The sequence below is a fragment of the Neolamprologus multifasciatus genome, chromosome 2 (assembly GCF_963576455.1).
Source record: "Neolamprologus multifasciatus chromosome 2, fNeoMul1.2, whole genome shotgun sequence".
Classification (NCBI taxonomy): domain Eukaryota; kingdom Metazoa; phylum Chordata; class Actinopteri; order Cichliformes; family Cichlidae; genus Neolamprologus; species Neolamprologus multifasciatus.
The window spans coordinates 641,946-714,034 of NC_140440.1; the positions used below are offsets into that span (position 1 = coordinate 641,946).

At 50.4% G+C, this 72,089-nt stretch overlaps 1 protein-coding gene and 1 pseudogene across 3 annotated transcripts; both read right to left on the reverse strand.

The window, feature by feature from the left end:
* Positions 1-21,679: 21,679 nt before the first annotated feature.
* LOC146523785 (uncharacterized) lies at positions 21,680-44,997 on the reverse strand. 3 transcript variants are annotated; one of them, XM_085134233.1, is made up of 4 exons: positions 43,523-44,997; positions 26,669-26,746; positions 26,106-26,209; positions 21,680-25,903 (listed from the first exon to the last, which is right to left on the reverse strand). In XM_085134233.1, the coding sequence occupies exon 4, from the start codon at positions 25,301-25,303 to the stop codon at positions 21,680-21,682; it is 3,624 nt and encodes a 1,207-aa protein (XP_084990359.1). In that variant the 5' UTR covers positions 25,304-25,903; positions 26,106-26,209; positions 26,669-26,746; positions 43,523-44,997. The 3 variants fall into 3 exon arrangements, with proteins under 3 accessions (XP_084990359.1, XP_084990370.1, XP_084990350.1); XM_085134244.1 differs by having other exon boundaries at positions 21,680-26,206; XM_085134224.1 differs by having other exon boundaries at positions 21,680-26,209.
* A 3,104-nt stretch (positions 44,998-48,101) lies between these two features.
* Positions 48,102-49,500, reverse strand: LOC146523786 (putative Bax inhibitor 1 pseudogene; annotated as a pseudogene).
* Between the last annotated feature and the right edge of the window lie 22,589 nt (positions 49,501-72,089).

Consider the following 72,089-nt stretch of genomic DNA (forward strand, 5'->3'; position numbering starts at 1 on the left):
TCGAAACCCGCAGGTCGGCAGCTCGAAACCTGCTAGTCGGCAGCTCGAAACCCGCAGGTCGGCAGCTCGAAACCTGCAAGTCGGCAGCTCGAAACCCGCAGGTCGGTAAGCACCGACCCACAGGTCGGCAGCTCGAAACCCGCAGGTCGGTAAGCACCGACCCACAGGTCGGCAGCTCGAAACCCGCAGGTCGGTAAGCACCGACCCACAGGTCGGCAGCTCGAAACCCGCAGGTCGGTAAGCACCGACCCACAGGTCGGCAGCTCGAAACCCGCAGGTCGGCAGCTCGAAACCCGCAGGTCGGCAGCTCGAAACCCGCAGGTCGGCAGCTCGAAACCTGCAAGTCGGCAGCTCGAAACCCGCAGGTCGGTAAGCACCGACCCACAGGTCGGCAGCTCGAAACCCGCAGGTCGGCAGCTCGAAACCCGCAGGTCGGCAGCTCGAAACCCGCAGGTCGGCAGCTCGAAACCCGCAGGTCGGCAGCTCGAAACCCGCAGGTCGGCAGCTCGAAACCTGCAAGTCGGCAGCTCGAAACCCGCAGGTCGGTAAGCACCGACCCACAGGTCGGCAGCTCGAAACCCGCAGGTCGGTAAGCACCGACCCACAGGTCGGCAGCTCGAAACCCGCAGGTCGGCAGCTCGAAACCTGCTAGTCGGCAGCTCGAAACCCGCAGGTCGGCAGCTCGAAACCTGCAAGTCGGCAGCTCGAAACCCGCAGGTCGGTAAGCACCGACCCACAGGTCGGCAGCTCGAAACCCGCAGGTCAGCAGCTCGAAACCCGCAGGTCGGCAGTTCGAAACCTGCAAGTCGGCAGCTCGAAACCCGCAGGTCGGCAGCTCGAAACCTGCAAGTCGGCAGCTCAAAACCCGCAGGTCGGTAAGCACCGACCCACAGGTCGGCAGCTCGAAACCCGCAGGTCGGTAAGCACCGACCCACAGGTCGGCAGCTCGAAACCCGCAGGTCGGCAGCTCGAAACCTGCTAGTCGGCAGCTCGAAACCCGCAGGTCGGCAGCTCGAAACCTGCAAGTCGGCAGCTCGAAACCCGCAGGTCGGTAAGCACCGACCCACAGGTCGGCAGCTCGAAACCCGCAGGTCGGTAAGCACCGACCCACAGGTCGGCAGCTCGAAACCCGCAGGTCGGTAAGCACCGACCCACAGGTCGGCAGCTCGAAACCCGCAGGTCGGCAGCTCGAAACCCGCAGGTCGGCAGCTCGAAACCTGCAAGTCGGCAGCTCGAAACCCGCAGGTCGGCAGCTCGAAACCCGCAGGTCGGCAGCCCGAAACCTGCAAGTCGGCAGCTCGAAACCCGCAGGTCGGTAAGCACCGACCCACAGGTCGGCAGCTCGAAACCCGCAGGTCAGCAGCTCGAAACCCGCAGGTCGGCAGCTCGAAACCTGCAAGTCGGCAGCTCGAAACCCGCAGGTCGGCAGCTCGAAACCCGCAGGTCGGCAGCTCGAAACCTGCAAGTCGGCAGCTCGAAACCCGCAGGTCGGCAGCTCGAAACCTGCAAGTCGGCAGCTCGAAACCCGCAGGTCGGTAAGCACCGACCCACAGGTCGGCAGCTCGAAACCCGCAGGTCGGTAAGCACCGACCCACAGGTCGGCAGCTCGAAACCCGCAGGTCGGTAAGCACCGACCCACAGGTCGGCAGCTCGAAACCCGCAGGTCGGCAGCTCGAAACCCGCAGGTCGGCAGCTCGAAACCTGCAAGTCGGCAGCTCGAAACCCGCAGGTCGGCAGCTCGAAACCCGCAGGTCGGCAGCTCGAAACCTGCAAGTCGGCAGCTCGAAACCCGCAGGTCGGTAAGCACCGACCCACAGGTCGGCAGCTCGAAACCCGCAGGTCAGCAGCTCGAAACCCGCAGGTCGGCAGCTCGAAACCTGCAAGTCGGCAGCTCGAAACCCGCAGGTCGGCAGCTCGAAACCCGCAGGTCGGCAGCTCGAAACCTGCAAGTCGGCAGCTCGAAACCCGCAGGTCGGCAGCTCGAAACCTGCAAGTCGGCAGCTCGAAACCCGCAGGTCGGTAAGCACCGACCCACAGGTCGGCAGCTCGAAACCCGCAGGTCAGCAGCTCGAAACCCGCAGGTCGGCAGCTCGAAACCTGCAAGTCGGCAGCTCGAAACCCGCAGGTCGGCAGCTCGAAACCCGCAGGTCGGCAGCTCGAAACCCGCAAGTCGGCAGCTCGAAACCCGCAGGTCGGCAGCTCGAAACCTGCAAGTCGGCAGCTCGAAACCCGCAGGTCGGTAAGCACCGACCCACAGGTCGGCAGCTCGAAACCCGCAGGTCGGCAGCTCGAAACCTGCTAGTCGGCAGCTCGAAACCCGCAGGTCGGCAGCTCGAAACCTGCAAGTCGGCAGCTCGAAACCCGCAGGTCGGCAGCTCGAAACCTGCAAGTCGGCAGCTCGAAACCTGCAAGTCGGCAGCTCGAAACCCGCAGGTCGGCAGCTCGAAACCTGCAAGTCGGCAGCTCGAAACCCGCAGGTCGGCAGCTCGAAACCTGCAAGTCGGCAGCTCGAAACCCGCAGGTCGGTAAGCACCGACCCACAGGTCGGCAGCTCGAAACCCGCAGGTCAGCAGCTCGAAACCCACAGGTCGGCAGCTCGAAACCTGCAAGTCGGCAGCTCGAAACCCGCAGGTCGGCAGCTCGAAACCCGCAGGTCGGTAAGCACCGACCCACAGGTCGGCAGCTCGAAACCCGCAGGTCGGCAGCTCGAAACCTGCAAGTCGGCAGCTCGAAACCCGCAGGTCGGCAGCTCGAAACCTGCAAGTCGGCAGCTCGAAACCCGCAGGTCGGTAAGCACCGACCCACAGGTCGGCAGCTCGAAACCCGCAGGTCGGCAGCTCGAAACCTGCAAGTCGGCAGCTCGAAACCCGCAGGTCGGCAGCTCGAAACCTGCAAGTCGGCAGCTTGAAACCCGCAGGTCGGTAAGCACCGACCCACAGGTCGGCAGCTCGAAACCCGCAGGTCGGCAGCTCGAAACCTGCAAGTCGGCAGCTCGAAACCCGCAGGTCGGCAGCTCGAAACCCGCAAGTCGGCAGCTCGAAACCCACAGGTCGGCAGCTCGAAACCCGCAGGTCGGCAGCTCGAAACCTGCAAGTCGGCAGCTCGAAACCCGCAGGTCGGTAAGCACCGACCCGCAGGTCGGCAGCTCGAAACCCGCAGGTCGGCAGCTCGAAACCCGCAGGTCGGTAAGCACCGACCCACAGGTCGGCAGCTCGAAACCCGCAGGTCGGTAAGCACCGACCCACAGGTCGGCAGCTCGAAACCCGCAGGTCGGTAAGCACCGACCCACAGGTCGGCAGCTCGAAACCCGCAGGTCGGTAAGCACCGACCCACAGGTCGGCAGCTCGAAACCCGCAGGTCAGCAGCTCGAAACCCGCAGGTCGGCAGCTCGAAACCTGCAAGTCGGCAGCTCGAAACCCGCAGGTCGGCAGCTCGAAACCCGCAGGTCGGCAGCTCGAAACCCGCAGGTCGGCAGCTCGAAACCTGCAAGTCGGCAGCTCGAAACCCGCAGGTCGGCAGCTCGAAACCCGCAGGTCGGCAGCTCGAAACCTGCAAGTCGGCAGCTCGAAACCCGCAGGTCGGTAAGCACCGACCCACAGGTCGGCAGCTCGAAACCCGCAGGTCGGCAGCTCGAAACCTGCAAGTCGGCAGCTCGAAACCCGCAGGTCGGCAGCTCGAAACCTGCAAGTCGGCAGCTCGAAACCCGCAGGTCGGTAAGCACCGACCCACAGGTCGGCAGCTCGAAACCCGCAGGTCGGCAGCTCGAAACCTGCTAGTCGGCAGCTTGAAACCCGCAGGTCGGCAGCTCGAAACCTGCAAGTCGGCAGCTCGAAACCCGCAGGTCGGCAGCTCGAAACCCGCAAGTCGGCAGCTCGAAACCCGCAGGTCGGCAGCTCGAAACCTGCAAGTCGGCAGCCAGAAACCTGCAAGTCGGCAGCTCGAAACCCGCAGGTCGGCAGCTTGAAACCCGCAGGTCGGTAAGCACCGACCCACAGGTCGGCAGCTCGAAACCCGCAGGTCGGCAGCTCGAAACCTGCAAGTCGGCAGCTCGAAACCCGCAGGTCGGCAGCTCGAAACCTGCAAGTCGGCAGCTCGAAACCCGCAGGTCGGGAAGCACCGACCCACAGGTCGGCAGCTCGAAACCCGCAGGTCGGCAGCTCGAAACCTGCAAGTCGGCAGCTCGAAACCCGCAGGTCGGCAGCTCGAAACCTGCAAGTCGGCAGCTTGAAACCCGCAGGTCGGTAAGCACCGACCCACAGGTCGGTAAGCACCGACCCACAGGTCGGCAGCTCGAAACCCGCAGGTCGGTAAGCACCGACCCACAGGTCGGCAGCTCGAAACCCGCAGGTCAGCAGCTCGAAACCCGCAGGTCGGCAGCTCGAAACCTGCAAGTCGGCAGCTCGAAACCCGCAGGTCGGTAAGCACCGACCCACAGGTCGGCAGCTCGAAACCCGCAGGTCAGCAGCTCGAAACCCGCAGGTCGGCAGCTCGAAACCTGCAAGTCGGCAGCTCGAAACCCGCAGGTCGGCAGCTCGAAACCTGCAAGTCGGCAGCTCGAAACCTGCAAGTCGGCAGCTCGAAACCCGCAGGTTGGCAGCTCGAAACCTGCAAGTCGGCAGCTCGAAACCCGCAGGTCGGTAAGCACCGACCCACAGGTCGGCAGCTCGAAACCCGCAGGTCGGCAGCTTGAAACCTGCTAGTCGGCAGCTCGAAACCCGCAGGTCGGCAGCTCGAAACCTGCAAGTCGGCAGCTCGAAACCCGCAGGTCGGTAAGCACCGACCCACAGGTCGGCAGCTCGAAACCCGCAGGTCGGTAAGCACCGACCCACAGGTCGGCAGCTCGAAACCCGCAGGTCGGTAAGCACCGACCCACAGGTCGGCAGCTCGAAACCCGCAGGTCAGCAGCTCGAAACCCGCAGGTCGGCAGCTCGAACCCGCAGGTCGGCAGCTCGAAACCCGCAGGTCGGCAGCTCGAAACCCGCAGGTCGGCAGCTCGAAACCTGCAAGTCGGCAGCTCGAAACCCGCAGGTCGGTAAGCACCGACCCACAGGTCGGCAGCTCGAAACCCGCAGGTCAGCAGCTCGAAACCCGCAGGTCGGCAGCTCGAAACCTGCAAGTCGGCAGCTCGAAACCCGCAGGTCGGCAGCTCGAAACCCGCAGGTCGGCAGCTCGAAACCTGCAAGTCGGCAGCTCGAAACCCGCAGGTCGGTAAGCACCGACCCGCAGGTCGGCAGCTCGAAACCCGCAGGTCGGTAAGCACCGACCCACAGGTCGGCAGCTCGAAACCCGCAGGTCGGCAGCTCGAAAACTGCTAGTCGGCAGCTCGAAACCCGCAGGTCGGCAGCTCGAAACCTGCAAGTCGGCAGCTCGAAACCCGCAGGTCGGTAAGCACCGACCCACAGGTCGGCAGCTCGAAACCCGCAGGTCAGCAGCTCGAAACCCGCAGGTCGGCAGTTCGAAACCTGCAAGTCGGCAGCTCGAAACCCGCAGGTCGGCAGCTCGAAACCTGCAAGTCGGCAGCTCAAAACCCGCAGGTCGGTAAGCACCGACCCACAGGTCGGCAGCTCGAAACCCGCAGGTCGGTAAGCACCGACCCACAGGTCGGCAGCTCGAAACCCGCAGGTCGGCAGCTCGAAACCTGCTAGTCGGCAGCTCGAAACCCGCAGGTCGGCAGCTCGAAACCTGCAAGTCGGCAGCTCGAAACCCGCAGGTCGGTAAGCACCGACCCACAGGTCGGCAGCTCGAAACCCGCAGGTCGGTAAGCACCGACCCACAGGTCGGCAGCTCGAAACCCGCAGGTCGGTAAGCACCGACCCACAGGTCGGCAGCTCGAAACCCGCAGGTCGGTAAGCACCGACCCACAGGTCGGCAGCTCGAAACCCGCAGGTCGGCAGCTCGAAACCTGCAAGTCGGCAGCTCGAAACCCGCAGGTCGGCAGCTCGAAACCCGCAGGTCGGCAGCTCGAAACCCGCAAGTCGGCAGCTCGAAACCCGCAGGTCGGTAAGCACCGACCCACAGGTCGGCAGCTCGAAACCCGCAGGTCAGCAGCTCGAAACCCGCAGGTCGGCAGCTCGAAACCTGCAAGTCGGCAGCTCGAAACCCGCAGGTCGGCAGCTCGAAACCCGCAGGTCGGCAGCTCGAAACCTGCAAGTCGGCAGCTCGAAACCCGCAGGTCGGCAGCTCGAAACCTGCAAGTCGGCAGCTCGAAACCCGCAGGTCGGTAAGCACCGACCCACAGGTCGGCAGCTCGAAACCCGCAGGTCGGCAGCTCGAAACCTGCTAGTCGGCAGCTCGAAACCCGCAGGTCGGCAGCTCGAAACCTGCAAGTCGGCAGCTCGAAACCCGCAGGTCGGCAGCTCGAAACCCGCAAGTCGGCAGCTCGAAACCCGCAGGTCGGCAGCTCGAAACCTGCAAGTCGGCAGCTCGAAACCTGCAAGTCGGCAGCTCGAAACCCGCAGGTCGGCAGCTCGAAACCCGCAGGTCGGTAAGCACCGACCCACAGGTCGGCAGCTCGAAACCCGCAGGTCGGCAGCTCGAAACCTGCAAGTCGGCAGCTCGAAACCCGCAGGTCGGCAGCTCGAAACCTGCAAGTCGGCAGCTCGAAACCCGCAGGTCGGTAAGCACCGACCCACAGGTCGGCAGCTCGAAACCCGCAGGTCGGCAGCTCGAAACCTGCAAGTCGGCAGCTCGAAACCCGCAGGTCGGCAGCTCGAAACCTGCAAGTCGGCAGCTTGAAACCCGCAGGTCGGTAAGCACCGACCCACAGGTCGGCAGCTCGAAACCCGCAGGTCGGCAGCTCGAAACCTGCAAGTCGGCAGCTCGAAACCCGCAGGTCGGCAGCTCGAAACCCGCAAGTCGGCAGCTCGAAACCCACAGGTCGGCAGCTCGAAACCCGCAGGTCGGCAGCTCGAAACCTGCAAGTCGGCAGCTCGAAACCCGCAGGTCGGTAAGCACCGACCCGCAGGTCGGTAAGCGCCGACCCACGTTTATGTGTTTACACCGCGCTCAAGAGGATCACAGCTCGTTTTCACTAGGGAACATGACAGAGTACTATGGACAATATCACTGGCGTCAAGAATACGACAGCGAACGGTGTGGATCCGTACGACCACCAGGAATACCTTCTGTTTTTCGGAACGTGCAGCGGCGACGAGAATACGAGAATAATAAGACACGTCGCATATACAACAAAGCAAGCCGACCATGCGGTCCCACGAGCCCAGATTTAAGAGAATCGACAACTGTGAATCCCACCCATTCGCGGCAGGAATACCCATTCTACACCCCAGCTAAACAGAGACGATCCAACGTGGCCAGCAACCAAACCGTTTTGTCTAGATACCAAGGGCAACACCCACAAGAAAAGCGCCTTCGTTTGGACAGAGACGCTGACGATTGCCGTCAGCGCCTTACGTCCCGGGATACCAATATCACACCCAGGTCAAACTCTAGGACTGGGTATAAACACGAGCGTCTGGATGGCACACCAAGTCGTTTCAACGATAAGCCCGCTGGACAAGAGGGAAATCGGAGCAATAAGCAGAAGGACACCTCGTACCCAGCAGCTAAGCCCGCTCAACCGCAGCATGAAAAACCAAAGCCTCTCCGGGTTAAACGAAAGCCCATCACCTTAAAACGAGCGCCTGTGACTTCTCCTGGGCTCGATGCACAAGACATCAGACACCGCGCTATCGGCCAAGAGCAGCATTGCAGTTCACACACTGTGTCAACCCAACCACCTCAATCGAGACAACCGAGTCCGAAGCAAACGCCACCGCGAGTGAAAAAGAGCTGTGTTAAAAGACCGTGGAGGAATGCTAAACTCAGGCACACCCCTGACTCCGACGACTACGACTCTGACGAAGACAACAATGCTAGGTTGACACGCAGCACGGAGTATAATGGACCTGCTGCGCCTCAGGAGGAAGAGAACACAGAGATCCAAAGACACCACTCTTTGACGAACGGCCAAGCAGACCAGGAGGGCAATGCCGATGATGCCTCATCATCCGATTCCAGTCACTCCGGGTCATCCGACTCGAGTTCATCTGGATCGAGCGCGGCGTCGTCATCTGCTTCGTCGGCATCGGACTCATCGGACTCGGAAGGCGAGGTGGCATTACCTGAAGAACATAAATCAAACAGTCCGCGCGCAGCCTCGGCGAAACAGGCCAGTCCTACTGCCACTGTTACAGCCATCAAAGGGTCATCTCCAAACGTGGCAACGACATCAAGACAGGTTCATGGTATTGGAAAAGGATCATCTGGGACAAGTACACGGGAGCAAGTCGGTGATGTCTTGCCGCGCAAACAAATGTCTAATCAACGCAACACCCACCGCAAGCCTCAAAGCGGCAAAAGCGCACTCGCTTCAGAACAACAGAGCGTACGGCCAGCCATCACGACCCCAACTAAGGTCACATCTCCAGCGAAATCAGGTGAGAAGACGCACAGCCGTTCCACCCCTCCTGGCCCTCGAACGGCGATGCAAACGCCGCACCACAAGCATAGGGCTCGCGGGCAGGCAGCGAGAACAACAACTCCTCAGCGAAAACGCAAGCCTGGTGTCGTGAACGGTCAGGAAGTACCCCATGGTGAAAAACCCAAGCTTAATACACAACAAACAACGCCAGACCTTCTTCGTGTTTTATCCAACAACCAAGAGCAAGATATTAAATGTCGGTGGGTTGCCTCAGTACAAGTAGAAGAATCCAGCCAAAAGGCCGCTGAGACAGCCCTAATGGAAATCAGCAAAGCGTGTTCGAATCTGCACTCCACCGCCAAACCTAGGGAAGCGGAGCCCCTAGACGCAATCGAAACAAACAACGCGTGCCGGCATCTGATATCCATTGCCCAGCCTAGAGAAGCGGAGCCCCTATACCCGACCGAAACAAGCTCACAGTTGCCCTTTCCTGACTCCGATTCTACTGTGGCCGTGACCCTACAGTGTATGAGAGACATGTGTAGCACTATAAAGGAGCCCGCAGAACAGCCGCAAGACGAGGTGCCAAAATACCAAAACCACAGCGAGTTGCCTCACGAAACCGTCAACGATTTAGATGACTTTCTTCTGCACAGAGATGTACCGGCTCTAGCGACAGCAGACCATGTCGTTTTATATCAGGGGGCAACAATGGAACAACACAGCACCAGCCCAAGTTTCAAAGGCAGCGCGAGAAGCGGGGAGACAAGCGGGGTTCCTGCGACAATGTAAGTGTATTATCTACATGGCGAGGGTCCCCACAGTCTGTGTGTACATCACCAATCGCCTTTCTAACACTGACATCTAATTCGTACACTGTGTTTGTGTGTACAAAATAGGTTCGGGGACATGGCGACAGCCCAAGAGTCTGCAGATTACGTGAATGCATTCAATGGTGACGACGACCTCGGGTTTGTCCAGGCAAGAGCGTGGACGGAGGACAATGGCAACAGAAGCAGCAATGAGCAAAACGTACCAAACCCCAATTATGTTGTGTTGTCATCGACATCATCATATAACGCAGAAGCTGTCACGGGCCATGGGTACTACAGCAACGACGGCAACACCCCGATGATATTCAGCGACTCTACTGTTTCAGATCGCAAAGACGACACCGTCGCAATACACGCTGTGGGAGCCAAGCCAGCCACGGTCGAGCTGAGCTATACCAAAGAACACACGACGCTAGCACGCGCAGCAGATACCTTATCCTGCGAACGCGTGTCGCCTGTTAGTACGCCAGCTGTAGCCCCACCGCAGCCGCCGACACTCCACGTAAACCCAGATGACGGAGAGTACCGCGACGCACTGAAATCTATACTTGAGATAGTTTCCAAAGCCGTGAAATGTACAGTGTGTCAATGTCCATTTAACGCCACTGTGCTCTGTGTCGACTACGCGATTAAGCTAAACAGACCGCTGCAGTGTGCCTGCGGGTGTGTCATATGCTCTGTGTGCTACACGAAACACAAAGGGTGTGCTATACACAAAGTGCAGTCGAGGCGCGCAATTGTCAATGTCACTGTCAACCAGCTGGCTAGCGTGGCACACGTGCAGTGGAATCTAGAGCTAGACCAAACGGCTGCTTTCAGGACCGAAGGGGACGAAGGTGTGCGTACGATCATGCATCTGCATTGCAGTGCTCCGACTGTGGACGAACTGAGAAATGGTTGGTTCTTCGCACACGCGCGCACACACACTGCATGGTTTCACACAATGACACACTATGCTAACTGGAACATTTTGTCTTCCAGCTTTCGAGAGATTAATCAACGACCGAGACGAGATGGCTTTCAAGTACTGGCTGAACTCGCCCATGCCGGAGGCGATGGCCTACAGATTTGTCTGCATGCCACACATTCCGGGCTTTTGGGATCACATCGCCATGGGTTGCCACACGCCTAACACACAACTCATGTTGTCGCCCGACGTGTACACGCCACGACTGTTCGACGTGAACATGGGCGGTCTGCATTTCCACTGGTGCTGTTTTGTGTTTGTTGACCAGACTATACTGGCCATGTGGTGCTCAGGGCAAACCAACACTGGTTTGGCAGAAGTTCTGCCTATCACAGACAGAACGGACCAGAGAGTACGCCAGTTGACGTCGTCTAATGGGTTCAACTCTATGCTATATTATCTACACAGATGGATCCGTGTACACTACGGTAAAGGTGATGCGGATGTCGTTGAGGTTGTGTTTGACTGTATGCCTTCCGAGAGCTCAACCTTTGCGCATTTCATCTCTACGCTGGCAGCTAAAAGTTTAGCCTTGTCCGTGTTCTCGCCTGCGATTACACAACGCAGAGCGCAGACAGACTTGCATTACACCATCGACCACAGATACCCAGAGCAACTATTCAGTCAACCTCCAAATGATTTAGACGGGGGTGTCAAAATTGACATCAGACAAGAGTTTGGATGTCACCACGGCGTGGGATTTGAAATGCAACCGAAGCTCTACTTTACTGCTAACGACCACAGGGCATATACTTGACACTTCCGTGTAACAGAAAATGTTGTAAAACCATGAAGCTAATTCTTTCTTACCGTACTTTTTTTTTATATATATTCGTGTTTTTATATGGTTTTTGATATACATGCACACGTGTCGTAACCATGAAGTCTTTTCTTACTAATGTGTATCTTGGTAGATGAAGGCAAATGTTACACTGAAGGGAATGTGTCTCAAGCGAATGTGCCTCGCTTGGTGCCTGTAACCATGAAGTCTTTCTTACCAATGTGTATCTGGTATAATTGATGAAGGCAAATACTACACTGAAGGGAATAATGTGTCTCAAGCGAATGTGCCTCGCTTGGTGCCTGTCACCATGAAGTCTTTCTTACCAATGTGTATCTGGTATAATTGATGAAGGCAAATACTACACTGAAGGGAATAATGTGTCTCAAGCGAATGTGCCTCGCTTGGTGCCTAAAGCGTTATGTGCAAACGCGCATGCTACTGGTATTGTGTCTCATATTGTAATCGCTTTGTTTTTATACTCATGGTTTGCTGAAGTAAGTGCACCTGTGAAAATAATCCAAGTGTAATCTACAAACGGGTGAGTTTGCCTATGGTAAGACAAATTAAATGACGATAATATCAATAAAAAGTTACTCTGCGCTTCAACAAAAACATCATCTCTCCTATCGTCTGTACAACAAGCAACTGCTGTGTAGCCCCGACAGCTCCGTGCTGCAGGTCGGCGGGCTCCGTGCTGCAGGTCGGCGGGCTCCGTGCTGCAGGTCGGACAGCTTAAAGCAGGCTTCATGTTGCATCTGAATTCAGCGTAGCCTGACAGCAGTCACTCTTTCTCGTGTTCTGAGATGGAACTATCATGGCATTTCCGTATATCTTATTACCTGAGCAAAGAACCGTCCGCTTTTCGGTGGTTGGTGAAAACGCTCAGTGAAGACACTGAGTTCATCTACAAAACCCGACATCAAGAGATCAAACGCGTCTTGAAGAAATACAACAAGACCGGCGGGCACCCGGAGTGTCTGATCGTACTCCTTTGTCAGCATTTATCCTGCGATGTGACAAGAGAAACAATCGAGGCTTCGTTTCGAGCTGTGAACCCTGACGCGCTGACAAATGACAAGCATTACAATGCGACATGTCCAACCCAACTGGTTCTGGAGGACGTCGACCACATGCACGCCCAGCGCATGCTTTGCCAGTTGATGTGTGAACTCAGCGACAGTGAAATCCGTAGGGTTAAAATGCTTCTTGCTTGGAACATTTTGGACAGTCGCGATTGTCTGAGCATTCCATGTGGTTGGATGGAAAACAAGAGCATCTACGAACTGGCCCCCAAGATTGTAAACTACTGTAAAACATTTTACAAGTGTGTCATGTTTGCAATCCTGAATCTTTTAGACCGTAGGGATCTGCTGGTCTATCTGGGGATCTCGTCTGAAACAGTGTTGGCCTAGTGAAAAGGCACCACTGATTGTATGTTGTACCGCTCCTATGTATCTGTGCATACATCTCATTACTAACGATGCTTTTTAATAAAAAGAAGCTCTTATACACATTGACGCTCCTTGTGCAAGACTGTGATTTTTTTGTCTAATACCACCACACATTACACGAGCAACCATGAGCGTTCACAATGATTATAGCCCATATTGGTGGTGGACGGAGAACGAGGACTGGCTTAAGGTCACAGTTATAGCGGCTCCGGTCTTCATTGTCTTGGGGTTGGCATTGATCAGCTACAAACTGTACGAAAGACGAACCCCTTCGTACATTTACAAACCGGGGGATGGCACCGCAGTATACAGTGCCGTGTACAAACCCACCACCTGTGCAATGGACGACGAGTGCTGTGACGGTGGGCACACAGTCGTCGTTGGGCCACAGAGTCCATCGGTTATGATGACCGTGGTAACCGAGCAAGAGGAATCACTGCTGAAACATAATCATCGCAAGACGGTCCAAGACTGACACTGCTGGACTGTGTGTCTGTCGCCAAGCTTTTTTTTTTGTGATTAGAAGCAGCATTTGTGGTGACACAGGAGGTCCGAGGAGCCCCGGGTCGCGGAACAAGCCTTCTTTGTACTTTTGTGTGTTGTTTATTATGAGTATGTGCAAAAAAGAAGACAACAATGTAATGTGACAATGTTTGTCTTTATTTCATGTCTCACACAAACATTATATACGAGTGCTATGAAACCTGATGATTTGCCTGTGTCTATTTCTTTCGACGCAAAGCGTACACATGCAGTACGCACCATACACAAGAAGTAGGACGGACACCATCATTACAAGTATCATAGACCACGTACACCACATATCCCGGTGATGAGTACACGTCGTACTGTTATTCAGCATGGTGTATGCGGCTGGATTGCTAGATGAGCTTGTGTCTGAAAAGCCAAAGGAGAGTGTTCCCAGCCGACGCTTGTTTAGCCGCTCCTTTAGAGTCTGCCGTGCCTGTGGTGAGGAAACACAAAGTTTCACAAATAATTACTACACTTGTTACCGCGATTTACGTTATGGATATGACATGCAACCCCACGCCTGCCCACCGTGTTGCCCACCGTGTAGTCGTGTACGAACGCGATCAGACGTGGCATCTACTGCACAGTCAGCGTCACTTGCGTGGACGTCCAAGGGTATAGTAAGTTGACATTGACATGCGTACCGACGAGGACCCTCCGAAAGGCCAAAGTTATATTTGGGCAATGGCCAATTGTTCTGCTGGCAGATTTCCTGTTGAAAGAGGCAATACGATGTGTTATATGTACAGCAAGCATATTTGCAATTGTAACGGTGTGTGTGTGTGTGTGTAAATACACAAGCAGCCTGACACACCTGCAGTTGTCCAATGTGATTCTCAGACTGTTGAGGGTAGTGCTCCTGTGACCTAGGTGTCTCTGTGCAGTCGTCGGGGTCAGGTTGACTTTCTTCACACTCGGATGCTTCTCGGTCAGTCTGTTTTGGTTTATTATCGAGTACCGTGTACTCATGGAAGGGGTTGCTACACTTGCGTGTGTTGTCGTCGATTTGCTCTTGAAAAGGTTTGGATCCGGTGGCCTCGGAAGCCGTTTGCTGGTCGATCCTGTCCTGTAGTAACGCATAGAGCGCTTTAGCTGCTGTGCGTTTGGCCACTTTCTTTCTCGAACCACGGCCCGTGGCCTTGAGATCTGCAACGTTCTCCACGTGCACGTCGACGACGTGGACCAGTCTATGTTTCACACCGGTCACTCTTTCCCTATACACAAGTTTAAGACGCATGCGAGCTGCGCGCATTTGTAATGTGGAAATCCAGTCGACGTCCATGATGCACAAAGGCCGTAGTTAAATGTGTAGCGCTGAGAAATTGCAAATGCTACAAGGAGCACGAGGCCTAGTTGAGCGGGTTGCGGTCTGCGAGTGACACACTAACTTGGTGACTTTTACTCTGCGCCCAGCAACAAAGCTGCTGTGAGCAAAAACAAGAAGTGCTGTGGGTCGGCGGAGAAGGTGCTGTGGGTCGGCGGAGAAGGTGCTGTGGGTCGGCGGCGAAAGTGCTGTGGGTCGGCGGAGAAATTGCTGTGAGTCGGACAAGAAACGCTGTGAGTCGGAGAGGAAGTGTGCTGGGTCGGCGGCGAAGGTGCTGTGGGTCGGCGGAGAAGGTGCTGTGAGTCGGACAAGAAACGCTGTGAGTCGGAGAGGAAGTGTGCTGGGTCGGCGGCGAAGGTGCTGTGGGTCGGTGGAGAAGGTGCTGTGAGTCGGACAAGAAACGCTGTGAGTCGGAGAGGAAGTGTGCTGGGTCGGCGGCGAAGGTGCTGTGGGTCGGTGGAGAAGGTGCTGTGGGTCGGCGGAGAAGGTGCTGTGAGTCGGACAAGAAACGCTGTGAGTCGGACAGGATGTGTGCTGGGTCGGCGGCGAAGGTGCTGTGGGTCGGCGGAGAAGGTGCTGTGAGTCGGACAAGAAACGCTGTGAGTCGGAGAGGAAGTGTGCTGGGTCGGCGGCGAAGGTGCTGTGGGTCGGCGGAGAAAGTGCTGTGGGTTGGACAGGCGTTTCACCTCACTGTGTGGAGTGTTTTGTTGTGACTCAAGGACATTTCACAAGAGTTGAAGATAAGGGGGGAGCTTATCCCAAAACAGCATCTCGGTTGGAGCGAGAGCGTAAAGCAGGGGCATTGTTTTTCCCTTGTACATCAGAGCGCGCAGCAAACTCCTGTGAACCCAACACAAGTCTCGTAGCCGGCGAGCACTCACACACGGGACGAATATGCAGTTCGTGGTGACCGACAAGCCTGCCTGGTACTCAGATGCACAAAAGGACAGTCGGGCGTTCACATGCGCCAACACCGTTGGTTTATTCGACCAGGTAGCCGAAGCCATGACAGTGAAAGAGTCCATGTTATCCGAGAAGTGCAAAGCGTTTCAACACAAGACGACACGGAAAATTGTCAGAGACATGGTGATCGAAGACATCGGCCGTTTCAAGCAAAACCCTTCCAAGTCGCTTTTGACTGCTTTGATGGATATTATGGACTTGCGAGCCGATGGCTTGGAATGTATGTCAACCGAAGACAGGGCCGGTATGAAACAGCTAATGTTGGCTTTGAAAAACTACACCCTCTTTTACATACCCACTACAGCGTTGAAGTCCATCGCAGAGGACCGCGTTGTCATACCGGTCGTGACAATGTGGTCCCATACGGACAAGGAGTTAGAGCTACGGTTCTGCGACAAGCCCAGATCGATGTTGGGCACGTACACGGTGAATTTGATGAGCGGGAGCGCTGCTTATTTCATGCAGCAGGTCCTAATCGTGCCGGGTGTCCAAAGCTTAGACCTGTTGAAGGACATAACGGGCGACAGATATGAGTTCTGGGACATGTCTCTAGAAGTCCCCACTCATCCGGATGCTCTCACTCCATCGTTCAAGCAGATACAACCGATGCAGTTGTTACGCAGCGGAGAGGACAATGACCGAACGTCCGCTACGCAGACGTGTGGGGCAAGCGGAGACACCGTTGCTGATGTGGAACCCATGTGTTGTGTACTGGACACAGGGTCAGCTGACCTGCAAGTCAGTAAACGACCGGGAAGCGTGGACTGTTTCTCGGACGAGGACGTGATATGCGATCTGTCGAGATTCACGTGTGACGCCGGCGTGGCCAAAACGGTGTACTTCAGACGCACGGCACGCGTGTGGGACCGTAAGCGAGGTAACATGACAGCGGTGGTTTCGTTGCGGGACCAGCAAAATGACAAGCGAACGTTATACATATCTACCACCGCACGCTTTTGCAGGGCCTTGAAATACTCCTGCGTAAAAGGTAGCGGAGAGCTGCTGCGGTGTTGCTACACACTGCTAAACGAGCTCAGTGGCAGAGAGACGTTCCTGGCCGGACCCGAGTTGCATCAGGAGATAACCAACCCTGCGCTTACCGCGTTCCTAAAACGGGTGAGCCCTCCCGCCAGCAACTGGTGTAACTACACCCCAAAACACGTGGCCTGCGCGATCAAAGATCCGATAATGTGCGAGATAGTGGATCTGGGCATCAAGCTAATGGACGACAGGGTGCCCAATGCGTTTGCGGTTGCAGAGCTGTTACTGTGTAATACGCAAAAGGCCAATCAGTACGTTCGAGCCTACGAGTGCTACAACGAAGACGGCGCGTATCACGCGCAGATTCATAGGAACAACATCGCTTTACTGCAGCAACAGTTCAAGGACGACTGGAGCCTTCTGGCCAGCATCGACAGGCGGATTAGAGCGTCCAACAGCGGTGTCATCAACAAAGCGCAAAGGCATGCAACGAGAGACCTGTTCAGGAACTTGGGCACCCACAACATAAACGACACCTTTAAGAAGTGGCAACAGCTGATAAAAGACACCCCGGCTCCGAAAGACACTGCGAGAGCCAGAGAATATAGCAACATGAAAGTGCTCTTCCACAACCTGAGGGTGTACCACAACAAAATGAACAAGCTGAAGAAGAGCACAAAGACCGCCGACGATATAGACGACGACAACGACGACGACACGCCGCCGGACGATGGTAACTCCAACCGCAAAGCGTCGAACGTCTCAGTCGGATCCGCCTCGCCCAGGTCTGAAAAAGCGTCGAGACGCGATGTCGACGTCGCAACTGGACCAGTATCACCATCCCAAAAACCCTGGTGCTTTTCTATGATCGTGCCTGACAACCCCCCTTTAGGCACGTGGGTCAAAAACATGGGGACTCTATTACAAAGCGCACCTTGGTTGTACGCAGATAACAAAAGACGAGAAGCTGTGTGCAGCGTCCTCGGCTTGGAGAAAACGCTGCTCCACGAGAAATACAGTTCGGTGTTGGAACAATGGGTGTCTAGCAATCCCATCGTGGTAGAACAGCTGAACGCCCATGGATTACGAGATAAACTGAGTTTGGCTCTGATCGACCGCTTGGACGCCATATCGACCAAAAACTGGATAAGAAAAATCAAACAAGCTTTCGCGCATACACTCGCAACAAAGACCACGCTGGTGGACCGTGATACGTGCAAGAAAAGTAGAGCCAAGAAAACGTCCCGCTCCAACGCGGCCAGAGAATTGCTTTGCCAGGAAGCTATGAGCTGCGAGGAGGACACCGATGAGGAATCCGACGGCCAGGACGAAGAAGGGGAGTACGATTACACAGCGGCCCAAGGCGAAGAGTTGCTGGCCACGGAGGAGTATGACAAGGATGAATTGTCGGGCAGATACGATGATGACAAGCGTATAGATCAATACGACTTGGAGGACGACTTCATTGACGATAGGAGCGAGGACGATTACAGCATCGTAGAGAGTGACTCTGACGCTTGCGGCCCTGTAAAACAGATGGCCTTCGGTCGAATTGACCGCCGCCGTCGCGTCGACGACTATGACACTGAGTCGGACCACGACATCCCCGAACACTCTGGTGTACATAAAGGCGTGTTATTTTCCTCTGACTCCGAGGAGGAGGAGGAACCCGCCCCGGCGAGAATAGCAAAACGACGCACTTGTGTTGTTATGAAACAGCACGACGATGAAGATGACACTGATGGTGACGATAGACCGACGACAAGTACAAAGTTGACTAGCAAGTCGCCCGCAAAGTCTCCTACAAAGTCACCTAGAAAGGCAAAGGAAACGAAGAGTGATCGCTTAAACCGTAAGACAACAACCAGCAGGAAGAAGCAGCACAAGGGCGATCGAGCGAAAGCACCGCCAGCGCCCTCATGTTCATCTGATTTTGATGTAAATAAGACGACCAAACAAACGTCTAATAAGAGAAGACGTCGGAGAAAGTCACCTTCTTTTCATCATTTGGATTCGGACGCCAGTAATCCCAAGAGCGAGTGCAAGTCTCCAAAGACTAAACGCCCAAGACTGAGCTCAAGCACGGACGACGACGGGTCCAGTGCGTGTAAGTCTCCAGAGATTAAACGCCGAAGAACGAGCGCCCCTACAGAAGAAGACGAGTCCATCGACCACGCTGTGGATTTGCATCGCCCTGTGGAAGACCCGGTGGCACCTGTAGAGTCCGACGACGGTGATCTAGAGGACAGCGAGGACTTTTGTGGACACATCGTTGCTATGTGAGCCAGGTCGAGGGTGTAACTACAAACGCCGATTGCCCCTGTGACACCGCCGTGGCCACTATGTCAGCCGTGCACAGGAAAGAAAAACCGTGCCCTGGTCCTCAAAGTAGTGTCATGATCAAATATTTAGAGTCGCTGGCAAAAACAATCGATGTCAGCCAAACACTGCAACCTTGCTCTGACAGAGCACCCCTCGCAACACATTCTGATTATGGCGAGCCCGCCGTGAAACGTACCCGTGTGAGCAATAGTGACGGTACATTGTGGAAATATTTTGACAAGAAATGACATTCGGTTTGTAGGCAATGTTGGTGTATTCAACACACGTGGATCATTGTACGCTGTGAAACTGTGTATGTTTGTTCCCATGTCACAATGCTCTTTGCTCTTTGTGTGTATTTGAAACAATGACAAAAATAAACAGATGCCAAAACACGATCACTTTGCTCAGTGTGATATTTTATTTATTATGTTACACCTAAAACCCCCACTCCTACTCCAAAATAACAAGGTGGCCGCCGACCCACAGCGCCGGCCGACCCACAGCACCGGCCGCAAACCTACAACTGTCCCGCGGTTTATACGACACAACCTGAGAGGCGACACGCTTGCTTTGGGTGTTTGACATTGCTGGTAAAAGGTTACACCTAAAACCCCCACTCCTACTCCAAAATAACAAGGTGGCCGCCGACCCACAGCGCCGGCCGACCCACAGCACCGGCCGACCCACAGCACCGGCCGACCCACAGCACCGGCCGACCCACAGCACCGGCCGCAAACCTACAACTGTCCCGTGGTTTATACGACACAACCTGAGAGGCGGCACGCTTGCTTTGGGTGTTTGACATTGCTGGTAAAAGGTATTGCTGAAGCTGACATCCCAGATACAACTATGTCGTCTGCAGAGATCCACATAATCGCCGGCGTTATCCGCACAGGGAGGCCTGATATGAGACAAGCGCCTCCTGTGAGTTCGTACGTGCGACGTTATCGCGTGAGCAAATGGCGTATGCTTATCCTGAATCATAGGATCATTGAAACGACTTTAACTCTAATACATGCGGTGATCCCTGCAGATAAATTCGAGCAATACTCGTTACGCCTAAAGGCACGGTTTGAAGGCTGGATAACATCTCACGCCCCGAACGAGCCGATCGCAACGACATCACTTGCAAGCGCCTTCGCCCAGGACGTATCTGACAATAGGTGGCCTTATTTTGTCAGCCGTCGAGAACTCTTGAGGGACCCCGCGATTACATTCGGTGCACGTATTGTAAGGTACGAGGAGGCACATGTACCGTATATGTGGAACTCTATGAAAACAAAACCCAAGTACACTGACGCCTTAACAGCAGAAGAGATGGCTCGATACAGGGGAGCTCCTGGCGTGGGTGTGGGCCGAATGCAACCTGTAGTCCGGGAGCCACATCGATCACCATGGGAGGGCATCACCTCGCCAGACCTCGCACGTGCATGGGGGTTGGCATTTGTTACCCAGGATCCAGGTCGCTTTCAAGCGAACGGGCCTGGTGGTCCGCCGGCTGTAATTGGCGCAGACGCTGGAGAACGCTCGGACTCGGCTGCGGATGCAGGGTCTCACGGGGCTGAACTGCTGGCGTGTTGTTGCTGTTACGAAAGGAAGCCGATGTGCATGTTGAGCTGCGGACACATGTGCTGCTCGGCATGCATCGAGCAGGGCGTCAGGGTGATGAAGAAGCGCTCGTGTTTTGTGTGCAAAGCGAAATGGACTTTTTGTCGTGTGGTGGACGCGAGCAGTGTCAAGCCGGACATTGTCTGCGTAGAGTGCAATGAGCCTAAGGTGTACATAATGATATGCGGCCATGCAACCTGCGGCTGTTCTACCAGGGTTTGTCCAACGTGTAACACTGGGCCGACAGTAAGAGTTTTCATGTGACTGACCTCTAACTGTGGTGGATACAAAAATAAATACATTTGGATTTTGCCCGTTGACTGTTCAGCTCAGTTCTATTGTTACCGATCGCATCCATGAAATGTTGACATTGTGTCTAATTGCAAATAAACATTACAAACGCTGTCTTGTTTTATTGCATGTTTATTTTTGCATCCGTATAACACATTCTCAATATACATGACAGACATCATCTCGTCAAAGTGAACACGTACAGACTGTACAATCGCAAACCCAACAGCTCGCCGGGGTGCGCTTAGATTCTTCTGTACATTAACATGTACAAATGAGCAGGCACGTTGTAGTACGATAGGGGCAATACGGGGCACTGTTTCACAACATCGCCGTCAACAAAATACCACTTGGACATCTTTTTCACAAAGGCTGCGTAATGACCGAACTCGTAGGGGCCTGTGTGAGTTATCATACCGTACAGTTTGTACTTTGTAGGCTGTGAAGTTGCAGACATCCTGCTACAGTCTAGTTCTTCTGGTACGTCGATGGCACTGGTGTTGACCATAAGCTCTCCGCGTTGCACACACCGCTGCCCTCTGGCAAGGGTGAAACATAGGACTGCGGGTAGCTCTGTGATATCCGTATTGACGTTCAGTTCCGTCTCCTCTTGACAGGTGCCACAGCGGTAGTCGGACACTCTAAAGGACTCAGAGTAGTCGTCCATGTAGTCCTGTAGCTTATTCGGCTCGTTTTCCCCAATATATACAATCACGCTGTTCGCCGCATGGTGCGAGACACATTCCGCGTTACACGTTGAACACTTTGCCGATTGTCGTTTCCGTATAGTCCACGGGTCAGATGCTTGTTTGCATCTAGGATCGCCGTCGTCCGCCAGTGCGTTTAGCACGCACTTAAACACAGTATCGGCATCTTGTTGAACCTCGTATGTCATGCCACTGTATCGAATTAGCGCGTCCACGAGTGGATTCGGATCGCACGGCGGCATTCCCGGAGTGTTACGGTCCATGTCCCGTAAGACACTCGTCAGTTCGCTCGCCACGGTGTTGTAGCTGGCTCTATCGCAGACGGCGTCATCGTCGTCATCATCATCAAAGCCACAGAGGCCTCCGGTCAGCGTGATCCTAAAGTCGTCTGTGACATACAGACACTGCAATACGCTGTTTACGGCGCAGTGAGTCCCAACGTTGATCAGCCCTCTCATGTTGATTATTCTGCGTGCGCGCGGCAGACAATGCTCAATAGTCCGTTGTGCAGTAAAGTGGCACACCCCTAAACAGTTCGTCCAGTGTCTTGATTGCTCCTTTGTTGGTCCCCTTTGTATCGATACACACTAGTAGTATAATTATCTTGTAGTGATACGAGCTGAAGTTTGACAGGGGAGTCAACGTGACATGTTTTGTGATTTTTAAAACAGGAGCCCAATCCAACAGCGCTGCCACGTCGTGAGTGTACAGGCGTAGTAGATCGAGGGACTCAAACATATGCTGCTTTAGCTCGTCCACGCTTGGGATTCCTGAAAGTGCACTAGCTCTTAGTGTGATCTTAGTAAAACCCTGAGTGCAGTCCAGAGTGGTAACTGCGAACGCGGTATCCCGTAGCGCCTTAGCCTTTACTCGCAAGACAATGTTTCGCACAAGGTCTTTGACGAGTCCGCTGTGGTCGAGTGTCACATCGGCCGCGCCGGGGGCTGAGTCCGGGCGGCACGCGGTCTTGGAAAACTGCGCGAACGGAAGACGGGTCGGGTTTCCGCACACCAGAACCTTAGCTGTACATTTATTCAAGTTGGCCTCGCCGACCCTCGAGCCTACCCAATTTGGTACGTCGGACAAATATTCTCTGAACGTAAAGTGTGTGTGCGCTAGCGATGACACAACGGGCTGAACTCTTGTGATAGCGCTGCCAACATTCCGCCGGCTCAACTCTGTGACCAAACGCTCTATGTCTTGGCTATTTGAAAAGGAAGACTGCCATTTCTCTAGAAATGGCACAGCGGAAGATCCCGGCTCGTGCTTACTAAGCAGTTCCAAACACACAGATGTAATTCTCGGGCTGTGGGCACCTAGCAACTGTTGATGGTCCGGCTGGGGAAAGTGAGCGCTCAGATAACCCACTATGTCGATCATCACGGCCCCTCGGCCGAGTAGTAGATGCTCAGCTGCCATGTTCGTAGGTAGCACGTTGTTCTCGGCGGCAGCTTTCAATGTCAAGAGAACCTGCATCAAACACGGATAAAAGGACTCTCCCTGTTGCAACACCCAGTTGATCATCTTGGTGGATCTGAAGAACTGACCGTATTGAAACACGTATAGCCCATGAGCCTTAGCTTGCTTGTACACGGATTCCCTAGGTCCAGCAAACAATGAGGGATGTTCTTTTGTCAGTCGACATGCTCTTTCCACGACGTCGCGTTCGAAACACGCAACGTCGTCCTCCGTGGGGTTCGTGACAATGACCATGGTGACGTTGGACTCGCCTTTGGTCTGCTTAGTACGAACAAGGCATTTGACGCGACTGGGTTGACCGAGAGACGGGCTAGTCGTCTGACCTTGCTGCGTTCTCGACTGATGGTTTCCCGCAGCGGCTACATTGTACGCAGCTGGCACCTGTGGGACCGAGGGTGCGCGGGTAAGCGCGTCCTCCGCGGTAACAACACCCGTAAGCGGTCGCCCCCCCGTTTTATCGCTCGGCCGGTGGCCTCTAAGGGCAGCGTCCGCCGTGACACTGTGCATGCCGGGCACCGCGCCCGGCTGCGCGGCGGCCTGTGTTCGTTTTGCACACGGAACAAACGCCCCTACGCGGTCGGCATCTGCAGCGCAGAGCGTCTCCAGAGTACATTCCAGCGATTCGCCAGCTCTACGCTTTTCGGAGCATGCCTTTCTGACGCGATCGGACAGCGCTGTTTCTTTTTCTCTATACCACGCGGCGGGTTGCAAATCCGGCGATAAGCGTAACAAGTCTATGCCGTAGTACCTTTTGCTCGCGTGTGTATGCACCCCAAGCTTCTTTTGTTGTACTAGTACGCGGAAGTGGTCGGGAACACAGTCGTTTGCTACGATGGCATCCGTCGCTCTGTACTGGCCCACCCGCATATTACTGGGGATTACATGAACCGGCAAAGTGGTGTGTGATACGTCGTCGTTCAAATACGTGTAACGGTTCAATTTCAACAACTCGCCGGGCGTGCTACGTTCTTGGGGAAACAAGGTGATGCAAAGCACGCCCATGTTAACAAAAGCTTTGTCTCGAACGTTGCGGCCCATTTCACCCAGCGTACGCCCAATGGCTGCGGTGGTGGGCCTAGAGTGTCCGTACTTGCCGTACAGCGTCTCGGCGTCGTACGCTTTCATGTAGTTGCTTTGAAATGCAGTCGTGGGGTCCGAAGGCGTGTACACGCCGACGAGTCTAGAGAGGCTATCCCCGTAGGTCTTCTTACAGAATTCGGACGGCGTCTGAGCAGGCCTGTATTCTATCAACGGGGATCCTGTGTACAGTTCCCACATGACACAATACCAGCTGAACACGTCGCTGGCCGTGGTGGAATTTAGGCACCAAAGCACCTCGGGGGGCGTGTGCACGCGATTGCCCCGTTGCTGGTCTGGAGTCGAGTAGTTGCAGGCTGTGCCGAAATCGCTGATCTTAAACGACAGCTCCACCGGTTTTCTACCGGGTTGATGGCACACGAGGATATTTCTGTACGTCAGGTCTCGGTGTTGAACGTGTCTCGCGTGTAGGTACTCCAGTCCTCTCAATGTATCCAATTCCACAATGGGTATCAGCGTCAGGTACGCGGCGCTGTCGGTGGAGGTGCTCGATTTAGGCGTCTGCAGTTTGTTCATCTTAGCCATGAATTCTTGTAAGGAGAACAGGGCTCTCTCCATCACGATCACGGCCCTGCCGCCTAACGGATACTGCGGTATGTCGCACCAATATCCTCCGAAGGTACGTAGTATGTTTGGGTGCTTCATCGAAACGCCTATGGCGATTTCTTCCACTTGAGTGGCGATGTGCGCGTATCGGCTAAACTGATCCTCTATGAACGGCAGGCTCCAGTCTGCCATTTCTGGGAACATGTTAACTTTTGCAACTTGCACGGTGGAGGTTTCCACGATGATGCCGAACCCGCCTCGGCCCAACAGCATACTGGGATCTTGCATTGACTGCTGAACGTCAATGGAACACTGCAGGTTACTGGGTAGTCCGCTGTACACGGACCAAGGGTTTACCGTAGCTTCACAGTCAGCTACGTCGACGTACTCTCTATGGAAACTGTCTATGGAGCGGGAGAACTTTCTTTCTATCGCGGGTGAACTGTAGGTTTGTGGACGATGCACATGGAGTATCGGGTGATCGCCCTGGGGCCTCGGATGTATGTATTCGGGTGGTTGCGCGGCGAACGTGGGTAGGAACGAAGTGCGTGTGGTGTTTGTTTTAATCAGCCGGTTTGTATTGTCCAGTAGGTCGCTGACATTCTTAGAGTACGGGGCGGTAATCTTAGGGTTAGTCATGAGAAACACCACCACAGAGTTGTACTTACTGGATGTCGCATTTATTATGTACACCAGGAGGTATTTTGTTTGCTTGCTGATTTTAGCCTCTTCCTGTACGGCTATCTCCTGTACGGCTAACAGCTGCACATCGCTCCGATCTTCCTCTCGTATATATCTTTCCAGTTCGGCCACCGTGTCGCAACTGGGAACTGGCACGAATCTGCTTCGGCCGGTCTCCGAGACGACAGACAGTATCCCTTGTAGATCATTATAGCGAAACGTCCTCACGTGAAACGGACTGTATTTTTCGACCAGATCGAAAAGCAAGTCGCAGTGTCGTTTGATCCTGCCGGGGCGCGCAGCGGCAGCCATTGGCAGAGCTGCGGGGTCGGTTGTTGAAATACAGCGAAACCAGAGCAATCTTCCCCGTCCTTTCTCTCTCGACAGGTAAATAGAATATGAACTCTCGCAGAGAGATCACGTTTTCGGGGACAGCAACAGCCAACCTGTTTGAGTGTTTGGTGATGAGCGGCTCGCCTGCCACGGGCTACCTGCACGCCGCCTCGTTCAGGGATGTGAGGACACTTCAGATGGGCCTACAGCTTCTAAGGGACATGTGGACAAAGGTAGATGGGTTGTACATCCCGAAATCCGACTTAGAATCCCTGCATGCGATGGAATATAAGAGCGCTGGATCCCACACTCCGGATATCCCTCAGCGTATTGCAGTAGACACAAGGAAACTGGCTAGATATTACATATATCTCCTTTTCCGTTACTGTGTCAGCGCAGCGGAGCACGGTTCGGCTGGCAGAGTTCACAAAGAGCACACGCTGCATCTAACGGACATCCCAACGTCTTGGATGCAATCTGTGGCATCCACGAATTTTCCCTCCGCTCCTCCAATGATGAACACACACCAGAGCGTTCCCGGTGTGCGCCAGCAGCCTCAACAGCATCAACAGCCTCAACCTAGTGGAATGACACAGATGAATAGTACCCATCAACACGAACACAGGTATAACGCTACACATGATCAGGAACACTTGACGCTCCGTGATATTCAACCGCAACAACATCATCAACACCAGCAACTCTATAACCTCGGCGACGTCCCACTTCGGCATACTCTAGCACACGAACAAACAGCAGCCGAACGTAACAGACAACTCACCTCGACGCACAAGGTCAACCCAGAGATCCCACCAAAGAAGCCCCGTGCTAGTGTCGGGAAACGGCCCCACGTGCAGCGTCGCCTCGGAGGAGCGTATCAGTCTGCTGTGGAGAGCGAGGATGATGATTAGAGCTCTCTCTATCTCACGCGCACACACCCGCACGCAGACACACACACAGACAGACAGGTTGGTGAGACAATGTGCCAGGTTGGAGCTGGCCGACACACACACACACACACACACACACACACACACACACACACACACAGAGAGAGAGAGAGAGAGAGAGAGAGAGAGAGAGAGAGAGAGAGAGAGAGAGAGAGAGAGAATATAGTATAAACACAAACACACATACAGGACTAGGTAGAGGAAAGGAGGAAAGGTGACGCGTTGGACACCAGTGGAATATACAGAAACAGCTCTTATGTCAAACAACTATGGCTTTGCAAGGACACAAGGCTGAGGTTGGTCATTTCAGGGAAGGAATGTATGTCAAATCTGAGCACCACGTACACGAAAGTCTGGCCAGAACATGTGGTGTGTGTATGGACGTCATACTCACCAAAAAGTATCCCTCGGAGCGCGTCTTTGCCATCTTACCGAACTGCCAACATTGCTTCTGCCTGCACTGTATACGAACCTGGAGAAGAAAGACAGATGTTGTGTCATACAACGCGGCGAAGGGATGTCCTGAATGTCGGACTGTGTCCTTTTATTTCATACCGTCTAACTGCTGGGTGACAGATCAGGACGAAAAGAACGAGATCATCAGTCTCTACAAAACGAGTCTTCTGTCCAAAATAACATGTAAATATTTTCTCAAAGGCAACTGTGTATTTGGGCCGGACTGTTTCTACAAGCACAGTGCAGTATCACCCAACAGACCACTGTTTTACTAGCGGATCGACACAGCCAGCGCAGAGAAGTGACTGTGGACAGTGTTACACGGCCTGCAAGTGACTGCAAGCGTCCTATTTGGAGATACCGTGATTCATAATACTTCTGTGCTCTTTCCTTTGTGTGTGTGTGTGTGTGAGCTGTAATCATTTAACCCAATGTTTATTCAAACACTAACAAACAGAATCACTGCTGTTTAAATGTTGACAATAAACTTTTTTATTACATGCCACAGTTGGTACAATATTGTCGTACATTTGTTGTCAGTCAAATAACTGTCATATGCACTTGTTACAATATCTTCATACATTAGTCGTCTTGTGTTGTACAATTTTCAAGTAATGTCCAGTCTTCCTATCACGCATCGGTGAGACATACGGCACGCTGGTTCACAAAGTTTCACTGGGGCTCCCAGTCTGGCTTTGACGGGAACCCGAGTCCCCTTCGAGGTGTACTGCTTATTCCTCCTGCGTGGCGTACAGCACATATTCACGGCTTCAAACTCATACGACAGGTTTCTGCGAATACGGTCCTCGCCACCCGCACGGTTCAAAGCGGACCGGTCTCGTCGTCTCAGCCCGAGACGACTCTTAACCGGAGCTCTGGGTGGCACTGGCGACACGGCAAGCTGCGCCATAGCTGAAACGACCCCTTCTGTGGGATAACCCCCTGTCCCTTGAGCAAGTGCAGACATAGTCTCTATACAGGCAGCCTCAGTCGTCAGGCCCTGGACTTTGTTCCACGCTTGCAAAGAGTTCTCGTGCGTTGTATCCATAAGTCGTTTTGAATACAACACGCTTCTAAGTTGGTTACACAATCTTTGATGGCGATCGGCGAATTCTTCACCGTATTGATGCAGAGCGTGGTGACGCGTCATGCCCAAGAAGGTTGTGAAAGACGTGTCTTTAAACCGATCGCACAAATGTCCAAGGTTCCAGATGGTCAGGTAATGGTGCACAGCCATAGCTTGCGTACGAGGTGTAACTCAAGAAGCTGTGTTGGATGAGACTTTGTTTCTTGGGTGGGTTGTCTTGTACTTGGCTGGGTAATGCAGCCAGGTCGGCTGGGTAATGCAGCCAGGTCGGCCGGGTAATGTAGCCGGGTCGGCCGAGTAATGCAGCCAGGTCGGCTGGGTAATGCAGCCAGGTCGGCCGGGTAATGCAGCCGGGTCGGCCGAGTAATTTAGCCGGGTCAGCTGGGTAATGTAGATACGGAGGCCCCCCTCCCCCCCCCCCCCAGTGTGATTGTGAGAATACGTTGACCGACTGACACAGAACACAGTGATCGTGGGAGCACAAAAAAAAACATAATACTGTTTATTTCCAAATAGTATGCGTTAAACACATGATACAGAATGAACGGTGATAACACAATTGCCATACTTTCAAACAAGCTGCTCCTGTAGCAAGCCTATATTATGTTACATTTGCAAAAACATTAGACCGCCAGGATGAACGCCAACACGCTCAGGAAGACTATCACACCGGAGCCTCGTGTGGATAGTGTAGAACGCGAATACGCACCATCTCCGCGGTTTGCGGACTCGCCGTGTCCTGCAGTTGTGGGGATGACATGACGCGGGATCTCTGTGCGTTCTCCGCGCTTTGCGGACTCGCGGTGTCCTGCGGTTGTGGGGTCGGAATGACGCGGGATCTCTGTTGAGACTGTGTGGTTGACATGACGCGGGACCTCTGTGGATTCTCCGTTTTCTTTGCCTTCAAAGTACAGTGCTTCTTGTGCGTCGAGTAAACCTTGCTCTATGTCAGGTGCCATTGGTCTTTCGGTACCCGGCACATGCAGTCTCACGGTCGAAACCAAAGGCCTGGGGTTAGCGGATAGCATCTTGCGTAGTTTCATCAAGCTCCCGTGCGATTCCACCCTTAGTTCAAATGTACTGTCGGTAGGCAGGACAAACGAGTTGGATAACGACAGATAAGTCGCCATGATAACTTTAGCTTCGTCTAACTCTACATTCCAGGCAAAGAGAAGACCGGTCGGAGTGTTTGACGACTCTGTGTTGTCGTTCAGAGTCAGGCCTCTGAACGCAAGAATGGAATACATGATAGCAATGCAACTGGGAATCTCCAATCGTTTCTGGGTTACAATTGACATAGAGCCGGGCAACAGGCACACCGCGTGGTCAAACGCATAACCGCAAAACCCACGGCGTGTTGTTGGTGCTACACGATTGGAAGGTGTAGCTGGGAACACGCGCAACGTTGCCACTTTAGCCGATGCGCCGTTGGTACACGTGGGAGCGTCACCGCTCATCTGCGCGGTGGATATAGCAAGCGGAGGCACGCCCGTGACTCCTCTGCGTATCACAAACGAAGAGTAATTGCACGAAAACCATTCCGTTACACAACCCTCGGGTACGACGGAATCAGGGCAGTCTGCGGTCCGGTTCGTTTCCAAACAAGTGTCCTTGGGCACGACGATGACAACGTCTCTTAGTATGTGTCTCAACACTACAACTAGCTCGTTTTCGGCTACGATCGAGAATCCCGCCGGCACCCTGACCATTTCCTCTAAACACATAAGGCCTCTCTGTACACTCGACGCATCCCCACGCTGACATTGATCGACGTGCCCTATGTTTGGCTTAACTAGGGTCTTGTCGGCAGCCCGCAACGGTTGTATGCTTCTCAGGTCCAAATCTCGTACTCCTTCTGGTATGTTGCACCGCAGCGTGAAAGCGATCCCGAGCTCCGGATCGCCTAGGGCCAAAGCGCACAATGTCCGAATCGTATCGGTTCGACAAGAGGTGTCAAACACCAAACACACCGACGTGTTCCACGAAGCCACCATCATATACAGGCACACGCCGTCTGCGGTGTATACGAACTCAGAATCCATTTCCAATCCACGTATGTCTTTTTCCTTCACTGTGAAATACGCGTCCCACGAGATACCGACAGACGGCTCGTGAAGGGACCGATGCGAGCCGTCACATAGGACCAGAGACAGAACCGCTCGATCGGCACGCTTCACAAACGCCGCGTTGTCAAACAGGACTGTGCTCTCCTCAAAACGAGCGCATTCTTCACACGATAATTCTCTGGTTTCGTAAGGATCCGCAAAGTTGTGAAGTCGCACAATGCGCCCGCGGTCATCCGCCACGGTGCGGGTGCTGCGGGACGTTCTCGCTTCGTACAGCAGCAATCCGTCGCTAGAGAGCACGGAGCTAGACGAGCGCATGTGTTTGCTCACATAGTCATCGTATAACATTCTGCATCTAGTTAGAAACCTCGCCATCCAGATGGGATCTAGCTTAGGGAACACGGTGTTATTTGGTCCAAACAAATGTGACAACTCTTTGTCGACAAGCTGAAGCTTGCCTCGCTTTAGGCACGTGTACACATATGTTATGTATTTATCATGCATACGAGGCAGCCGTTTGCGGGGTCTGCCGTTGTGAACAATCACAGGGTTGTGTTTCCTGTCGTCCGGCAGGTTATCGCTACCGTCATGACCGAACCCGGCGTCTCCGCTTCTCTTTGGAAGCGACATGCTGATTTCGACTACTCCGGGTCGCTGCGACCCTTGCTGTCTAATGCAATTGATGCTGTGTTTCATAAATACAAATTGGCGGTTGAGGAAACTGCAATGTCAATAACAGACGGACAATCGCTGGAACGCGAAGAGTCTATGGCAGTTAGCAATCAAGGGTCTGTTCATGATGTTGATGATGATTATGATTATGATGACGATGATGATATGAGTTCAGCTGAATCAAACGGGCAGCCAAACGTAAGTGGACGACCGTTTCTCAATTTTGATGACAGCGACAGCGACGCGACCATGAGCATTTCGCCATCCGAACTGCATCATCAGCCGGACAAAAGTGTGGATCGGGACGTTGAGATCGTGTGGCAGCCTGCTAAGTGGCCACCATCCGATTTACATAACACCTCTAGCTACCGCAGAGAGCGCAAGTCAAACGACGAAGTACCGTGTCAGCGGTGTAAGGCCTACGATGCTCACTGCAAGTCGTCGGCCGAAAAGTACAAGAGGACGTTAGACAACTACACGAAAACCGTATCAGAACTGATGGCGGGTTTCAAGAAAGTGTTGGAGCGATACCCCGAGCTCAAAGTAGACTGCAGCGATGAGCGTCTGTACTACATGGTGCAAGCGGCCTTAGGTCGCAATAACCTAGTTCGAGAAATGGTACGCTTATCCGCGATGAGAGCAGCCTGCGCGCCAACGTCCCACGGCGAGTCTACGACGGGTGACATCGCCGCGGTGCACGACGCCCTGAACATCTGCTACAACGACGCAGACGCGCTCAGGTTGATATTAGACAGATACGCTGATCTGTATGTGCGATACATACAAGTGTGGCGCGAAATGTGCGCCAAGGTGTCCAAAGACATCACGGTGATGGAACTGTTGAATTACACCGAGGGAAGACCCGGTGTTGAACACGGAGAACCCTGGTGTGAAGCCAGAGCGTACATACGCCGCATAATCGACAGGTCGAAGCGCCTGGCGCCGCGCTCTGTGGCCGATTACTGCGCTGAGAAACTGAACGCTCTGAACCTCAAATTGGCTCGCGTTCCCCGGGACCAGGGTGTTCACAAAGAGGATCTCGAAGTACTGCTGGAACACATGCGACAGAGATTGGACCTGGATGCGAAACGATGCGCCTCGGATTCTCACATGTCTGACCTGTACTTGGACGTTCGGAGCGACCTCGCGGTACTAGACACGTTAGTTGGTGTGGGATCGCTCTCTGCCAAGACGCTGTTACACGAGAGGCATTTGCTTGTGTGTCAGATACGCAAATTGGTGAAAACTCAGGGTTGCGTTCAGTTCCACTGACCGAAATGCCGCAGTGGAAACGCACCCTGTCAGTGGAAGTGCAAGTGGTATTGGAGATCGCGTTACCGTCATGTACTAATAACCTCCCTGTTGTATATGTGATTGTATAAGGCAATGGACAGTCAGTGTGACTACTTGGTGTTGGATATACCTAAAGGGCCAAAGGAGGATGAGAATGAGGATGATGATGACGTGAATTGTGAACTATGCAAAGGACCGATACGACAAGGGTTGTACGAATGGAAAGGTAAGCCGATATGTGTATCGTTGGACCAAGCCACAGCCGGAGCCATGGTACCCTACGTAGATGCGGGGATCAGCGAACACGCTTACGGTGAGTCCGCGGCGAAGTCATCCACGGCCGTGTGGTACGTGGCGGACAGCACCGTGGTTGCGTTGAAAGGGGACATACATCTACAAGACGTACCACCCAACGGAACCTGGTTGTCATCGCCCAAGGAATGTGTGGGTTCAATTCTACGGCTACGGTGCGCATATCTGGTCTGCATCAATCTGCCCGAGCTCAACAGAATGGTGATAGAGCAGAAGAACGACGACGGTTTACTAAGCTTGACTCGCGAATGCTTAGCGGACACTGACAATTTATCCTGGGCCGTGGATTTGTTCGGTGCATTCGCATGCGATGCCATGCTGGCTCCCGTGCTGCATGTGATCTTGCGATCGAGCTGGGTGAAGGAACGCAAGGATACACTGGACACTAACAACGATCTCAAGTTAGGTTGGGCTCAAGAATTCTACGACTACAAATGCGTCGCCAAAGACGCCAGAGGATGCCCGATCTTCACGCATCTGCGTGATTGTGGAGCCGGAGACGCATGCGGCAACGAGCACGCGGCGATCACACGCCTTGTGCTCCGCTTAATGAGACTGTCGGGTTACACGCCTTGGTCCGCTGTGCATGCTGTCCGCGTAGTCGAGTCTGCTCTAGAGAACACAAAGTGTCGACAGTGCAAACCGCGTCTTCTGGCCTCCTGTGCGTTTCTAATAGAGTGTGCCGCCGTAGAAGCGTCTAGGGAAGGCGATTGGCTTGTGAGAAACGAAGCCGTGATAGAATTATGTTGGATTCTGTACGGCATACACTTAGGAACTCGCCCCGGGTCCGATGATGAAAACTTAGTGAACTGGGCCCTGGCTACGGTGGCGCATTCCGTGAAATACCACGCGTACAAGCCTCGAGAGCAACAGGACGCAGAGGCCCTGATGTTATGTTCGCAAATGACCACGTATCTACACCAACACGCGAGAAGTCCGACGGATCGCCGTCGCCGCAGTCCAGTCAAACATACAAACCCGACCACGAGCTCGAGAGTAAAATCCACGCAAACGCTAGATACTCCACTGGCAAGAAGCTCTCGCGTCGCACAGACAAAGTAACGCAAGAGTTATACGCCGGCATATCCACTGCAGTGGATGTGATGGACGTGGCTCCGATTGCCATGGAAGCCAGAGCGCAAGACCCGAAGGACGTGACTTTAGCTATTCTGTTGTGTTTCCCCAGAGTCGCAGAAAACACGATAGATCAACTGACGTTCGAGCCGCCTGGGAGAAAATGCTACACGACGGAGCTGTGGCCCGTGTTTGTGAATTCCACCAGGGCTTGTTACCAGTTATTTAGAGCGCTGGCCATTCCGGTTGCCCCGAGCCCAGCGTACTTACTTGAACTGTTGGCCAGGGGCTGGAGAGGTCTACCCGAACGCACGCTGCAACGGTTCTTGCCCATGACAGCAGGCCCGTATTGGCACGTGGATCGCAAACACTACGATGATTACTTCTTAGGTCCACTGGGGAATCTCGTGTCATTGGGTGTGATGACGGAGGGCGACAGAGGTGCGATCGTCGAAGCGCTACGCCGCGGACTCGTGCCCTGCTTTGCAGGTCAAGGCGATAGCTCGTGCGATCGCCTCTTGAGCTCGACTTTAGCGCTGAGCTTTGCCGCGTGCGGGGTCACGGCGCTGTCTCGGTCTCGCCGCGTCGTCGCCTCGACTCTTACATGCGACTTGGTCTGCGTTACTTCGGGAGGACTGTTATACTTCGCGGCTTGGTATCTCATGGTGTATCTATCGGCTATATACGCTCACCCGACGTTACGGAGCAAGTTGTTACAGTCGGGGTCCGACGCCGACAAGTGCCTGTGTCGCACGTTTGACATTTCCGACGCGGACGACTCAGTGGTGGAGTACAGAAGTGGGGAAATCTCAAAGGCCACGCGCTTGGTGTTTCGGGACATGCTCGCCGAACACACCCGCCTCAGACTGGTGCAGCTTTACGTGCCCGAGATGCTGACACAGCTGCCTTACGTACGTCGCACGGCCCTGCTACCGGGAAACGTGAAGACGGCTATAGAAAGCAGAGACCGTTGGTTCGCCGAACATCACGGTCGAGCCAGTCGACATGAGGCCGATGCTAATACGGGGCCTAAGTTCGAGTACCTGGGTAACATAGCCTACGGTCTTCACAGTAGCATTAAGGGCAAACTGAGCGCAGACACAATGAGACCCGTGGCGACGTCGCTGGTGGACGGCGCCGTCCGAGACTTTGATTTGTGGTGCGATTCGCTATTCGTGTACGGTACGGACCACGGTGACACAGAAGAATCGCTCCGTGACACACTGGAGGACGGTGTCACTGCTTTCACGGATGTTGCAAGATCACTCGACGAGGGTCCCGTGTCGACACCGGACAAGCCGATCGACGAGACGACAAATTCAAATAAAACCACCGGTGAGGAGAATACACATCGACCCGATGCCGACGTCGAGGTGGACATGTTGACACTGGCTGTAGGTAACCTTAGTGTGTCCCAGGGCGTCGTACCGAGCCAACACTGTGTATGCAAGGGACTTGTGGTCGACAGCGTCGAGAATCTGGGGTTTGACGAGGAGGACGCGTTCTTGGCGAAGCTGGCCCATGTGAACAAAGAGCCGCCGTACACAGTAAACGACGATCCCGTGATAAACAATCCCTGTATGACAAACATAGGTCAGACGTCATACAGCGTACAGGGGTCCAAGGACCACCACGACGTGAATGCTGACAACATTTATCCATGGTTGATACAAGCGTTATGGGTGCTCACGACTAAACGGTCTCATGCCGCTAGCGAGCCCAGGACACCAGAAACGCTCGCAGTTATGATACATTTGATAGTGAAAAGACTCCCAAGTCAACCCAGCACGCTTTCGGTGTGCAACAATATTGTGCAACTGCGTGAAATCTGCGACAAAGAGGGTGAGTTTCTCCCGATAACGGCTATAGTCGGAGGTATGTTCGGGCTGAACATCCAGGTGATCGCGCACGGAAGCGAATACAACGTGTTCAATCCGCACTATGTAAACCGGCCCCACGGTGCGTTGCATTTGACCCAGTGCGGTTGGTGTGTCATCAGCGACCAACCTACACCACGGGGCTCGATACCCGTGGGTGACACCTTGAAGGAATATCTTCGCTTGAATGACATTGCAGTGAAACCGGTGAAAGGCGACGGGTACTGCGGATTTCACACCGCTTCGGTGTTATTGGACCTGGAGCAAGAATGTTTGGTCAAGGCACGAGATGTATTGGTACGAAAAACGGCGGCTCATATCTTTGCGGACAGAGCGAACCGAGAATTTACAGTGTACCTTAACGACAATAAAGTCGACTGTGAAAAAGCTTTGTACACTCTGCTTATGACACCGAAGAGATGGCTTTCGGTGGAAGAAGTACATTTCATCTTATTAGCCCACGGGAAAACCTCTCTGTGTATAACAAAGAACTCGTACCCTCTGTACAGCGATGAACATGTTTATTTCCACATTGACAATAATCATTTCCAGCCTATTATTAGGGCAACAATGCCCTGAGCGGCGGTCCTTGAATGTACAATATAAAAAAAAACAAACAAAAAAGCACTCGTAGACATACAGCAAATGTAATCTCATGTGTGTATAATAAAAGAACCCTTGCCCTCTGTACAGTGTGTTTAGTTTCACATTGACAATAATAAAATTCACTTGTGGATATATAGTAAATGAAACACAGTGCAGCAGGGACTAGTTGTGTCACTCATTAAAGCATTAAAGCAAACACACACAGGCGCGTGCGCGCACACATAAATCGGCATTAATATATACATGTACCGGTCAAAGTGAACAGGGAGACAAATCAGCCGTCGTAATAAACACTGTTACATGTGTTCATGTAGTCAACACCGCGGTTCAACGCATACGCGTAGCTCCGATTGCTCTCAGTGTCAGGGACGGGCGATGCGGGTCGGGGAGGTTGCTCTGTTTCGAGGGAAGGTGGTGTTTGTGGTAGCGACACGGTATCTGCTCTCTGGCGGGATGCTCGTGCTTGTGACACGGCCGGGGTTTGTATAGAACTTGACCCGCGGGGGGCCGTTCTTTTGGATGGTCTTGGCGCAGGAAGCTGTCTTTGAGCAGGAGCGGTTTCGTTGGGCTCACGTGCAGGAATCCTCGTTGTGGTCGAAGAAGGACGCCGTGCGGTCGAAGGAGGACGCCGTTTATTTTTCGATGGACGTCGTGGGATCAACGTAGGCAGTGGCAGCGCGTCCGCTGCCTGCACCGGTTCGACTATTATGACCTTGTTCCACTTGACGTACTGATTGTGTATTTGCACATGGAACGGCGCAAACGGTGCAGAGTGGTAGTTTGCCGTCGGTACAGTGAAAGGTTGATATGTTTCGCGTTCACCCAGGAGAGACAATATGTCCACGTCCTGCACGTCTTGCTGTGTTAACTGCTCGTACATACTATAGAAAACCTCTATGCCGCCATCGGTAACGTCGTCTTCGTAATCGTCGTGGTAGTCGGGCAGGTTTTCCCACTCAGGTACAAATCGGTCGAGGTCTAACGTTCTGAGCGTGTCGGTGATGGCACGCACACCACCCGGCACCGGTGCAATGCGTCTGTCAAAGCCCTCTTTCGCGCTCTTGCGCGCGTGGACCTGCGAATTCAGTTTGGACGTGATGTGATCGAGCAGACATGCCAGCAAATCCACTTTGAACTGCGCGCCATCTCTCCATATCCTACCAGGGTGTAGTCTCAACAAGGGAAACCCGAGTATACGCATTGTCAGAATTTGTGCTTTGATAAGACAAGTGGTGACGTGGTACGCCAGCGTACACTTTTGGCTGTCGGTCATATTTGCCAATCCGGCCGGACCCCCTAAATTCCACTCGCCCACATGCTCCCCGACAAAGGCCGCCGTGACGCCTGTGTCCGTGAAGGGCATCTTCATGAGGTGCACGGCGAATGTCCTTGCCACAAACGGGTGTATCTGCAATCGCGTGTGCATGTCCAGTACAGTCTCTAATAACTCTGCGTCTTCAGAGAAAATCCTGTGGACCAAAAGCCCGGTGATGTTCTGTGCGGTCAGTACGTGGCCCAAGTACAAGGCTTCTGTGCTCTTGATGTCGAGAATGGTATCTATTCTCGTGCCGATCGGGAATTCGTTGACGTGCAGACACACGTAGCGAAACCCCCGCTCGGGTGGCTTCGATAGATCTACTGCGTAGTATACCCTATCGCCGGTCTTGCAGTTTATTGTCACCGATGGTATATCCAATCGCGGCGTGTAGGTGAATCCCTCCGGACGGGTAAATTTTCTCGTCAGTCTAGAACATACGTATATGCCCATAATGTAGTTCGAGTCGATTTTGGCGACAGCTGTTCTGCAAACGTCGGACGCCTGCTGAGCGTTGGCATCACAACCGTGCGTGCAAACGACTGGCTCTAAGCCCACGGTGGGGTCGGTTTGAGGCGTGTCGGGGACTTGCCTTAGCATTAGCTTAGTGGCATAGCCTTTGTATTTCTGGATCTCGAAGGCTGTCACGTAAGCCATTGTGAAGTAGGGTGAGTGCGTCGTCCCATAGCGTGCATCGTTCAGGTGACTGTACTGCACTCCGTTAGACCTCCATTTTGGCACTCTATCTAAGAACCTCAGATCGGCTTTGGTTGTAGCACGCAGTACTTCTGGCTCGTCCGATGTGTATTCGCTTGGGTACAGGACACTGTCAGGTAGTTCGACTGCCGCCGATGCGTCGTCGTCTGTCGGCGGTGGATTTCTTCGGGCGCGTCGACATGTTAGCCTACCCGGCTGTCGTGCGCCGTCACCGCTCACAGGGCTGTCGAGTCGGACGTCATGCACTGCCTGGGTTGGCTGGTCTCCATGACTCGGACCCGCCGGTGTGTCATCGCAACCACCCATCTGCTCGCACTGTGGCGTCACCGTTTGCCTCTTGCGTTTGTTTGTGTTACTCAAAGCCAATATGTCACAGTCTTCGCCATTACTGACATGTATTTTGTCGGCCGCTACGTTGGGAAACAAGCCCGAGATCGTGGTGTCGACATCGAAAGAGGTTACCTGGTCGGGGTCAACCTCGGAGAAGTCTGCCTCCGAGGGGTCTACCTCCTCGGCGTCTACCTCTATGTTCAGACTTGGAGCCACGATGTCGCAGGAATAATTTGTGGCGTTGTGCATCAGCGCGCAAGCGTCTATAGTATCGAGGTCCTCGATGGTTGCCATCAGCGGATTTTCAGTGTTTAAATCCTCGACGGCCGCCAGCGAGGTCCTAGTGTCGAACAAGCGGCTGTTGAACGAAAAGCTGGTGGAATGGCATGGCCCACTCGGGACAAATATACTTGGTAGTGTGATGTTGTGGGTGTCGTCGTTAGAGGTAAGGCTCATTAGCTCTACGATGATGGGATCTTCGGTGTGCATTTCAACATAAGACATTTTAGGTCGAGCGCTACCGTCGTCCTGCGGATCGCTGCCGCTGTCAGGAGCCAAGGGCCTCTTACCGGGTCCGTGGTAGGCATTATTACTAGCTTCGCTACGACGGAATTCATGTCGGCGCATTATCATGTCGTCGGGCATAGACACACACATAGCATTCACTGTGAGTGCACTTGTCAGTCCTCTGAAACATTCTGGCACTCTTGTGACAGGCCTGTGGATCGGCGCGGCGAGAGTTCCTTCAGATGCCACGGTTTGCTTCGGTGGTATCTCGATGACGGTGACGCGGACAGGTTCGATCAGGCCGATCTCCGACAGCTTATGTCTCATAACGTTGTCGTTCGTCACGCTGTCACCCAGCCAGACATAACCTCTGTCCACTAGCGTGACGCATCGGACGCCTAGCGATTCGGGTTGCAACGTGTCCCAAGTGTTCAGATCACGGAAGCCTTCTTTGCACAAGAGTAAGAACTGCGTCTCGGTAGTATGGGCCCTGTCCGACGCCTCACTACTCCACCAACCGTTCACCTCACTCTCAACATCACCGGTGAGGGGTAGCAATATCTGCACCATTATCCCGCAACAGGCCTTCCTCAGGCTCGTCTCGTCCACCGCACTGTTTACTGCCCTGTACATCTTATTCATACAGACGTAGGGTAATAAAGACATGACATCCCACGTGCATGTGTTCACTAGCAACGTTTTGATCAAGTCTCGGTGGGTAGCATACAGTTGCCTGGGAGGCACTGTGTTTCTCTCGTACATATCCCTGAAGCAGCCCAACACGCCCGCGGCAACCCTGTGCCTGGTCATGCGTAGAATGGGATTGCCGTCACAGCGTTCCTCCGTCAGCCACGACTCGAGAGGAGTCCAGATCTTGTGCAATGATACAATTGCACGCAGCAACAGCACGGTGCAGTCCACAGACTCCTCCAACACCAGCGAGTCCAGCCTGGGGGCAAGCGATTTGCAACACGGCAGCGACATACTTAAGGACTCCCCATCTCTGGTCTTGTACGTTGTCACAGTGGCGTCCAAGACTGTATCGATGTGAAGCTTAGACACGGGCGTCTGTAGCGAATACACGACAGCGTCGTCACTTTCACGTACAGCCCTTGTTAATGTTGGAGACGTACATCGCGGAGCGTTGTACGCGTCGTCCTCGCACCACACGTCGCGGCATATGCACGCACTCTTGATAAACGAGTAGACGGGCTCCGGTGTTCTATCTGCAAATTTGTCGTGCACAGGGTTCCACGTGCCGTGGGTTGTGGTGTTGGGTATTTCAAGATAATAAGGGATCTTGAGATTCAGTAGCTTAGAGCTTTGTCGGTTCGTGTATCTCCACCACAGCTTTAGGAAAGTGATATCCCTATCCTGTCTATTGTGAAAGGTCAATGGCGTCTCCCCGTGCCTGTACTTGCTGTAGATGACACGCACCAGTTCCTGCCTGCTCGCCTGATCGCTGTGTAACACGTGTCGTTTGTTCTTCACTGACTCCAGAAACAACATCACAAAATATGGCGTGTGGTACACAGCTAAGTGTTCCAAGTGTTTCAGAGACAACTGTTCCAAATCTGACATCTCACACCATGGTCCTCCGTTCCCGACCCGGTAGGAGACGGTTCCGTCGGCGCTCGGAGCCATTGTCACACCGTTGCACAACACGCATCGATTGTCAGTGGCTGCCCCAGAAAAAAAAACACTCAATTTAAGTTGACATTGATGAGTGGAACACGGTTTGTCTTTATGAATGTAGCAGAAATCACGATACTGTCCACGGTCATGGCTGCTGACCGCGGCGATGTATAACTGCTGGTAACAGTACAGATGGTTGAGAGCGGATTGGGTTGTTTCGAAAGTCACGTCGTCCTGCAAGGCTCCAGAATGCAGCGCTTTGGCAATGCACTTCCACTCTGCAACACCATAATCCCGTTGAGCCATGATACTGTCCTGAAATACAAAACGTGAAACAGTATCGACTAGATGATAGTATGCTTTATAAATAGTGTATAGTACTACCTCAGTCTTTGTCTGATGGTAGCCCCAGCAGTGGCAATTTATTTACACACACACACACACACACACACACACAAATTTCCAAAAACGAAGGAGACAACGTAGAGTATCGCACAATACGACGATCAAAGCCTGAACATGTTAAGCGAAGTGTCTGCGTCTGGTACAGTGTGACACAACATCATCTTGTACTGAGCGTGCTCCCAGTGGTAATACAGCGTGTGCTGAACGGCAAGGCCTTGACAGTCAGCGGCGTCTGTTTTGAGTGTCCATTCGATCAAGTCTGCCTTCATCTCATCTGTTATGTTCACGTCTGCGTATCTATCACCACAAGTGTAAGGCGTCGGATGGCACGAACCCATTGAGGGTAATGTGTACCAGACGTCGAGCGGTTTACCCTGACAAGGCGAGCCCATCCTGCTTTTAGGGCCCGTAACACGGCCGATTGCGGCCGTAGCTGAGGCTAAATCGCCGGTGAAATGTGTGTGTGTGAAAAACGACATGCCGGCGCGAGGAGGCTGCGGTAAAACGCCGGTGAATGTGTCCATGTCCACTAGTACGTAACGGACTCCGAGAGCTTCGGCCGTGTAGTCTACCATCTGCACGTCCGAGGGCAATTCGTTGGAGTGGCCAAAGAGCCAACTCAACACTTTGCACTCTGTATTCTGTACATCGCCGTTGTGGTTAGACCATAAGACGGCTTTCATGCCTTTGATCCTGGGTATGGCGTGGACGCATCTCGTCCTGGTGTCGAACGCCCTCCACCGTAGGTCTAACACATACATCCTCTCTGTCCTGATGGCCACTTCGTAACGCTCAGACGCTGACATGCATCCGGGTGGATGCACCAACTCCATGATACCCAACGCTGCGGCCTCTCCGAATATCCTATTGCCGTACTCGGGTGTGAGCCTGCTCTGTTTGCGCGTCACAATGTACATGGCGCTGTAGTTATCGCAGCCCGGGAACATGTCGATCGTTATGGCGTTCGGCAGCTCGGGGTCGATGGCTGGTCGGTTAAGGTTGAATTGTTCAATCACAGCTACGGGTCTGTCCACTGTACAGCCAAAGTGCGCAGGCCTTCTTCTGTACACGTAAAGCCCCGGAGGCAGCCACTTGGATCTCTCTATCTGATACACAACCACAGCGTCGCAACACTTGGTGTAGTCCGTGCTGCGATGCTTCAATATCCATCTGTACGCTGTGACGACTTGGCTCATCTCGAAGGCCCATAGCGGACTGCCGCCGGATCGCGCTCGATATCCCGCTGCTCTCGCGGAGACCCGGTCGTGTCTCACGTGATCGACTCGTCGCACTATATCACCGGCTTTGGCGTCTGAACGCTGATCACAAGGACAGCGTGCCTTTGCCGAACCGGAGGTCCGCTGCAACAGCACGTGTACGCTGTGAGCAAAGTTGAACCTGTGATCTGCGCACGGGGCCACCGACATCACTTCAGTCAGACGGAAGCCTTCCGCCCCGGGGACGTAGACCATGTCGTCTATCACAGGCATGGGCTCCAGCGACAGTGCTTTGAATAGAGCACAGCAAAGCCCTCGGTTCGCCATCGAAAACGCTTCGTTGTCCGCGACTCGGGTTCCAGAAGACTTGCTGAGAGATTGCGAGAAGAAACGCAAAGACGCACTGGTCAGGTCTGTGCGCAAAGCTACGAACTTGTACAGGCGCGTATCTACGACGAGCTACAAAGACACGCGGAGCGGCCAACCGGGTAAGCCCGGACACAAAAGACACAACAGCAATGACTCCAAGTGCCTAGTGTGTCGGGTGACCTTGGTGAAAAGCAGCAAAGACAGACACAGAGCAGGCGTCAAGCTTCGGTGTCCCTGCAACGTGAGAGTTTGCAGCATGTGTTTAGGAGACAATCCTAGATGGTACTTAAGTCAGCCGCACTTCACGTCGTGTGAGGTCATTTCGCGTTTTGTGTGCGGGATATGCGCGACTTTTCAGGATGCTGTGGAAAAAGTGTGCTGTCTTTGGCTCTGTGCCGGATGCTCGGCCGAACGTAGCACGGGCGAGCCTTGTGTCAAATGTTCACGGGAGACTACACGCGGCAAGCGTCGTGAAGTGTGCACGTTGTGGCCAAAGACCAGATCTACGGCGGACTGCCCGGTGGATGACACACAGCGCGTTTGCGACGTGAGCAAAGTGGACCGTTATAGACAGGAGATCAGACATCGTGTACTGCGCAAAGTGTCGCAAAGCAGACACATTTCTCCGTCCGACATCAAAGTATTGTTTCCTGACACGCACGCCGCGTCCGAGCCATGTGCGTGCGATTCTACTCAGGGATCGGCTCTGTGCACAAGCTGCACTCCGGTGCTGACCATAATGGAACTGCTGGCTAAGAACCCCAAGCCCCTGATGGCGTCTCTCGCAGAGAGAGCTATACCGGGTAGAGCCCTCGTTCGACACACGTACAATAGAGACCTGTTACTGCAAATGCTAAATGATCAACGGTTGCCATTTTGTTCAAACGCACATAACTGCAAAGGCATGCTGGTCAGCGCGGCCGACGGTAAACGCCGGCCGCTGAGAGCGTTGATATCACCTCAAGCGTACGCCGACGTCGCGAGGTGCGACAACGACACCGTGAACACATACAGAGCAAGTCCTACGGCTTGCATATTGTGTTTGCTGTTCAACCAGTCGAGCTCCGTGTCACGCATGCTGAGCTCAGAATCACTGTACCTAGAGCCACCACCAGCTGGACCCGTGTACTATTTCAACATAAAGTTGTCACCTGACCTTGGAATACCACAAGTCGATATTGGAGATTATCACAATTACACAGTGTGCTTTAAAGGCACGGTGGGCTGCTTTAAACCTACATTCTATTACAACTGGAGAGACGTGTTGGCTGCATTACAGATTGACAACGTGGGAAACGTAACACTCTCACCTCTATGTATTGAAAGAAATGAAGCTCGTCAGAATCCTGGCCGTGCACTGGAGGAAGCGGTCTCCTACGTGTCTCCTATTCCAGAATATCACAATTAATTACACGGTCTGCTTAAAATCCAGGCCAAACCTCTGTGTTACAACTTTCAGAAATGCCTGCCGTATCTATACAAAATATCCCACACATTCACACTTTCCTTGACTCTCAGCACAGATCTTCCATTGTGCCATGCAGGTGCAAGAGAGCTGCAACAGGAATCACAGCAGGTTTACCTATGCAACATGTCAGAAATTCACTTGTGTCAAATGCAGGGATGATGGATACTGGGTCTGCAAACGCTGTAAAGTCTGAAACACTTTGAAATAAAACAGACTTGTGTACCCATATATTGTGAATGTGTGTCTTTTGTTGTAACACAGAGTTTTGGCCTGCCTTGGATCTGAGTAAACAAATGCCAATGTTGCACACACACACACAGCAAATCTGGATTTTTTTATTTGTCCCACAAGTGGAAAATCTGCATTGTCATTGCAAAAAAGTGGACAGAGCATGGTATAGAAAGTGCACGATACAAACAATCTGGAAACATAAATATGGACACGTGTATTCAAAAATATTGGTGTATGTAAATACACACACATCTATCTATCTATCTATCTATCTATCTATCTATCTATCTATCTATCTATCTATCTATCTATCTATCTATCTATCTATCTATCTATCTATCTATCTATCTATCTATGTGTGCGTATATATATACATATATAAATGTGTCTGTGTGTATAACTAGACTTTATGCATATTATATAAGGTGTGGCTATATAATAAATAATATAAATATATGTACAACTCTGTGTCTATATGTTTATGGACAGGCATGCAATGTAGTGACAAGGATTGACAAGAACTAATATTGCATATGAGAAATATTGCACATAGAAACTAACATGGTGTATTATACGCTGCAGGTAAGGAAGGAAAGACTTGAATCTCTCATGGTTAGGGGTTGGGGGAGGGTGTGTTTGCACAACAAAAGCAGGAGAACAATGGAGCTGAAGACCTGTGAAAATCTCAGCGGGGTGCCAAGAGGTGTTAGGGTCGGGGGGAATGTTTGCGCAGGCTAGTGTCACAGCCTGATCAGAGTCATAATTTCAATGATGAGCGACTTTAACTGGAGGAGAAGATGTCCTTTAAGCTTCTTTTCAGGGTGGGGACAAAGTGAGAGGTCAAGCTGTAAAATTTTGAGCCAAAGCTTGGCCTGTCTGTCGTCCCAATTCTGTTAATCTATCCTTTTGTCGCTGTACTCAGGTTTCCAGGTTGAGAGAAATCCACCTGTATTAACACACAAAAACATCCACTTACTATTTCTTTTCTGAAAACATCCACTTACTTCATCTGCCTAGATTTTACTCTCTCTCTCTCTCTCTCTCTCTCTCTCTCTCTCTCTCTCTCTCTCTCTCTCTCTCTCTCTCTCGATGCACACTTCACACAGTCAGGCAGTTGCCTTCTATGGGCATGCAAAGTCCTATCACACACAGTACAGCAGAAGAGTATCCACCGACCCGCAGCTCCGAGCCAGCCGACCCACGGGTCCGAGCAAGCCGACCCGCAGCTCCGAGCCAGCCGACCCACGGGTCCGAGCCAGCCGACCCGTAGCTCCGAGCCAGCCGACCCGCAGCTCCGAGCCAGCCGACCCACGGGTCCGAGCCAGCCGACCCGTAGCTCCGAGCCAGCCGACCCGCAGCTCCGAGCCAGCCGACCGAGAGCAGGAGCTTATTTAACAAAACAGCACAGGGTAGCAGACTTGTGCTGTGTCTACAGTCATGTCCTTGGCAAATAAGCACATCATAGCCGGTATTGTACGCCCCACCACCCCAGACGCCAAGCGAGCATTACCCCGGGCCGCGTACATGAAGCGTTTCCATGTAAGCAAATGGAAATGCGTACAGGATCAGCGAACCAAGACGCTGGCGGTGGTGCACGCATTGGTGCCCGAACGGAAGCTATTTGCCTACTGCGAAAGGGTACGAAGAACCTTCCTCTCCTGGTTACCACCGTACAACAAGAACTTGTGTTCAAAGTTATCGCTTCAAGACGTTCTGGACTGCGAACTCGATCGCAGGGCCGTTTTCTTTATCAACACCGTAGACTTCACCGGCCCCGATCCAAGTGATAGGGATTACGCCGAAAGGTCTTCCACCGAGCCCACATTCGGCTTACAGATCCAAAGCTACAATGGAACCGTGCCCACTGGACGTCCTAACTCGTGGGAGACCACGCGTACACCTCTCATGGACGATTACACCCGACGTGAAATGGGGCTACCTCCCCGCCGTGTGTCTTCTGCTACAGTGCCCGCTGCGGTACAAAGACCTGGGCCTGGGAGCTACAGGGCGGACGGGCCGTCCGTGTCGCAGGAGGTAATGGACGTGGACGGACCGTCCGTGCAGGAGGTAATCGACGTGGACGGACCGTCCGTGTTGCAGGCGACAATCGACGTGGACGGACCGTCCGTGTTGCAGGCGACAATCGACGCATCTTTCAATGAACCCCAACTGTCAACGTCCTCTACGCCTCCTGTGTCAATCGGAAGACCTACGGACCTATACACGTGTCCCTGTTGTTACGAATGGACACACATGTGTGTGTTTAACTGTGGACACGTTGCATGTGAGAATTGCATCCTGAAAAGCGTGACAGTGTCAGGGATGCGAAGGTGTTTCTACTGTAAAAGCCGGTGGACCTGGTACCGGTTCGTCCGTATGAGTAGCGTGTCACAGGATGTAATCTGTTCGGATTGTGCTAAGGCTAAGATGTACATCAAGCCTTGCGGTCACGCTAGCTGCGAATGTCCTAATCCTGTTTGTTCAGAATGTGCACGCGGAAAAACGGTCAGGTTGTATCTTCCAGTGTAACATGTGTCACGCATAGACATAGTTCTTGCGCAGCTGTACTCTACTACGTTTTAGCGAGAGAATGGGCATGCGTTTGCTCGCATTGTGATGTTTGTACATGTATGTGTTGAAACTGTAATCACCATTTGTCAAATAAAACAAAACAAAACACAAAGGGGTTACCACGTATCAGCTTGAATTCTGTGTCATCAGCTATGTATGACTACGTGTGCTGTGTAATACCAAAACGTTCACAGACTCTGTTTATAGTACGTACAAGACAAATGGATATGACAAGCATGCATTATGCTAGATATTAAAGAAACACACAGTGTGTTAAAAGGGATAGCAAGCATTTATTACACGTAGGTGTCACAAAGGCATTCTGTATCAACCACTACTAGTCATTCAACACATACTGTAAGATATGTTTGCACTGATTGCCGATCACGCTTCAACTGAGTCGTCCTCGGCCAGAAGGAATGGTACTCCACAGCGATGTAGTTCCAATAACTTTAATAAGGAGGTGGCAGATGACATCAACAGGATGTACAGTGTTGGTAGGGAGGCGATTGCATTACAGTATTCATATGCAGGTAAAGGGGGTGTGAGTGTGTATATGGGTGTGTGTGGTCATCTGTAAACAGAAAGAACAAAAACATTTGTATTAACCACTATGGCTAGCAGTGTACCCCTTATACAGTACTAGGGTTTTCAGCGTAATGTTATACAATCTGCCATAACCTCATGGCCACTAGATGGCACCCTAAGACCATAAATGAATTTCTGGCTCGTATATACATTGGCAAAAACCCCACCCATGGTTAAACAGAATACATAAAACCGAACCCCTGGTTCTACGCTCACCGGCATTCAAACAAGTCACGCTGTCACCCAGACATAGGAGTCACAGAGAATAGCAGCATAACACGAATACAGCGAGATGAACCCGACCGGGCAGCTGGTGCTCTTGGACGGTGCGCACTCGTCGGCGACTTCTAACGCAAACCGGCAGGGCTACTTGCACACGTTTGCAGAGTTCGCCAAGACGGTCGAGCCATTTACTTTAACATTCAAAGTTATGATGTCTAACATGTCTCTGTATAGACACTCGCTGAGTGCTACGGGGAACAACAGATGGTGTCTGGCTATGCTCCGTTACGTACACGAACACCCCGTTGACCATGCCGAGTACGCCAAGGATTTGTATGTCACCGCCAGGACAATAGCGAGGTTTGTGGACAAGATACACGAGGCTTCGGGTGATCCCACATGCGCAGGCCACGACAATGTGGGATTGGCCGAGGATGAGTACGAGATGTGGTTCACTCTTGAAATGGACCACGACTTCACGGTGAGAGTCAAGGTCGAGCCTACTGCTAAGTGTCCCAGCGAGAGCGCTCGCGTCTTGAGACGAGGCGTTGTGGACATTGACCCGGTCTGGAATATCATGGTGGAGGTAACGGGCTATATCTGCCTATACGCTCTGGTCGCAGAGCTAGTGGCATCCGATGAGGCCGACAATGCTGAGAATCAAGCTGCATCCCAGAGCACGGACACTGCAGGCGACCCAGCCAGCCCAGACTCGCAAAGTCCTCAGAATGCCGGCTAAAGCGAGATGCGGCGTTCTGCATTAACCTCCTCTCTAGCATAACCTTGTTCACCAAGCGTACAAACAACCCACATAAAATGTTGTAGTCGTTGTTTATTGTCAACAATAAAACAATCATGAACAGAAGCATGCAGCGTTTGTGTTCTTTCAAGCAATGTAATAACACAGCATACATGCACTCATTTCACACATCGGTCGTTATCATGTTGCACAAAATACGTTCGGAGAACGTCTTCCTGTTCTTCTCCTTCGTGGAAAGAATGATCAGCAGTCTCCTAAAAATGCTAATGAAATCCATAAACAAGGTCACACAGTGCCAGATGTAGTCCTTGTCCCCGTTCTCTGCTTTCTCGATAATGAGCTGAGTGTCAAACAGGACAAAGCCGCACATGACGAGCTGTCCCAGGTACGTGTTCGCCTTAAACAGAAGCGTAGATCCAAAGAACACGTTCACCAGAGACATCAGCAACAGGATAGAAAAGCCGGACATGAGTGTGCCTCGGAGGAACAGGTGGCTCCTGTGTGTGTCGTACAAGGCGCTGAGAGTGAAGCAGATGAAAATCACAGAGGCTCCCAAGAAGGCGGTCTCGATGACATTCGAATCGACGGCGATGACACTGTCCAGTATGGGTCCGAGGCTAAAACCTGTGAGAAAGGCAAATCCTTGAAGGATTGCTAGTCTCTTCCTTTCTGTCTCATGATTATGGGGGGTCACGGCAAACCAGATAAACAACCCCAGTGAGGTGAGGGTAGCCACCGCAAGACAGATCAAGAACCACAGGACTGCGAGGGGGGGCACCGCACTCACTGTAACCAGGCGTGCGACCAGATAGATGTAGACGTAGGAGCCGACAGCGACCAGACACATGCACATTGCCAAGCTTGAGTACACGTTTTTCAAGTGCGCCTGGGTGGAATCAGATATGTGGGTAAACTGGAAGAGGGCATCCATGTTGATGTGACGCCTAATGAAACTCTCTCTCTCTCTCTCTCTCTCTCTCTCTCTCTCTCTCTCTCTCTCTCTCTCTCTCTCTCAACCCAGTTCCTTTCGCTGCTTTATGGTTAATGCTCTCTCTCTCTCTCTCTCTCTCTCTCTCTCTCTCTCTCTCTCTCTCTCTCTCTCTCTCTCTCTCAACCCAGTTCCTTTCGCTGCTTTATAGTTAATGTGGTGTCTCAAAACACATACCTGTACATATATACAGGACTGCTCCTCTGTCACTGAGAGAAGTGTTATCTGCGAAGCAATGGCAAACATATGACACAGACGTTACATGCTTCTTGTGATTCATGTTTATTGTGGCACAATGTGCAAAGCGGCAATCGTAGTACATAGGAAACATGGTAGGATGTTATATTTGTCATTCCGCGGCGTCACTGATACACACTTGCATTAGTCCCTTCTTCTGTGTACGTTGTGTTAGTGTGTACATTCAACATACCCTGGGATGGAAAAGGCGGCCTTTGCTGGCCGTGCACCATATCAACACGACCGCGGACGGAAAGGCGGGGCTCGCGGGGGGTATGCCATTAGGGCCGCGCGGAACAGGGGGGTGCGTTTTTAAAACGCCCCCCTCTGGCTGTATATTTTATTACAGCGTGAAGAAAGCGTTGGCGTCGAGTCGGTTGTTTCCCTTAACCCTTGTGCGCCCGCCTGTTCTCGGGGCATGGGTCGTGGTGACCCCCCCCCCCCCCCCCTCGGGGCGTGTGTGTTGTTATTAGGATGGTATTGATGATGAGGATGAGGATGAGGATGAGGATGAGGATGATGATGATGATGATGATGATGATGATGGGGGGTCTTGGTGACCCCCCTCGGGGCGTGTGTGTTGTTATTAGGATGGTATTGATGAGGATGATGATGATGATGATGATGATGGGGGGTCGTGGTGACCCCCCCGAGGGGCGTGTGTGTTGTTATTAGGATGGTATTGATGAGGATGATGATGATGATGATGATGATGATGGGGGGTCGTGGTGACCCCCCCAAGGGGCGTGTGTGTTGTTATTAGGATGGTATTGATGATGAGGATGAGGATGATGATGGGGGGTCGTGGTGACCCCCCCAAGGGGCGTGTGTGTTGTTATTAGGATGGTATTGATGATGAGGATGATGATGATGATGGGGGGTCGTGGTGACCCCCCGGAGGGGCGTGTGTGTTGTTATTAGGATGGTATTGATGATGAGGATGAGGATGATGATGATGATGATGATGATGATGGGGGGTCTTGGTGACCCCCCTCGTGGCGTGTGTGTTGTTATTAGGATGATGATGATGATGATGATGGGGGGTCTTGGTGACCCCCCCGAGGGGCGTGTGTGTTGTTATTATGATGATGATTAGGGTGGGGGTCGCTAGGACCCCCTCGGGGCATATGTGTTATCATCATGATAGGGTTGGGGTCGCCAGGGCCCCCCGTGGGGCGCTCGTGTTACTACAACGTCGGTGGCGTCTGGGGAGCGGCGGCGCGGGAAGAAGAAGAAGAAGCGGCGCAGTCGGGACAGTACGTGACGGCGCAGTTGACGCACACGTGCACTCGGCACTCGTGGCACAGGTTCTTGGTCTTGACGTCTTTGCTCCTGGGACACACGCGGCACCTTCGCCTCTTGACCGGAGAGGAGTCACGTGGTACCGTAGCGTTATTATCATTAGAGGCGGCGCGTGTAGTACGAGCATCCGCGTCGGCCTCGGCGGCAGCACCTCGGGCCGCGGCTCTTCCTCCTCCTCTTCCTCCTCCTCCTCCTCGCGCTAACGCCCTGGCTTCGAGCATGGGGCGCGCGAGCGCTTTGCCCAGTCGCTCGAGGAAGAGCCTTCGCTTGTTGAGCTTGCCCGCCATCCAGTCGGGGTGAATTTCCCTCCAGAGCACAAACGAGTTGTAGGCCGCCACGTCGACCATGTTGTGGAAAAGGGCCACAGGCCACCTGCAGGTCTTTCTCCTGCAGCTGTACGTGCTCACGACCTTGTCCAGGTTGTCTACGCCTCCCTTGGTGCGGTTGTAATGCAGCACCAAGGGCGGTTTTGCGCCGCCGCTTCTGCCGTCGCTGCTTCTGTTGCTGCTGCTGCTGCTGCTGACGCCGATGCGGCGGCAAAGCCGGGGCTCGGGACCGGAGCGATGGTAGCGAGGAGCGGTGGTGAGGAGCAGCACGTTCTTGTTCTTCTTTGCCACGTAGGAGAGGATAATCGTGTCGGGCCCTCGTCCTCCTCCTCCTCGTCCCGCGGAACAGCCGCCGAGTACTACTGATTCGACGGAGCCCACGGCCCTGCCCTTGACGCAGCGCAGCTCTCTGGGGATCTCGGGCCTGTTCGATCGCAGAGTGCCCAGCACGGTGTGGCCTCTTTCGCGATAGAGCCTGTCGGCGAGCTCGCGCGAGGTGAAAAAGTTGTCGCAGGTGACGTTGCGTCCCGGCGTCAATCCCTCGGTGAGGTCCACGACCACACGAGTGGCCAGGTGCTTTTCGGGAGGGCCGCGCTTGTCGGGCTTGCCGGTGTAGACTTGCATCTTCCACGCGTAGCTGGAACGGGCGTCGCACGCCACCCATATCTTGATCCCGTACCTGGCTGGTTTGCTGGGCATGTACTGTCTGAACGGACACCTTCCTGATGGAGAGATGGAGGGAGAGAGAGAGAGAGAGAGAGAGAGAGAGAGAGAGAGAGAGAGAGAGAGAGAGAGAGAGAGAGAGAGATGGGGAGAGATGGGGAGAGAGAGAGAGAGAGAGAGAGAGAGAGAGAGAGAGAGAGAGAGAGAGAGAAGGGGGACGTGAGTAACCACACACACACACACACACACACACACACACACACACACACACACACACACACACACACGTACCTCTGAACGGCACCAGCCTCTCGTCGACGGTGACCTCCGGTCCCGGGCGGTACATGGCGGGCAACCTCGCGCACCACTCGTCCCACACGGCTCTGATGGGGGCCAGTTTGTCGTAGCTGCTATCGTCTCGCCTGGCCGGTCTGGTCTCTCTGTCGTCGAAGCGCAGCGCGCTCGAGTAGGCTCGAAAGGTCTTGAGCGGCATCGTGGCTCTGAACACGGACCTGCCGCTCTCGGCGTCCCACAGGCTGTCGCAGGCCTCTCCCCGGGACCTGTACACGCCGGCGAGCACGAGCAGCCCCACGTACGCTCGGAACTCGACGCGACCCATGGGTTTCCATCCGTCGATGGCGGGCCTGCGCCTGTCCGCTTCCAGGTTGGTCATGGCGATCACCGAGTCCTCGATCTCCGGCGGGAAGTAGGCCATGAACGAGGAGGCCTCGTCTCGCGCCGCCGCCACGGCCTCTTCGGTGGGGCCTCCTCGTCCTCGCGGGTCTTCTTCTTCTTCTTCTTCTTCTTCTTCTTCTTCTTCTCCTCCTCCTCCTCCACAGTCTTTGTCTTCATAGTCTTCGTCGTCGTCTTCTTCTTCTTCTTCTTCTTCTTCTTCTTCTTCTTCTTCTTCTTCTTCTTCGTCATAATCATCGGCTACATCTGCATCGCGAGTTTCGCCGACAGCGCCATGGCGGCGATCGCGCCCAAGATCATGAACGCCACCTGCAGCACGGCCGGCGTCCTCTTGCCACAGCTCCGAAGCCCCCCACCCCGGTTCGGCGCCTGCTTCTTCGTCTTCGTCTCGGCCTTTCGGCTCGCCTTGCGAGCCGCCGTCCTGGCAAAGTTGCAACGGCATTTCGCAACCCTGATCCTCTGTGTCCGCGTACCCTTGGTGGTCCGCCGCCTCATCGTTTTCGTCCGACTCCCGATCCTCCCGGTAGCGCTCCTCGTCTGCGAGCGCTCGGGCCGTCGTGTCGTTGTCGTCCCCCTCGGCCTCTTGCTCCTCTTCCTCGGTCTCTTCCTCCCGATCCTCCCGGTAGCGCTTCTCGTCTGCGAGCGTTCGGGCCGTCGTGTCGTTGTCGTCCCCCTCGGCCTCTTGCTCCTCTTCCTCCTGCTGCTCCTCCTCCTCCTCTTCCTCCTGCTCCTCCTCCTCCGAGTTCTCCTCCTCTTGTTGCTGCTCCTCCTCCGAGTTCTCCTCCTCTTCCTCCTCCGAGTTCTCCTCCTCTTGTTGCTGCTCCTCCTCCTCCTCCTCCTCCTCCTCCTCCTCCTCCTCCTCCTCCGAGTTCTCCTCCTCTTGTTGCTGCTGCTGCTGCTGCTGCTGCTGCTGCTGCTGCTGCTGCTCTTGGTCTTCCTCGACCCCTAGCCCTCGATAACGAAACGTGGCCGGTCGCAACAACGGAGCGACCGCAGCCCACCCCGCGTACGCCAAACGCGCTGGCGATGGCGACGGTGATGGTGAGCGGGAGGAGGAGGTCGATGATGACACCGCCGGTGAAAGCGGTCCAACTGTACCGACCTTTGTGCTCTTTGGCTCCCACGGTCTGGTGCGTGACATTGTCTTCTTCTTCTTCTTCTTCTTCTTCTTCTTCGTCTTCTTCTTTCACGTTGGCACCTTGTTGCCAGAGCTGTTGTTGTAGTACAGCCCGCGCCTGGATGCCGCCTCCGTAACCAAACCCCGACACACTTAGTACCCGCCATTCACGCTCTTATCGTCTCGCCACGCGACACGCTGTGCTTTCGCCGGGGTGTTTCTCGACCACCGATCTCTCTCTCTCTCTCTCTCTCTCTCTCTCTCTCTCTCATATCCACTCGGGGGGGGGGGGGGGGGGGGAACTCGCGACCCCGACCTCCTCATTACACCCCTCCGTCCCTCCGCGGGGGGATCTCGCGACCCCGACCTCCTCATTACACCCCTCCGTCCCTCCGCGGGGGATCTCGCGACCCCGACCTCCTCATTACACCCCTCCGTGGGGTACCCGCATCCCCCCGACCTCCTCATTACACCCCTCCGTCCCTCCGTGGGGTACCCGCATCCCCCCGACCTCCTCATTACACCCCTCCGTCTCTCCGCGGGGGGGACCCGCATCCCCCCGACCTCCTCATTCCATCCCTCCGTCCCTCCGTGGGGGTACCCGCATCCCCCCCCCCCCCCCCCCGACGCTCTCCCCCTGGCGGGTGCATCAGGGTTAAGGGTGGAAAGTGATAAGAATTTAGCAATTCCAATGCTGTGATCATGATCACTTTTCAAATTGATTCCTTTGACTCATCTGTTTTCTCCTCAATTCTCAGTGGGTTCTCATATCAAAGTCATTACATTTGTGCAAACAAGTTGCATGTTGTGTAGTTAAATGTTTGTGCATATTGGAGGTATTTCCCCCTTTTTGTAAAGTTATGTATCACATATATTATACAGAAAACATTTCTTTAAAAAGTAATACAGTACATTACTCCGAGGAGAAAGTAATTTGTCATGCTACTTGTTACAATTGCACTTGTCCGTACGATGACCTGAAGCGCATTGTCTCATAATTACCTTTTAACAATATAAACCTATAAGCTACATTCTCAGACATCAACACAAATCCCTGCCCTAATGAGGACACAAATACAATCTTTGTCTTTGTATTTAGGTATCAACATAAAGTTGACAGCACAAACCAAAGATGAAGACCAACTTCCGTTTTCCGGCAATGGAGTAAGGTGTGTTGGCCACTAGCACCTGCCTAACTTTTTAAAAAAATTTACTTTCTGAGCTTCATTTTGCTGTTAGACACGAACTTTTCGGGTCATTTATGAGTGTCACACTGGAAGGATGTCCAAGGGAAGGAGACGAACCGAGAAAAACCTTACTGCCGAGAGTTGTGCTAACGCTGGCGCAGCAGAGGATGCTAGTGCAGCATCCTCTGCTGTCGCCCTGCTCGAATAGCACAGAACAGCCATAGCCGCAGATTTTAAGGCTACATCGGATGTAATTAATGGTAAGCTGGACAAGATTCAAGCGGAAGTTGCAAATCAAAAACTACGTATTGCTGAGCTTGAAGCAAACGCAGCGGATGTTGTTCAGCATTTGGCAGCGCTCGAAGCTAAGTATGATTCACTACAGGAGGAAAACAAACTTTTCAAAACTAAACTTTCCGACCTGGAGAGCAGAAGCAGAAGGCAGAACATCCATCTGGTGGGTTTGCTGGAATCAGTGGAGCCGGGTCCATGGCCAACTGAGTTCTTTTCCCGGCTGCTGGTGGAGGTCTTCGGCGCACAAACTCTTTGCTGTTAATTTTAAGGTAAAACTGGTTCGTTGTTTGGCTGATTTGTTTTTGTTCTTTCTTCTTTCTCTTCTTCGTGTCCTGAAAACTGAGACCCTGGCTCGAGTTTAGGGGCTAATGTTCAAGGGTGCAGGTATGATGCTAGTGGTTCGGGGAGTTCTTGATTAATATGGGAAGAAAGCAGGGGCTCACGCGGTTTCTTTTTAATGCAACCTGCTGGGGTGATATTGGTGGGTGGTATTGTTTTTTTTTTTTTTTTACACAGTGATATGTTATTGTATTGCATTTTCTTTCTTGGGTGGGGTTGGTTGTCATGTTTTTTGTTGTTGTTTTCGTCCCCTCCCTACCCTCCTTGGGCAACTCTCCACATAAAAATGCGAGACTTCCTTGATGAGTGGTAACCTTACCTTTGTTAGCTGGAATGTGAGGGGGTTGAACCACCCAATAAAGCGAAAGAGAGTCTTATCACGCCTGAAGCAATTTAAGCCCGGGGTAGGTTCAGATCACTCACGCTTGGCGAAATGTTGGTCAGGACAGATGTTTCACTCTAATTTTAAAGCAAAGGCTAGGGGTACAGCTGTTCTTATCGATCGGAACATCCCATTTGTTCCATCTACTGTTGTGTCAGACAAAAATGGACGGTTTATAATAGTGTCTGGCAAACTCTGCCACAGGTCTGTGACTTTGGCCAATCTTTATGCACCCAATTTTGATGATGTGCAATTTTTTCAACGCCTGTTTTCACACCTCCCAAATAAATACTCACTCTTTGATTCTTGGGGGCAATTTAAATCTTTATTTGGATGCGGTTTTAGATCGTTCATCCCCCAAACCTACTACTCTTAATAAATCTGCAACTTATATCAAGTCTTTTCTGGAAGATTATAGTCTCACGGATTCCTGGCGGTTTTTGTTCCCTACTGGTAGAGATTATTCTTTCTTCTCACATGTACACCACACCTACACTAAATAGATTATTTTTTTATTGGCAATTTGCTAATTAATAGTATTAGATCCTGCAGCTATGAAAATATCACTGTCTCTGATCATGCCCCCCTTGTGCTCAAAATAGCTTTTCAGGGCTGCAACTCTGTGAGAAAGCTCTGGAGATTGGATCCATTGCTGGATGAACAATTTGTTTCTAACATCTCTTCTAAAGTTAAAAATTTTCTTGACGAGAATAGAACACCTGGTATACCAAACAGGACGGTGTGGGAGGCTCTGAAGGCATTTCTGAGAGGAGAAATCATCTCAGTGGCAGCATTTAAAAGACAGTGTGCACAGCGGGAACAGAGGCTTATTTCAGACCAGATTTTAAACATCGACGGGCAGTATGCTCAGTCACCATCACCGGCGCTATATAAAGAACGCTTACATTTACAAACCAAACTCAATCTACTTTCCACTCGACAAGTGGAAGGATGTCTGATTAGGAACAAGAGCGATTTTTACGAACATGGTGGAAAGACCAGTAAGCTTTTGGCCACCCAACTGCGTGGTATTAGGGCTAAACAAATCATAACTGGCGTGAAGGCGGACAATGGAGTGGTGACTAGGGATCAGAAGGCGATTAATGACATTTTTTCTTTGTTTTACTCTAAGTTATATACATCAGAGTCTACTGTTAATGTGAAAAATTTACATGGTTTCTTTGACTCCACTGATATGCCCTTGCTCTCCCCAGAGCTCAGACAGACTCTGGAAGCCCCTATCTCAAAGGCGGAAATTCAGGCGGCAATAGCATCTATGCAATCTGGGAAATCTCCAGGTCCTGATGGATTTTCCGCAGACTTTTATTAAAAATTCTCGGACGATTTGGCTCCCTTCCTTTGCGAAGTTTTTACAGAGTCGCTAGACTCTGGGGCACTTCCTTCATAATGCTACCAGGCTTGTATCGCAGTGTTACGGCAATGACCCGACTGACTGTGCTTCTTATAGGCCTATATCTCTGTTAAACACATATGTTAAAATTCTAAGTTACTGTCGCACAGGCTGGAAAAAATTCTTCCTGCTATAATATCTCCCGACCAAACTGGCTTTATAAAAAATCGGCACGCCTTCTTTAACATACAGCGACTTTTTAATATTATCTATGCCCTCAGCCATGCTGTGTCTGAATGCCTTATTGCTATGGACGCGGAAAAAGCATTTGCTAGAGTGGAGTGAGAATATTTGTTTTTTTTACTTTAGAAAGGTTTGGAATGGGCCCCTTATTTTGCTCATGGATCAAACGTCTTCACGCAAGCCCCACGGCTTCAGTGCTAACTACTACTACTACAACTACTCTGACCATTTTAGGCTCCACTGCGGAACGAGACAGGGCTGCCCTTTAAGCCCTTTGCTTTTTGACCTTGCAATTGAGCCATTAGCAATTGCAGTCCGTGGTAGTGGGGACATAAAAGGCATATGGAGGGGGGGGATTGAGCATAGAGTTTCACTGTATGCCGATGACCTTCTTCTATTTCTTTCCAACCCGCTTACCTCCTTACCCGCTGCACTTAATATACTGAATGGTTTTAGTCAGCTCTCTGGATACAAAATTAATATGAATAAGAGTGAACTGTTTTTGATTAACGAGAGGGCTCGAAATCTGGATTTGGTAAATGTTCCCTTTAAAATAGTCACAGATCACTTTGATTACTTTGGGATATGTGTCACAAAGCAATTTAATTGTTTGTTTAAGAAGAATCTCCTCCCCCTGCTGGAACAGTGCAAGCACATGCTGTCCAGATGGTCCCCATTATCCTTATCTTTAATAGGTAGGATTAACTCAGTGAAAATGATGCTACTTCCAAAATTCTTATATGTTTTTCAATGCCTCCCTATCCTGATTCCAAAATCCTTTTTTAAATCTCTAGACTCACTAATCACTTCATTTATTTGGAATGGTAAACCTCCCAAATTGAAGAAATCTATTCTTCAAAGGCCCAAGCCGATTGAAGGTTTAGGCCTCCCTAATTTCCAGTACTATTATTGGGCCGCCAATATCAGGTGTTTGTTGAAATTGGAGACTACCATCTCAAACCGTCACCACCAGTTTGGGTTGCCATGGAGTCATATTCAAGTGGGAAAATTTCTCTACCTGCGACTTTAGGTTCATCACTCCCTTTGGCATTACCTCTACCCAGTAACAATAGAGTTGTCCAGCAGTCTCTTAGAATCTGGTCTCAGTTTAGGAAGAGTCTGGAACTCCGGGCTTTCTCACTTCAAAGCCCAGTTGCACCAAACCACCTATTCGTTCCCTCAATGGCAGATAATGCTTTTTATATCTGGCATAGAAAGGGCCTAAAATCCTTTGCAGACTTATATGAAGATGGACAATTTTCAAGTTTCTCTCAAATATCCACTAAATTTGGCATAGCTGCAGCTCAGTTTTTTCGTTTCTTACAGGCCAGACACTACGTGCAGAGTGTGACAGCAGAATTCCCCCAGATACCTCCATACAATCCAGTAGATGATTTTTTTAATGGTCAACCCAACCTCAAGGGGCATAATATCAGCCTTGTACAGTTTAATTTACAATTTACAATGGTCTTCAGTAGCTGCTATCAAATCTAAATGGGAAGAGGACCTTACTTTTCATATTACGGATGAACTGTGGGACTCTATCCTTGGCCAGGTTCACAATATATCAATGTCTGCTCAGTATCAGCCAGCGCATATTGGGAATGGCATAGGCGGTTTTCTATTGCCCATTTGCTGGGAGTAAGGGCGCCCTCCATTTGCGAGGTGCGCCTGCTGCTTGCGGCACAGGGAGGAGAGGGCGGGGTGGCGGGGGATTCACTGGCTGGCTGGAGCAGCATCTAATAACCAACTCGTAAAATAAAACAAAATAAAAACAAAACAACAAATACAAAAACACCAGACATCATGATACAGACTTATAATTTGCACCGATGTTTTTTCAAAATTCTGTACGCGAAAAGTGAGCGCGAGAGCCCTCGGTATGCCTGCTTGCTGCTGAAGTCAAAGTAAACTTTATTGTCATCTCCGTTACATACAGTCCAGTATATAGAGAGGCAAGACGACGAGGCTCCAGTTAAAGCAGTGCAAGTAAACAAACAATAAATATAAGAAGAGTAAGAAAATAAATATACACTTTAGGACCAGGGGTAAAGGGATCAATAACAATTGAATATTTATAATTTACAGTTTAATGATTTAATGTCTCACACACAACCGGTCGAAAGGGGAGGGGGCCGGCTCCTTCCAGATAGAGCACATTTCATTCATAATATTGTCAATCCAAGCCCATTATCTATTCATGATTTGAATCCTGGGTTGTGTGAAATCCCAGAAATAAACCCTAGACAAAGTGAATCTGTGAATTAAGGTGTAGGTCTATTAGGTTATGTTGTGGTGATCCTCGGGTTGGGGGATTTGTGTTCATACTGTAGTGCAAAATTAAAACCAAGATGGACAAGAAAAGTTCAAAGCCATCAGGTCCTCAGTTTAGAAAAAATAGAAAAGAAGAGGAGGAGAAATGAGCAAAAGATACAGGTAAGCAGATGTGTCACTGGATAATGGCAGGTCATCCTGAAACAATCAGAGTCAGAATCAGAATACTTTTAATCCCTAAGGAAATAATGTGGATTACAGTTGCACCAAAAAGAAATGGTAAAAATAGTAACAGTATAGACTAAACTCCAAACAATACATTATGTTACAGATTTTAATATTAATTAGTCATTGTCAATTGTTGATTTGTCCTGTTCTCATTGTATGATGAATTATGATGGCTGTTTGGTAGCTGTTTGCATACAATGCATACTCTCTCTCTCTTCATATGTGTATGTGTTTCTCTGGCGAAATTCAGTATGGTTCCAACAACAGTTTTATTTTAATGTATAATCCTTAATATGTTTTGTGTGTGTGTGTGTGTGTGTGGGGGGGGGGGGGGCAGAGGGAGTGTTCACCCAGGGTGCCAAACAGGCTAGGACCGCCACTGCTCAGAACATTAAACTTTTCATTGTTGAAGTGGAAAGACTCTTCTCCCCCCTCACACACACAAGGGCTAAAAGATATAATGTCCTGTATGGATTTGGAAGAAATTAGATATACAGTTGGTGGGTCTAAAAATACATTTTATAAACTGTGGTCCCCCTTTCTGGACTCCTTTGAAAGGCCCACACCTACTGTTACTGAGTAGTCCAAGGAAGCCCCACCCCCCCCCCCCCCTTCATAAAAGAAAACCTCTTTTCTTTTATGAGTCTGTTTGTTGTTGTTTTTTTGTTTTGGGGTTTTTTTGGGGGGGCGGGGGGTTTCTCTGTGTTTTTGGTTTAGTTGGGCAGCAGGCTGCCAATTATTTGTTGTTTTAAGGGTCAGGGTGGGAACAAGATTGAAATTTTGAAAATTCTGAAGCATTTTGTGTTATTGTATACATTGCATTGAAACCTTTGTCTAATAAAAAGACTTTTGAAGAAAGATGAAGACCAGCAAAAAGATTTTAAAGTGATCACCAAGGTGATTCAGGTAGAAATGGAGGGTATAAGGTTGAGATCAGTTTAGTGGATGACAACAAGCCACCGAGGAGGCACTAGCCAAAATGCTAAACACTAAATTACTCGCCTAGAAATCATTAGATATTATTTATCTCTAGCTGTCTTCCGCAGTTTGTCTTTGTCCTGTCTTCCTCTTTAGTTGCAGCAGATGACCGATCCTCCCTGAGCCTGGTTCTGCTGGAGCTTTCTTCCTGTTAAAAGGGAGTTTTTCCTTCCCACTGTCACCAAAGTACTTGCTCCCATTTTATCGAGCATGCATCGGTGGTGACTTGTGTGTACTTGGTCCCAGAATGCATTTCGTCCAAAACTTAAACATGGCAATGGCGGAGGAGAGTGGCTAAAAGTTCTAAATATTACTCTTTCTGGGTCACAAAATAATCTTAAAAGATATTTTCAGGCGAGAATGTAGCTGTGTAAACTTCAAATAACTGCTTGATTTATCAAGACATCACATATTTAAAGACTCCGGAACGAAGATGTCATCAAGTACACTGCCGTTCCAATTGTAGAATGATCGCGCTGCGTTCTCGCATTCTCATGTTCTCGGGAAGTCCAGATTCCTGTGTGAACTTACGAAGTCTTAATTGGAATGTGAGTACGGACTTGTGTACTTGAGAACTGAGAAACGGCCAATGATCCCTACAGAGGTCAAAGGTCACCAGTAATATAGTAACTGTAGTGTTCTCAAGGAAGACTGCAAGTTATTCACAGCTATTTTCTCACGCAGACTGGAAAAAGTTCAACTAGGCTATCCTCTAATGACTGGAAGGAAATATTAATTTTCAGGGGTCCCCAATTAATTCAGTGTAATAGTCCTAATTATACTTTAGGACTTAACGACAGAGGGAAAATAAGAATACTCACTCAAAATGTTGGAGACAGTGCAGATCATCAGAACCTAATCACTATCATATATTTTGGGGATGCCCAAACCTGGATTTTTACTAGAGGGACATACACAAAGCACTTAATTCAGGATATAGACCTGTATTCCACTAGAGTTTGAAATCCTCTACCTAGTATTTGTGGCCTGAAACTGAGGAGAGATACAAAGGTGCTGCAAACGCTTCTGGCTGCCAGTAAAAAGTGTATAATCAGAAAATGACAAAATTCAACGCAGTTACAGTGTAAGATTGGTGTCGGATTGTACTGAGAGCATTTGAAAGGAAAAACATGATATACTATCAGAGAAATTCTACCAAATTTGGAATGACTGGACTGAATTCTTAAACTCAATCAGAGCAGACTCTGTATGAGTTACTAAGGTTTCATATCGACCTCTACCTCCTTGAATGGGAGACCATAAACAGGGATTCCAACAGTACCTAGTTTATTGCCATGAAGCAGTGTCACTACAAAGAAATATTTAAACACAAATTTCTTTACTCTTTGTGCTATATTCACAAAGAAATACACGATAGCCAGGACAGCTAAAAATACATACAAATTTAAGAAATGACATCAGTACAAAAACATAAATCGTTGTCTGCTTTCAGTCTAGAGAGAACCATACAACAGCTGCCTTCCTTGGTTAGTAATTTGAGCTGAGTGAACTGTTGTCACTTGTACTGCTCACACACTGAAACATGCAGCTTTGTTCTGAGAGTCGCTACAATTTCCCAGTGTCACTTGAATTACAGTGTGAAGCAAATGGACTCTGAAACAGACTGGTAGAAGACTAATGATAGTTATCTCAGCACCCCTAAACGTGTATTTGTATGTGGTGATACTGATGTGTGAACTTCCTCTTGTTTGTCATGTTTGGATAGTCAATATGGGTTTATCTGGCTACTTGTGTAAAGCAGTACCATGCGTGTCTTGTTAGTTGTGACACTTCTTTGGCAGAAAGATGCTGCAAAAAGCTCCCAGCTGTTACATCTGAAGGTGAAGCTATGGTGCTTTACAGAGTTACTGCAGAATATTTCACGGTTGAATAAAAGTATTCCTTTTTCCCCACTCCTTTTGGACAGTATGGGAATATACAGTCGTTTATACCCAGACTGAACTCACCCACATTTGCCGGTTTACCTTTACTGTTTCACAACAACAGCCATCTAAAAAATTAAATTCAACACAACACACTTGTTGTTAGGATTTTCCATAATGGATAACAGTCTATTCCACCACAGCCCCAAGCATGTTCAGTTTGTAGCCAACCACAGAGCCTGATGCTGATCAGTTTATTCATTATTTTTATGTCACCATAAAGAGCAGACTGTTAGAAACTCTCCAGCATTTCTTTTGACACACTTTGACAACAGTTCTGTAGTAAAAATCAAGACCTAATATTACAGTTAATTAGGTGTGGGTTCAAGGAGTAAGGCATTAGTCTTCCAGAAAAAAGATAATCAATTCAGTCCACATTAAGGCCTTTCTGAAATTACCATGTGCTTTCTTTTACTTCCAATACAGTAAATATATTTAATATAGTAAATATAGATTCAGGTCCTAGATTCAGGTGTTCAGTAAGTCCTTTCTTACCCTTCACAACTGTGTGTGCCACACACAATCAGGATTCCAAGACTTCAGGGCATATTTCTTAAAGATTGCCCTAACCTAATATTAACTCAACCTTAAACAAATGCTTGCTTTATGTCTCCAAGCTGAACAAGTGCGCAACCACAGAGCAATTTATGTTGCTACAGCAATTCAAGTATTCAAACACACAGGCACGATCTGTGTTTTTGTTTTTTTGTTTGTTTGTTTTTTTTGGGGGGGGGGGGGATGTATTTTTTCTGAGGTATTAGTGGTCTTCTGTGTCTCAGCAGAAAAAAGGTGATGCCAGGACATGTTCGGTTATTAGACAATTAATCTTTGCTGTGACCCTGACAACGAGGTAGGAGTGAAGTCACTGAGGTCCGATAACAGTTTTACAATTCTCGTAAGTTAGCAGAACATATGTGCGTGTTTGTGTCATTTATGCTGTTCACTCAGTGTTGTGTTTGTGTGTGTGTGTGTGTGTGTGTGTGCACGTGCTTCTTCTTTCTCTTTTACAATTAACCTCTACCGAGACCCTGAAAATAATGCTGGCTGAAAAGAAATTGAACTAAGCAGTAAAACAGGACCTGCTTGCAATAAAATGTTGAATGACTGAAAATTAGTATTAAAGTTAAAGTGTTGCACCTGTCCAAATTGGATAGATGGAAAGAAAATGAGTCAATTCACACAAATTAGTTCATTTGCAACTGCATTCCATCCTATATACAGCTTTAAAAATTTATAAAGATCTGATGCTTCTGTGTGCAGATGCAGTTGTAAATGAAATTAAAAGTACCTCAAGTATCAGTGATCTTCACAAGAGAAAAATGACACAGGCAAAGCACAAAGAGATGCAGAACATAGAAATATTTATTCACCGATGCAAACATAAACCTGAGGTTTGCAGAACACTGAGGACCAGAGTCTAAGTTTGTAAGAGAAGAGAAAAATACACCGAGCAGTCAGAGCCACAGTAAGGCTTCACTTTAGTATACTGAAGCTTCTTTATTTTAAATGAAATCTGAAACAAGTCAAGAGTAAAGATTTCACAAACAAACATAAATACTATAAACACAGTGTCCATCATATTAAACACATATTGCAAGAAAATGTCTCTGGAATATTAATGTATAAAGTGCTTTGAGTCCCCCGGGAGTGTAGAAAAGCATTATTTCAAAAATCATCCCACCTGAAGCTGCCGCCCCACCTGAAGCTCCCGGAGGACACGGTGAAGAACATCGCCTTTGACAGAGTGCATCGCATCGGCCCCATGCGGGCAGCGGCCGGGAGACCACGTCCTATTGTGGCCAAATTCGGCCACTTCAAAGAAAAGGAACAGGTGAAAAGTTGCGGCAGGGAATTAAAAGGAACGGACTTCAGCGTAAACGACCAGTTCCCAAAAGAGATCCTGGAACGACGCAGGGTCCTCTTCCCAATCCGACGCGGCTTCATCCAGAAGGGCTCCTGCGCTGTCATCGCTGTGGACCGGCTGTACGTGGACGGACAGCTTTACCGTGACCCCGACATCACTCCGTGGCTGTATTAACTTCACACCAGATAAGAATCTGCTACACCCTTTCCCTATCCACTCACACTAACTTGCCTTAACATCTGTTTAACTTACCAGTATCAAATCGCATCTTAAGTGTAATATCATAGCAAAATGTACACCGTCACTCTCCGTCAATGGTTTAATTGGAATGTTTCCGGGGGTTTTTTTCCTTCTCGTTTTTTTTTTTCTTTCTTTTTCCCCCTCTTGTTTTTATGCTGCTCACCCTTGTCCTTGGTTTCTTTCTTTTTTATTTTCTTTCACCGCTTCGATCACCTGCTTCCAGACTCATCCACAAACAACATCCTTTATTTCGACACATACGCACAGCACGATCACGCACAGTCATGTGCTCAACGGCAGCACATTTACATCAGTCAGACAGCGCACACAGACGTACAGGATACACACACTTAAGCCAAGCATACTCATATTAGTAAATATGCACACACATAGTCAGACTCAGGGAGCATCTCGCCACACATTTTTTCTCTCTCTCCTTCTCTTTATCTACAAACAAGTGATGTATTCTCTCCACCTGTCTAAGTGACACACACAGCGTACACCCCTAGTTATGCACAGACATCTGTGTGACTTGTGACAGTCATCTACATTCCATGTAACAAACTAAGGTTTGTTACATGGAATGTAAATGGAGCTGGCTTAAAAATATTTAACCAACTCAAAAAACTACAGGCAGATGTCGTCCTTTTACAAGAGACCCACAGACCTCTTAGAGGTTTGAATGAACTTAAAACACCTGAGTTTCCTAATGTGTTCTCTGCTTGTTATAATTCAGGTAATAACAAGGTAAAAGGGCAGTAGCAATTTTAATACATAAAAATATTAATTTCACAGTACCTGATCCAGTTATAGATCCAGAGGGCAGATTCTTAATCATTAAACTATCTATACTTGATAAAAAGCTATGTATTGTAAGTGTATATGGTCCAAATGTTGATGATCCCTCATTCTTTCACGTTTTTTTCAGTGCACTCTCTGAACACTTAGATGGCACACTTGTTCTTGGAGGCGACCTCAACCTTGGACTAAATGAAGAAATGGATAGGCTCAATACAGCAGGAACTCAGCGTAATTGGCAGTCCACAAATATAATCAAACAGTATATGAGCGACTTTGGTCTTTGCGATGCATGGCGCTCCCTTCACCCCAACAGTAAGGAATATACTTTTTTCTCACATGTTCATCACTCCTACTCTCGTCTGGATTATTTTTTGGTCAGCAGCTCACTGCTGAGTGACATTTCAGACACTGAGATTCACCCTATATCTGTCAGCGATTATGCTCCTGTATCTTTAACACTAATGCACAAGAATAATACTACGCCAAGTAAAAACTGGAGATTTAATACATCACTACTTAAAGATGAAGACTTTATTAAATATTTTAAAAAAGAATGGACTTCATATTTAGACTTCAATGACACTCCCAGAACATCAGCTTCTGTTCTATGGGAAGCAGGGAAAGCTGTGATGAGAGGTAAAATCAGTTCTTTCTCATCACATAAAAGAAAGAAGAAAACAAAAATATTCAGGAATTAGAAAAAAAACATCAAATCCCTAGAAGAAGCCTACGCGTCCCACCAAGATCAGGAAACATTGAACACAATACGCAAAAAAATTAGAATTAAATGAGATAATTCATAAAAAAAAAACAAAATTCTTAGTACAAAGACTACGCTTACAAAATTATGAACATGGTAATAAATCCAGTCAATTTCTAGCAAACCATAAAAATTATGAACACAATCTGTGACAAAGGGCAGCCCTGGCAGAGCCCATCACCCACTAGGAATGAGTCCGACTTATTGCCTGCTATGCAGACCAAGCTCTTGCAATGGCTGTATAAGGACTGAATGGCCCGTAGCAATGGGCCAGACACCCCATACTCAGCACCCCCCACAGGACACCCCGAGGGTCGAATGCCTTCGCCAAGTCCACAAAACACATGTAGACTGGTTGGGCAAACTCCCATGCACCTTCGAGTGTCCTCGAGAGGATAAAGAGCTGGTTCAGTGTTCCATGACCAGGACGAAAACCGCATTGTTCCTCCTGTATCCGAGGTTTGACTAACGGACAAACTCTCCTCTCCAGCACCCTGGCATAGACTTTCCCAGGGAGGCTGAGGAGTGTGATTCCCCTGTAATTGGAACACACCCTCCGGTCCCCTTTCTTAAAGATGGGGACCACCACCCCGGTCTGCCAGTCCAGGGGTACTGCCCCTGATCTCCACGCGACATTGCAGAGACGTGTCAACCAAGACAGCCTTACAACATCCAGAGCCTTCAGGAACTCAGGGCCTCATCCACCCCAAGGGCTTTGCCACCAAGGAGTTGTTTAACTGCCTCAGTGACTTCACCCCCAGAGATTGGTGGGTCATCCCCTTCGTCCCCAGACTCTGCTTCCGCCACGGAAGACGTGCCAGTGGGATTGAGGAGGTCCTCGAAGTATTCCTTCCACCGCCTGACGATTTTCTCAGTCGAAGTCAGCACACTATACACAGTGCAGGTAGAACACCGCTTTCCCCTCCTGAGTCGCCTGATGGTTTGCCAGAACCGTCAGGTGACTCAGAATACACGGAACACTTTTCTTAAAAGTAATGCAGTATGTTACTTAATTACACCCAGGATAAAGACATTCAATATACTATTACTTTATGTTCATATTACTCTCTAAAATTATCTTAAACACACTGTCTCATAATTACTAATTAACAATATAAACCTACAGGCTGCAGTCCCACACACCAACACAAATCCCTGTCCCAATGAGGACACACACATATATATCTTTCTCTTAGTATTAGTTATGAACACAAAGATGACAACATAGAGCAAAGATAAAAACCAGCACAAAGAGACTTCAAAGCGGTCATCACTGTGATACTACTATAGAAACATGAACAGGTAGAGACGATGCAACCTGACTGCTTATTTGGTTGCAGCAGATGGCTGCCCCCATCAAGCATTTTCTTAACTGTTGAAAACTGTTGAAAACACATTGAAAACAATTCAGCAATGTGAAAACACATTGCTGAATTGTCACAATAAACAATTATTCATTCTTCGTTAAGATTTAGGGATGATCATCACTGGCTTTGAATTTTTAATCAGGTATATTTGAGGTATGGTGCCAAGAGTCATACTGGATGTAGTGCATGTATGTGTGCTTTGTACGGTGGCCCTGAGAGGCCAAACGGACTGCAACTTCAGAAAACACTTGCAAAAAGAAAAATACTGCAAAAAGAAAAATGTTGCAAAAAGAAAAAAGCTGCAAAAAGAAAAATGCTGCAAAAAGAAAAACGCTGCAAAAGCACACAAAGCACAACGGAAATAGGAAAAAAGACAACGGAAATGTTTCTGGGGAGACAATAACCGGACAGACCAGTTGCACGAACCAAAACATGTATGTATGGCTGTATCCCAATTCAGGGACTGTTTCCCAATTCAGGGTCTGCAGCCTTAAAGTACGCAGCCTTAACGGTCCTCAAGGGCCGCATTACTCAAAGACCGCTGAGGCCGGAAGTGCGAGGCTTGTAGGCTTGTGAAATGGGGCGGTCTAGCCTCCGTCGTGCTGCCCAGGTTGCATAGCAACCATGATACTAACAGCTGGAAACGTTTCATACAGCTTTGTTTGACAGAAATGAAGGAGAACATATTTTGTACATTTGTTTCTACATGAGCTTTGTGTGATTTGATAAGTATCTGAGGCTGAGACCACAGGACTGTAAAACATGATTGTTGGGCTTCATTTTTGTACTGAACAGTCATTTAAGATTAGTTAGTATATAACAATTAGCTAATGTTGTTCATGAGACTAAAGTCATCTCACTTTGGTAATGTAAATATAATATGGCCAATATTATATTAATCATTATTAGTTATTACAGCAGTGAACTTCAACTCTGTGCCAAACACTGAGCTTCAGTAAAGATTCAAGTTGCATTTATTTATATTTCCTATCACCTTAAATCTTCACTTAAAGACAAGTATCTGTGACAGTATAGATGTATTATATATAAGAGACAAATATTGTTCTTTTAATATGTTGGCATTACTAAATTTGGCTCAATGCTTATATATGTGTGGAAGAAGCAAATGTACGAGCTGTGATAACTGTGTCTGATAGAATGAAGAGTAGACTGATATATTAAATATTCCTTTATTGGGTGAGAAAATCAGACCATGTCATAACTGCTTCAAGTCATGCAGAATAGATATCAGAGCCTTAAACAGGCTGACTTCTGCTAAATGGGTCAAACTGGGCAGAAAGTATCCAAACACATAACATCCTTATAGAATATGATGTAACACTATAGATCAACTTACCTCAGAATATATAAAGCATATAAACAATTACAGCAATATGATGCAACAAACACAACAGCTACTGATCCAAAATACTCAAAGCTTCATAGAACTGAAACAAACATTTATTTTTAGCTCCATTCTGCTGCTGATACATACTTTAGGTTTCTGAACATTAAACTTTTTACTGCCTTTCATAGTGTGTAACTTGAAGGCCCTGAGTACTTTCTCCCACACTGACAACACTGGATGATAAAATTATTTGAACATTACCTAACAAGACTGATTCAGGACAGACAATTAGTTATGTTAAACTTTTCTAGCAGTCCTTCACAAACAGGGAACAGTCTGTCTATTCTCTCCATCTGTCAGCTGCTGCTGGCTCTTCCTCCTCCTCTTCCTCACACACTGCTGAGTTTGTCCTGGTGGATCATCAGGGGTGCAAAGCCTCACAGATGATGTGCAGCAGTGGGTCCCTCAGTCTGTCCTCACTCTGGACACTTGCAGTTGTCACACATGGAAATCAAATGTGTGGTAAGCTGCAGGATTCAAACACAAGTGTAACTTATAAATACATGTTCATACTTTTATTCCACAATCAGAGAGAAAGAAACAGAGAGAGAGTGCAGGACAGACACACAGGTGACAGTCTCAGGTGTACACACTGCTACAAACAGGAGGATTTAGTGTTTGTGTTATTACGAGTGCTAAACAAGAAGAGTTCCCAGATGGTACAGTGGACACATGTGTGACTGCTGTGATTAAAGCACCTTTCTTTCAGCTTAACGAGTGAACCGTCAGCTCGTTCAAACACACGTTAAAGTCCGTTTGGCTCGACATCACCGAACAAAGGCAGCAATATAACATAGCTAACATTAACAGTGCAGTGAATCCTGTTTGTGCCGTGATATTCAGGACTGCAAACCGAGCAGCATTACTGACTTTCAGCCTGTTGTGTTTGTGGATATATGACTGACTTTAATTATCCACAAAATCATCAGATTCTCTGTAAGATTAAGGTCGACTATCTAATGGCGTATAAAGTAAAGGCTTTAAAACAAAGTAAACGCTGAAAGTACAAACATTGCTAATGTCACATAACTTTGCCGACATGTGGCCAACAGTAATGTTTTAATATTCTTCATTATTAAACATTTGCACATAAATAAGTGACATAATATTCAGAACTTACTTTTGAAAGTTTACTCTTTGGCCGCTCCGCTTCCACTTCATTGAAGTGTCTCCCAGTCCCAGTGCACTTGTTAGCATGTTTTGGTTCGTGCAACTGGTCCGTCCGGTTATTGTCTCCCCAGAAACATTTCCGTTGTCTTTTTTCCTATTTCCGTTGTGCTTTGTGTGCTTTTGCAGCGTTTTTCTTTTTGCAGCATTTTTTCTTTTTGCAGCGTTTTTCTTTTTGCAGCATTTTTCTTTTTGCAGCGTTTTTCTTTTTGCAGCATTTTTCTTTTTGCAGCGTTTTTCTTTTTGCAGCATTTTTCTTTTTGCAGCGTTTTTCTTTTTGCAGCATTTTTCTTTTTGCAGCATTTTTCTTTTTGCAAGTGTTTATCTTTTTGCAGCATTTTTCTTTTTGCAGCATATTTCTTTTTGCAAGTGTTTTCTGAAGTTGCAGTCCGTTTGGCCTCTCAGGGCCACCGTAGCTTTGTGTATTTTCTTGCCTTCTCTAAAAGTACGTAAGGGCTGTGTCCCAATTAAGAGACCGCACGCTTGAAGTACGCGCACTACGCGTACTACGTGCGGTGCGTACTATAAGTACGAGAAGTGCGGAAGTGAGAAGCTTGTGAAATGGGACGGTCTACCCGTCGTTGCGCTGTTCAGGTTGCCTAGCAACATGATACTAACCGCGAGAAACGTTTCATACAGCTTTGTGTGAAATGAAGGAAAAAAAATGTTTTTAGTTCATTTTTGTCATGACATCACTTTGATTAGTTGAGTATCTGAGGCTGAGACCACAGGACTGTAAAACATGATTGTTGGGCTTCATTTCTGTATTGAGCAGTCATTTCAAGATTAGTTAGTAAATAACAATTAGTTAATGTTGTTCATGAGAGTAAAATCAGCTCACTGTTGTAATGTAAATATAATATGGCCAATATTATATGTATTGTCAGATTATTATATATATATATGAACTTGAACTCTGGGTCAAAGATTCAAGTTGCAGTTATTTATATTTCCTATTACCGTAAATCTTCACTCAAAGACAAGTATCTGTGACAGTATAGATGTATCATATATAAGAGACAAATATTGTTCGTTTAATATGTTGGCATTACTAAATTTGGCTCAACGCTTACATATATGTGTAAAAACAAAATGTACGAGCTGTGATAACTGTTTCTGATAGAATGAAGAGTAGACTGATATATTAAATATTCCTTTATTGGGTGAGAAAATCAGACCATGTCATAACTGCTTTAAGTCATACAGAATAGATATCAGAGCCTTAAACAGGCTGACTTCTGCTAAATGGGTCAAACTGGCAGAAAGTATCCAAACACATAACGTCCTTATAGAATATGATGTAACACTATAGATCAACTTACCTCAGAATATATAAAGCATATAAACAATTACAGCAATATGATGCAACAAACACAGCAGTACTACTAATCCAAAATACTCAAAGCTTCATAGAACTGAAACAAACATTTATTTTTAGCTCCATTCTGCTGCTGATACATACTTTAGGTTTCTGAACATTAAACTTGTTGCTGCCTTTCATAGTGTGTAACTTGAAGGCCCTGAGTACTTTCTCCCACACTGCAAACACTGGATGATAAAATTATTTGAACATTATCTAATAAGACTGATTCAGGACAGACAGTTAGTTGTTAATTATGTTAAACTTTTCTAGCAGTCCTTCACAAACAGGGAACAGTCTGTCTATTCTCTCCATCTGTCAGCTGCTGCTGGCTCTTCCTCCTCCTCTTCCTCACACACTGCTGAGTTTGTCCTGGTGGATCATCAGGGGTGCAAAGCCTCACAGATGATGTGCAGCAGTGGGTCCCTCAGTCTGTCCTCACTCTGGACACTTGCAGTCGTCACACATGGAAATCAAATGTGTGATAAGCTGCAGGATTCAAACACAAGTGTAACTTATAAACAC

What these genes read in the sequence shown, in the direction of transcription:
- LOC146523785 (XM_085134244.1), bottom strand. Translation starts at nt 25,303, where the DNA reads ATGGCTGCCGCTGCGCGCCCCGGCAGGATCAAACGACACTGCGACTTG.